The sequence below is a fragment of the Aotus nancymaae genome, unplaced genomic scaffold, assembly GCF_030222135.1.
Source record: "Aotus nancymaae isolate 86718 unplaced genomic scaffold, 86718_ANA_hifiasm-v0.15.2.pri h1tg000059l, whole genome shotgun sequence".
NCBI lineage: Eukaryota > Metazoa > Chordata > Mammalia > Primates > Aotidae > Aotus > Aotus nancymaae.
The window spans coordinates 53,623,854-53,694,916 of record NW_026988473.1 but is presented as its reverse complement, the minus strand read 5'-3'; the positions used below and the strand labels follow the sequence as shown (position 1 = coordinate 53,694,916).

General features: G+C 43.4%; 4 protein-coding genes across 8 annotated transcripts; 3 read left to right on the top strand and 1 right to left on the bottom strand.

The window, feature by feature from the left end:
- The first annotated feature begins 13,166 nt into the window (after positions 1-13,166).
- LOC105720110 (olfactory receptor 52W1) lies at positions 13,167-14,129 on the top strand. Its single transcript, XM_064365560.1, has one exon. It carries the CDS (start codon positions 13,167-13,169, stop codon positions 14,127-14,129), a length of 963 nt encoding a protein of 320 aa, XP_064221630.1.
- A 5,370-nt stretch (positions 14,130-19,499) lies between these two features.
- CUNH11orf42 (chromosome unknown C11orf42 homolog) lies at positions 19,500-24,958 on the top strand. The gene is made up of 3 exons (XM_012456793.3): positions 19,500-19,630; positions 23,773-24,571; positions 24,828-24,958. Exons 1-3 carry the CDS (start codon positions 19,559-19,561, stop codon positions 24,956-24,958), a joined length of 1,002 nt encoding a protein of 333 aa, XP_012312216.2. The 5' UTR covers positions 19,500-19,558.
- Positions 24,959-25,262: 304 nt separating this feature from the next.
- On the bottom strand, positions 25,263-48,466 carry FHIP1B (FHF complex subunit HOOK interacting protein 1B). Of its 4 annotated transcripts, none has more exons than XM_012456787.2 (12): positions 48,371-48,466; positions 38,527-38,855; positions 37,758-38,396; positions 37,230-37,388; positions 36,959-37,045; positions 36,590-36,757; positions 33,081-33,160; positions 32,668-32,873; positions 31,486-32,265; positions 28,852-29,030; positions 28,530-28,692; positions 25,263-25,785 (listed from the first exon to the last, which is right to left on the bottom strand). In XM_012456787.2, the coding sequence occupies exons 2-12, from the start codon at positions 38,662-38,664 to the stop codon at positions 25,424-25,426; spliced, it is 2,961 nt and encodes a 986-aa protein (XP_012312210.1). In that variant the 5' UTR covers positions 38,665-38,855; positions 48,371-48,466; the 3' UTR covers positions 25,263-25,423. The 4 variants fall into 4 exon arrangements, with proteins under 4 accessions (XP_012312210.1, XP_012312214.1, XP_012312215.1 ...); XM_012456791.2 differs by having other exon boundaries at positions 32,710-32,873; XM_012456792.3 differs by having other exon boundaries at positions 25,692-25,894.
- A 3,326-nt stretch (positions 48,467-51,792) lies between these two features.
- On the top strand, positions 51,793-58,634 carry CNGA4 (cyclic nucleotide gated channel subunit alpha 4). 2 transcript variants are annotated; one of them, XM_012456786.2, is made up of 6 exons: positions 51,793-53,112; positions 53,228-53,329; positions 53,534-53,640; positions 53,897-54,542; positions 55,267-55,463; positions 57,737-58,634. In XM_012456786.2, exons 1-6 carry the CDS (start codon positions 53,051-53,053, stop codon positions 58,180-58,182), a joined length of 1,560 nt encoding a protein of 519 aa, XP_012312209.2. In that variant the 5' UTR covers positions 51,793-53,050; the 3' UTR covers positions 58,183-58,634. The 2 variants fall into 2 exon arrangements, with proteins under 2 accessions (XP_012312209.2, XP_012312208.2); XM_012456785.2 differs by having other exon boundaries at positions 55,267-55,616.
- Positions 58,635-71,063: the final 12,429 nt, after the last annotated feature.

Genomic DNA, 71,063 nt, shown 5'->3' with positions numbered 1-71,063 from the left:
AGTACAGAGCCTGATACATTGTAGGTTCTTAGGAAATACTTGAAAAAAATAAGCCATGGAATTAGTGAGTTAATCTTTCTCCAGTAGATTTGCTTGTTTCCCCAAAACAAGGTGGTGATCAAAACCTAAGCCATTTTCATGAATACCCCCGACTGATATACCCTTCCCTGGTATAGTCTGATTCCGATGGCTCTATAAACTGCCCTCAAACCCTTAAACAAGAGGTTTTCTCTTTCTCACATGCTCCTGGTGCTTTGCCTGGCCCCTCTTTGCATTCCTATTCCTATCTCTCATCAGTGTCTACCACCTAAACCCACTCATGTATTTCCCAGTGCCCACACTCCCCATTCTGTGCTGTCATGCAGCAATCCTTCTCCCATCTTTTGTCTTACTGATCCCCTGTCTTTCTCCCACATACCCTTTTCTTTCCTCACAACTTGTCTTTGTCCTTACAGATACTCCTAAATTCTCTCTCCTTCTCTCTTTCTCTCTCTCTCTCTCTCACACACACACACACGTACAACACACACCCCTGCCAATCCCTCCCTCTGCCACTACCAATGCTCTTAAACTCATCTACTATATCACAATATCAGCTGAAGAATTGAGAAAATGGTAGGGAAGAGCAAAAAAAAAACAACAAAACTCACTTTGCTTATTCTGAGGAAAGAAGAATGAGAAGAAAAGAGAAAGCTGGAGACTGTTCATGATGGCATGAGGAGGTGTCACCACTCCTGCCCTGTACAGGACCCTTATATTTGCAGACAGAAGCTACATGCTTTTTTCTTCTGAAGGCAGATGTCAGAGTCACCCCTGGGATCATTGAGCATGGGGTCAATGAACAAAGGGAGACATAAAAACACTTTCCGTAGTGCCAAGAGGGAACACTAACTCTAGGGATAATTAGTAGCTCCAGACAAAAGCACATAAAGTATTAGAAGACATAGCATAGAGCAGTGACAGAAATCTCAACAATAAAATAATAACAGCTAACATTTGTTGATCTATTACTACATCCCTGTCACTATGTTAAGTTTTTAACACAAATTATCTCATTTAATTATCAGAACAACCCAATGAGAAAAGGCACTATTATTATATATCCATTTTGCAGCTGAGAAAATAAAGGCGTAGAAAGACTAAGTAGCTGATAAGGAGAAAAGACAAAAGCCCTCAAGTGAACATGTCAAAGTGTTCTGACTCAGTCTGAAAACGCTAATTAATTCCTCAGAAACTATAATTTTGGAGGAGTAATTTTGAAGCAACCCTACAGGATCAACCACTGAAAATAAGTTCAAGACAATGAGAACACATGGACACAGGGAGGGGAGCACTACACACTGGGGTCTGTTGGGGGGAAATAGGGGAGGGACAGCGGGGGGTGGGGAGTTGGGGAGAGATAGCATGGGGAGAAATGCCAGATATAGGTGAAGGGGAGAAGGCAGCAAATCACACTGCCACGTATGCACCTATGCAACAATCTTGCATGTTCTTCACATGTACCCCAAAACCTAAAATGCAATAAAAAAATAAGTTCAAGAAAAAAAAGACAGAAAAATGGAAGATTGATTAAAATTTTTGCACTATTCAAAGCAAAATTTATAAGCACATAAAAAGATGCTCAATGTCACTAATTATCAGGGAAATGAAATCAAAATCACAATGAGATACCATCTCACATACATTAGGATGACTACATAAAAAATCTAAAATTTAAATTTAAAAGCAGAAAATAAGTTTTTGCCAGGATGTGCAGACATTGGAGCCCAGTGCACTATTGGTGGGAATGTAAAATGATACAATCACTGTGGAAAAAAGAATAGTGGTTCCTCAAAAACTTAAAAATACAATTACCATATGATATAGCAATTCTACTTCTGGGTGCATATTCAAAAGAACTGAAAGCCAAGTCTTGAAAAGATCACTGTACAACCATGTTCACAGCAGCATTTTTCACAATAGCTAAAACACAGAGGCAGCTGTGTCCATCGACAGATGAATAGGTAAGCAAAATACGATATGCCTGCAATGGAATATTAGCTTTAAAAGGGACAGAAAATCTTACATATGTGACAATATGGATGTGCCTTGAAGACGTTGTACCGAGTGAAATTAACCAGTCACAAAGACAAGTTCTGTATGATTTCACTCATATGAGCTACTTACAGTAGTCAAAGTCATTGAGACAGAAAGTAGAATGGTGGTTGTTAGGAGCTTAGGGAAAGGGGATGGGGAGTTATTGCTTAGTAGGTATGGAGTTTAGTTTTACAAGATGAAAAGAGTTCCAGAAATGGATTGGGGGAGGCAGTAAGTTGCAGTAAATCGAGATCGTGCCATTGCACTCCAACATTACTCTTGGACAACAAGAGTAAAAACTCTGCCTCAAAAAAAAAAAAAAAAAAAAAAAAAAAAAAAAAAAAACGACGAAAGAAAAACCACTCAGTAGTAAAAATGAATAAACTATTTGTACACACAATGACTTGGATGAATCTCAATGGAATTATGCCAAGTCAAAAAAATAAAGAGTTCCAAGAGGTTACATACTGTATGATTTCATTTATATAACATTCTTGAAATGACAAAATTATAGAAATGGAAAAGAGAAAAATGTCGTGGTTTCTAGGGGTTATCACTGAGGGTGTGGGAGGGATGGAATGCAGTAGTTATGCCTATAAAAGGGCAAAAAGAGGGATCCTTGCAGTGCTGAAACTATTCTGCATCTTGATTGTATATCTTGATTGACATTGGTCACTATACTGGTTGTGAATACTGTACTATAATTTTGCAAGGTATTATTATTGGGGAAAATTAGACAAATATTCCCTGGGATCTCTCTGTATTGCTTCTTACAACTGCATACAAATATATGTAACTTATAATAAAAAATGTGTATGTGTATTTGGCTACAGTCATGCACTACATAATGGTATTTCAGTCAAAGACATTACTTATACAATCATGGTCCCATAAGATTATAGTATATTTTTACTTTACCTTTTCTATGTTTAGATACTTACCATTGTGTTACCACTGCCTGCTGTATTTAGTAGAGTAATGTGCTATACAGGTGTGTACCTTTGGAGCAATAGGCTATACCCTACAGCTTAGGTGTGTAGTAGGCTATACCATCTAGGTTTGTGTAAGTGCACTCTATAATGTTCACAAAACAATTAAATCACCTAATGATGCATTTCCTACAACATATCCTCATCACTAAACAACACATGACTGTATTTTAAAAGAACACATTTCAACTGTATCTATTGACCTAAAGAATGTACACACTATATTATGGTTAAATATTTAAGTATAGTACTCAGTATAAAGTAGGTGCTCCTTATTTATTGAATGACTAAAAGAAAATTATGGAAAATATGTGTTATTTAATTGTAAAATTATAAAACTAAAAACTAAAAATATGTGTGTTTACATAAGTACATATGAGCATGGAGAAAGATGTGAAAAGATGCATAAGATGTTAATAAAAATTACCTTAGTAGTAGAGGAGAGGTTGGAAAGAGGACAGGATGAAAAGAGATTATTAAAGTTTTCTTTACACATCTTTATATTTGGTTGATGTAAATACTTGTAAAATTTGTATTTTCATAGAAAATAAACAATATTTTTTTTTTTCCTTTTTTTTTTAATTGTACTTTAGGTTCTGGGGTACATGTGCAGATCATGCAGGGTTGTTGTATAGGTACTTAGATGGCAATGTGGTTTGCTGCCTCCATCTCCCCATCACCTTATCTGGCATTTCTCCCCATTTTATCCCTCCCCAACCTCCCCACCCCATACTGTCCCTCCCCTAGCTTCCCCTCAACAGACCCCAGTGTGGGATGCTCCCCTCCCTGTGTCTTCATGTTCTCATTGTTCAACACCCACCTATGAGTGTTTAATTTTCTGTTCTTGTGTCAGTTTGCTGAGAATGATGGTTTCCAGATTCATCCATGTCCCTACAAAGGACATGAACTCATCGTTTTAATGGCTGCTTAGCATTCCATGGTGGATATGTGCCACATTTTCCTTGTCCAGTCTATCATTAATGGGCATTTGGGTTGGTTCCAGGTATTTGCTATTGTAAACAGTGCCACAGTGAACATACGTGTGCATGTGTCTTTATAATATAATGATTTATAATCCTTTGGGTATATACCCAGTAATGAGATTGCTGGGTCAAATGGAATTTCTATTTCTAGATCCCTGAGGAATCGCCACACTGTCTTCCACAATGGTTGAGCTAATTTACACTCCCACCAACAGTGTAAAAGTGTTCCTTTTTCTCCACATCCTCTGCAGCATCTGTTGTCTCTTTTTCTGATGATCGCCATTCTAACTGGAGTGAGATGGTATCTCAATGTGGTTTTGATTTGCATTTCTCTAATGACCAGTGATGATGAGCATTTTTTCGTATGTTGGTTGGCCTCATATATGTCTTCTTTTGAAAAGTGTCTGTTCATATCCTTCACCCACTTTTGAATGGGTTTGTTTGTTTTTTTCTTGTAAATCTGTTTCAATTCTTTGTAGATTTTGGATATTAGCCCTTTGTCAGATGGGTAGATTGCAAAAATTTTTCCCATTCTGTTGGTTGCCAGTTCACTCTAATGATGGTTTCTTTTGCTGTACAGAAGCTCTGGAGTTTAATTAGATCCCATTTGTCTATTTTGGCTTTTGTTGACATTGTTTTTGGTGTTTTAGTCATGAAGTCCTGGCCTATGCCCATGTCCTGAATGGTTTTGCCTAGGTTTTCTTTTAGGGTTCTTATGGTGTTAGGTCTTATGTTTAAGTCTTTAATCCATCTGGAGTTAATTTTAGTGTAAGATGCCAGGTTTAATAAATGGTGTTGGGAAAACTGGCTAGCCATGTGCAGAAATATTTTGAAAATATATTTAAATGATTTGGAAAAAAGCAAAGAACCTAATAAGATGAAAAGCAAAAAATGTGAATGGTATGAATATGACTGTAGGATGATTTTAGCACAGTGATGGTCAAATGTAACAAAATTTGCAAGGTGAGGTAAGTGCAGTTCTTCAGGGATATTGTGGTGAGGGCCCAAGGAAAGAAGAAAGCTGAGAGGTTTCATGACAACAGATGATACACAAGAAACAAACATCCAAATGAGGAAGAAAACTCTGTGATGAAATGTTGGCCGGAATGAAAGTCTACGGAGTCCATATTCAGGCTCCATACACTACCAAAAAACTCTATATTACCTTCTACACACAAAAATGAAGAAGGATAGGCTAGGAACACATACACAAAGGTGGCTGACCAATGTGGGAAGTGGCAGTGCCACACTGTAGACTTGAGTAATGTGAAAATGAACAAAACTGACATTTGCAATAAATTCTCAGTCCTGGCCAGTGACACACTTGGAGTACAGCAACATCTATAGAGTGTCTTGCATCACTGTGAATACACAAGAGAAGTAAGAGGAGAAAAGGGATGCTGGCCAGGAAATTACAGGACATTTCACTGTGTCTTTAGGGAAGCTGGATATCACGGTTGTACACCTTTGGCAGGGAGGTTTGTATGACATAGAATTCACAATAGCAACTAGAGAGGGGAGGCAGAAAGTCCTAGCTACATCATGGACAAAAAAAGCTGTAACAGAAAAGATAAAGAAGATAAGTATTTGGGTGGATGCAAGAATATTCAAATAAATTCAGAGGTCAGGAGAAAAGCCATCTTATTTCCCTACAGATTTTAGGAAAAGCAATGTGGCTGTTCCTTCAACCTGGAGGGGTGCATTGTCAAGGGAAGGGAGGGGGAAATGCAGACTAAGGAGAAATGAAATTACTCACGAGAAAAAGGTGAAAAACAACCTGATTTACTTTTATAAAGCCCACATAACCCTGATACTATATAATCACTAAAAAAACCTGTTTTGAGCTTACATCTAAATTCAAATTAAGACACATTAAAAGTTTTATGATCTGAAGTAAGCCACCTATGCCTCGGCTATTTCGTCTGTAAAATGGACATAATAATAGCATCTACCTCATGGGGATATTATATTGAATGAGATGATATGCATAGAGCACCTGGCCCAGTGCCTGACTCACAGTAAGTGTTCAATATATCATAAGTTGGGAGGCAATACTCAGTGTTGCAAGGTCTATACACTATAAAAAGAAAATATATAATACTGTATTTATACTTCAGGGTAAGAAAAAATAAATAATGTACAAAAAGCATATGTCCTTGATGTACTTTCAATTAAAATTAAAATGTTCTGTAAGACAAATGAAACTATACATAAAATTAAAAGGCAACAAACTAGAAGGTGACATCTCCAACATAAAACAAAATGTCAGTATCTAGAATACATGATTTCTACAAATAAATACAGGGGAGAGAAATCTTAAGTGACTAACATACATGAAAAAATATGTTAAAACGAGATAACATTTCTAATTAATTAAATTTACCTGAGCACCTGAACCAAAAAAAAAGAAAGAAAAATAAAAGTAAATCAGATTCACAAAAGCATAAGAGTCTGATAATATAGTGTTTTCAAGGATGTTTAAAAATCAGGGTCTTCATAAAATTGCTAGTGGGAATACAAATTGGAAAAACTATTTTAAAGAGCAATTTGACAATATCTGCTAAAGATAAAAATGTATATGCCTTATGACCTAGTCGTTCCAATTCTAGATATATGCTCAAGAGAAACTTTCACATATGTGAAAATTGAGACATGTATAAACATATCAATAGAAATGTACATAGCAAGATAACCAGAAACAATCTGCAGTCTATCAAAGGTAAATATTTGGCCTGATCATATGCTATAAAACTATGTAGCAATTCAAAGGGATAATAAAGATCTGTTTATTCATATAAAAAGAACTCAAAATCTTAACTTGCTATATACAGTAGTAAATAATTTATGTAAACACTTAAAAGCACCAAGTATTATAGCAAAAGCATTAAAAACTAAATCAGAAGAGTATAAATTCATGATTATTATTGTTTCTAAGATGAGAGAATGAGACAGTACAGGGGATTAAAAAGATACGATTTTACCTGTAATTGTTATTGACTTTATTAAAAAGGAACTGGAAGCACATAGGAAAAAGCGTTAATAACTGTCAATTCTGGGTATGTTGATACATGTGCACGTTTTTATTCTTTATACTTTTATACCTACCCGTCACTTCTCAAAAGTATGACAAAAAATAAAGTACAAAGAAGCACATCATAGACCAGAGGATCAGTCATGAGGTTGCTGCCTCATTCCACAATAAGGTTGTGACGTGTAAAATAGGTCATCTTCCATTGGAGACAGAGAGAAGTCAGATACACAGCTCTTAAGAAGACAGGTCAGGCCGGGCACGGTGGCTCAAGCCTGTAATCCCAGCACTTTGGGAGGCCGAGGCGGGTGGATCACGAGGTCAAGAGATCGAGACCATCCTGGTCAACATGGTGAAACCCCGTCTCTACTAAAATACAAAAAATTAGCTGGGCATGGTGGCGCGTGCCTGTAATCCCAGCTACTCGGGAGGCTGAGGCAGGAGAATTCCTGAACCCAGGAGGCGGAGGTTGCGGTGAGCCGAGATCGCGCCATTGCACTCCAGCCTGGGTAACAAGAGCGAAACTCCGTCTCAAAAAAAAAAAAAAAAAAAAAAAAAAAAAAAAAGAAGACAGGTCTTAGTGGCTGTTTGGATGTTTAGTTGGCTCAGGCTTCCATAACAAAACACCATAGACTGAGTGGCTTAATAGAGATTTCTTTCTCACAGTTCTGAAGGCCAGCAAGTCCAGGATCAAGCTGCCAGCAGATTAGGTTCCTAATGAGGAGTCTCTTACTGCTTACAGTCAGCTGTCTTCTCACGGTGTCCTCACACATTACGGGAGGAGAGAGACAGAGTATCTCTCTCTTCCCCTTCCTATAAAAACAATAACCCCATTCATGAGGGCCCACCCTCATGACTTCATGTAACCCTAATTACCTCCCGAAGGCCTCATCTACCATAACCCTGAGGGTTGTGGCTGGAATATGTGAATTTAGTTGGGGGACACCAACATAATAAATATAATGATGAGACAGGCTGTTTACCCATCTTCAGTACTTTGCTTGATATGTAATGAGTTCTTAACAATGATTGTTGAATTCTGTGAATGACATTCGTTCTTTTCATGGTTGTAAGAGTCACCCATGCCACATGAATTTAGAGGGAGGGAGATAATGATGGGAAAAGATAAATTATCTGCTACCTCAGAGAACAACTTCAGGGAATTAACTTCTTGAGCAATAACCTCAACCCAATCTCAACAAAGTGAGTCATTTCAAAAGCCCTCTTCTAAATGCTAGAGAAAACTTACAGAAAACTACTTATCTTCTATTTTTAAGTCACTAGAAGACCATCCCAGCAGTGTTCTACTCAGCCATTACTGGTCAGAGAGGCTTAGTCAAGAAACATTTCTTGAAGGAATAGAATGTTTGTTAAGTTATGGGAGTTTCAGGGTCCTAACCCAACTTTGCAGGTATAGTGTTGCCTTGGAAACAAACATGGCAACTCTGACCTCAGCATGCGTAGAGTCACTTCTATATGTGGTCAAAGTCAGTCCCAGATATTCTGGGACTGGAAGGAATGACCCTATTGCAGAGGAAGGAGATATGGATACGGAGAGTAGACAAGATTAAAAGAGGTTTGATTAAAAACTAGATGTGATCTATTCCATACTGCTACCATAACCTGACTTCTGGAAGATTCTTATCATAATGGAGAAAGAGAACACTTCCCTTCTCAAATCTACAACCTCAATGCAAGCACATCTACTATCCTCCTTGGAACCAGGGATGCCTAGTGCTCCAGAGCTTTATGGAATACTAAGGACCTGGTCATGGAAGGACTGGAAAGCATGAGGTAGAGGAGGAAAACTAAAGCTAGAAGAATAGGCATAGTGGTTCCACCACTCCTTCCACATCTCCATAGGGTAGGGCAAACCTGATCTTACAGGGTCTCTCTATAATCTATCTCCCACAAGGTCACAGGTATCAAATCCCCTCCTCTAATGGTAAATGCCACAGGAAAAGAGCAGTCAGTTGGCTCCCAAGATGTGCTTAGATAGCTTCTATAAGTATGAACTGGAGGTTGGGAGACTAACCAAGGAACCTTCTAAAGACAAAGTTAATGACATCTCCCAGTGTATCTTGGATTACTGGAGAATGGGAAATGCATAATACAGTAGATTTCTAAGAACTTAATGACTTCAAATTTGGACTTGTTGGGCTTATGGGTTCTGGAAACTGAGGGAAGGAGGTCTAGGCTACTATGGTGCCAGTAGTCACAGAAGGATCTCATATTGACCTAGGAACTGGGATTTGACAATTGAGTTTGCTTTAGTAGGTTTCTAGAAGAGGATTTAGTGCTGTATGACACCACTAAAACCCAAGATTTCTGATCTGTAACCTATTGTGTAAAGTGATAAGCTACTCATATGTGTTATTGCTCATAGATCATTTTAAGTGTAAAACAATAGAACAGGCTCACATGGACACAGCTATTATCTAAGAATCCTGTTCTATAGATGTTGGTCGTAGCTGCATTAGCCAAAAATATGAGAAAATCAGAGTCAATCTCCAAACAGAACTGTCCTATCCTATTTTTCCATGCCAGTCTAACAGCAACTAAGTCGTCCAATGAGCCTCCCCTCTCCCCACCCCACCCTACTCCTCACAGAGAGTTGGCAGCCTGCTCTGGAGAGTAGGCTCTGCCAAATAGCCCCCACAAGGTCACAGGTGTCAAATCCCCTCTCTAACAGTAAAAAACACAAGAAAAGAGCAGCCAGTTGGCTCCCAAGATGTGCTTAGATAGCTTCTATAAGTATGAACTGGAGTTTGGGAGACTAACTAAGGAATCTTCTAAAGACAAAGTCAATGATATCTCCCAGTGTATCTTGGATTACTGGAGAATGGGAAATGCATAATACAGTAGATTTCCAAGAACTTAATGACTTCAAATTTGGACTTGTTGGGCATATGGATTCTGTAATTTATCTTAAAATCTTTACACAAAGAGCAAGCGTCCAAGACAGCCAAATGTTCCATTAGTGTTCTCTTGAGACAAGAGCACTTTTTCTTAACCCTCTCCTTCATGGTTCTTAACCCACTGCTCCCACCTGCTCAGTGCTCCTCTCCACCCTGAATGGATGAGAGCTCACCATTCACTGCTAAATAATTACAGCTCTTTGTATATCTCTCCATTCAGCAATCCTAGGATCACCTGACAATCGCAAAGTCTCCTGAACTCCTTCTCCCAGGAATAGGTGCATTTTGCTCCAACTATTCTAAAAATTCCTTCTCATGTTCTAAACTTCAGCTGCAATTTTTGAGGTAGTGGCTAACAGCAAGTATGCTAGAGCCAGACTGAGTTAGTATCCTAACTCTGCTATTTACCAGCTGTATGACCTTGGCCAAGTTAATGTCTATCTCTCAGTTTCTTTTGTAAAATGGAAGAAAGAATTGTATCCACCTCAAGCGACTGTTGTGGTTAGGGCTTAGAGCAGTGTGCATGTACACAGGAAACTCCTCAGGACTTTTAACCATTACTATGATTCAGAGATTTCCCTGACTCCCCCAGGAAGAGTGAAAGTCTTCTTTCTCTGTGCTGCCATCATATCTGGTATTGACTTGAGTTAAGGCAATTACCTTAATCACCCTTCAACAACCATTTATATCACTGTGTCCACTAGACTGTGAACTCCTTGAGAGCAACAGGGTATTGTTATTGCCAATGTATCCTCACCACATGACCCAAAGTCAAGCAGAAAAGAGGTTCAACTAGTTCTGCTGTAATGGTAGTTTTAAAATACAAATTTGTTCAAAGACATTGATACATGTATTAGGGAACTAATAATAATGTGAATTTCACGTTTGTTTGTACATAACTCCACTTTCAAGAAACTAGGTAAACAAAGAAAACTGAACCCAGCTGAATGAACCAAGCTGAATAAGAAAGCTCAACATGCACACATGCCCACACCTCAAACATGTATCAGTTACTTCAGTTCACCACTTGTGATACGAGCCACACCCATCCACACCTGGTATTACAATTTTCTGTCCAATTTCATTTTATTTTATTTGTTTTTTTAGAGACAGGGTCTCACTCTGTCACCCAGGCCGGAGCGCATGGCATGGTTATAGCTCACTGTAGCTTTGAACTCCTGGGATCAGGTGATCCTCCTGCCTCACCTCTCCCGTAGGTAGAAGTACCGGTGCATGTCACCATGCTTGGCTAATTTTTAAATTTCCTTGTAGAGGTGGGCTCTGACTGTGTTACACAGACTGGTCTCAAACTCCTGGGTTCAAGTGATCCTCCTGTCTTGGTCTCCCAATGTGCTGGGATTATAGGTGTAAGCTACTGCACCCAGCCCATCTTTTTTTGAAATATGTCACTGATGAAGTTTTTGAGTGTTGTGCCCCATCTTCATTTTTCTAATAAGCCCTGTGGTCTTTATTGCATGGCTTCACATAGTGTGGTTAGTTTAAGAATATGTTTCCTTATAATAGAAAGAACTGTATTCAGTACACTTGTGGTTGATGGTAAATAACTCTTTTTCTTCATGGATACCTAAGGCTCCTGAAACTGTAGGAGCCCCTGCTAGTCAGCAGAGGCTGTTTGGGCTAGCATTCTGTCCCATAATTAAAAGCAATATATATTTATTCATAGCCAACTACATGCCAGACATTGTGGTGAGCAGTGGAGACACTGTGGCTAATAAAAAGCAGTATCTGCAACTCTTTTGGTCTAGTGGGGAAGTGAGAGACAAGAAATTACAACAGAGTGGGATAGATGCCATTGAAGAATAAAGCAAGGAATTTTCTCCTGGACCTCAGTGAGCCAGCAAAGATCTCCCTGAGAAAGTGTTCCTTTCGCAGATCTTTCTACCCTATAGTCTCTTTCCTGGCTTGCCCCCATCCCTGCCTCCTTAATCTACTTCCTGAGTCACCAGCCCATCAGCACTGAGCAAAGAGGTTAAAAAAAGAGTTAATGTGGCACAGGCAAGAGGGAGAAGGGCCCTGAGGGAAGCAGGTAGTACAGCCACATAAAAAGCCCCACAGGCACCAGTTAAAGCAAAAAGAAGCTGCCGACACACAGTGCTTGAGATCTTTTCCAGTCAAGCTTTCTGCTGGTGATCTCTTCCTCATTCATTTATCCACTCAACATGTGTTAAGCTTCTTAGGCGGGCTAGATCCTGGGAGAAGTCAGTCTACTCATCCTGCCTCTTCCAACATTAGAGATGCTTCTTCCTCAGATGGCCGCTACTCTGAGTTGAGTGTCATTTTCTCCCTTTATGTCACCTCCACTCCCTCCCTCTGGCATGCCAGGAATGGGACTCTAGTGGGACCCACTTTTGTATCATGAAGGAAAGGAAATGGAGAAGAAAAGTCCCATTTCATACTGCCATCTCGCTCCGTTGCTCCTCAGCTCCAACTTCAACTCTGCAGCTGGTGTTCAGCATCAAGTTCAGAATGTAAGCACCCTGAACCCCAAAAACCCAGCAAGTTTTCTCTTGCCACACCAACCTCCCAATTCACTCCCTATTCCACCTGCCTCCTACTAACTTCTCCCTTTCTGTCTACTCTGCCTCCTCTCTTCTTGGATGGTTGGTACACAGAATGTTAGAGCTGGGCAAACCTTAATATCACTGTACCCACAAGCTCTACACTGCTGAAGAAGCTGAGGTTCAGAGGTCTTATCCAAGGATACACAGGCAGGGACAGGACAGCTGGAAGCCTGATCCCCACCTAGCACTGGCATATAGAGACTGAGACTGACTCCATTTGGACTCTGAGGAAGAAAAGCATTCATCTCAGCTCCACCCTTTGCTGACATCCAATTAGAAGGCTCTCTCTGGCTATCTGCACCAGCCACTGCAGCAGTCAGTCTCTTCCTCCCTACCGCTTCCTCCCCTACAACATGTATAGACTTTTAGGAGCAAAGGATTCTCCTATCTTAGCTAGAATTGTGACCTTAATTATCCATCCAAAACTCCCCTAACCAAGTTATAACCCTGTGATCCTCCCAGCCCTGCACTACTCCTACACATATGCCATGAATGGGTTTGTGCCACTGTGACACCCCCAAAATCTCTCCCCTTGTCTTTCCTATCAGGAGTCATGCCCCCATGAGCCCTCAAGTTGTGCCCACCACAGAATGGCAGAAACTCTACAACTCAATTCCACCTTCCTACGCCCAACCTTCTTCATACTGACTGGCTTTCCAGGGCTAGGAAGTGCCCAGACTTGGCTGACACTGGTCTTTGGACCCATTTATCTGCTGGCCCTGCTGGGCAGTGGAGCACTGTTGGCAGTGATGTGGATAGACTCCACACTGCACCAGCCCATGTTTCTACTCCTGGCTGTATTGGCAGCCACAGATCTGGGCTTAGCCACATCTATAGCTCCAGGGTTGTTGGCTGTACTGTGGCTTGGGCCCCGATCTGTGCCATATGCTATGTGCCTGGTCCAGATGTTCTTTGTACATGCATTGACTGCCATGGAATCCGGTGTGCTTTTGGCCATGGCCTGTGATCGTGCTGTGGCAATAGGGTGTCCACTGCACTACCCCGTCCTGGTCACCAAAGCCCGTGTGGGTTATGCAGCCCTGGCACTGGTACTGAAAGCTGTGGCTATCGTTGTGCCTTTCCCACTGCTGGTGGCAAAGTTTGAGCACTTCCAAGCCAAGACCATAGGCCATACCTATTGTGCACACATGGCAGTGGTAGAGCTGGTGGTGGGTAACACACGGGCCAACAACTTATATGGTCTGGCACTTTCACTGGCCATCTCAGGTATGGATATTCTGGGTATCACTGGCTCCTATGGACTCATTGCCCATGCTGTGCTGCAGCTGCCTACCCGGGAGGCCTGTGCCAAGGCCTTTGGTACATGTAGTTCTCACATCTGTGTCATTCTGGCCTTCTACATACCTGGTCTCTTCTCCTACCTCACACACCGCTTTGGTCATCACACTGTCCCAAAGCCTGTGCACATCCTTCTTTCCAACATCTACTTGCTGCTGCCACCGGCCCTCAACCCACTCATCTACGGGGCCCGCACCAAGCAGATCAGGGACCGAATCCTGGAAACCTTCAGATTCAGAAAAAGCCTGTTGTGATGACCAGTGCTAACAATGGAGCCTGAGAGTGAAGGTGGGGAGACACTCGGAGGGGATTCTGGGGTGTGGATTATGTTATCTTCATCCACTGTCGGCACATGACTGTTATCATCACTTAACAGGTACTTGCTGTGGAGTCCCTACTATGTGCAATACTGACATCTGTAGACTTTAAATTAAACATTACCATGCAGGAAAAATTAGTGTAGGATAATAATAAACAAAATCTACTTAACTCCCTTTCCTGCTCCCCACCTGCATTATTTCAATGTAATTCTGCCCATGTTCCCACACAAAAGCTCCTCTATAAATCCCAAATTTGAGGGAAGTGCTTGGCACTGCTGCAGAGGGTGGCACTGTCTCTGGAGTCAAGTGCTTGGGTACCTGTCCGGAATCACAGCCCTCTCTAATCCTGGAGCCAGATTCTTTCAGCCTGCTCTCAGGAAGTGAGTTATACAGGCTAATCTCCCACCTTCTGATAATCTAAATAATGTGCCCTGTGGTACCAGTCTAGCCACTTCAAATTCAAAGAATCCTCTTTTGGTCTCATGTGTAATTACTATTCCTCCTTCCCCCAACTCCCACTAAAGCCCCCAAAATTAACAGTGAGAACTTCTTCTCTGTGACTGCAGCTTCAGAGGTCAGGAGTCCAACTGAAATGTTGATATCCCAGAAAATCACTGCAATCACATCTGATTGCTTGAGGCTGTTACTATGGCTTATTGTCAATCTGCCCTTTTGTGCACCCTCAACAAGAAGGTACAATCCCCAGATAAAATCCCCATCGGCACCTCCATTTGTCCTGGCCAACATCACTAGAAGCATGTGTTGTTAGTACAGTATGATGAAATATAGTATTTCACACTTTTGTAACTGCCAGGGCAGCAAGGACAGGAAGTGTGGTGGTGTTGCCCAACAGGGGATTCATTTCCAGCTAAGACACCACACTGACAGGGACATTACATAACAAAAGGTCTTTCATACCATCATGGAGTTCAGAATAAGTATAATCTGACAGAAGGCAGGGAGTCGCTGTTACGAGATCAGAAAAAGCTGCAGACTGCAAAGGCAAACCCAAGCTCTCCAGGAAATCGATCACAACCACAGGTACTGGAGTTAGCCATGAAGACCTGAAGCCAGGAGCAACCCAGTCCACTCAGCACAGATAGCTGGACCAAGCACCATTGGACACCACACAGATGAGGAGGCTGCAGATCAGAAAAAGCAGATGATGCCATCTCTGGTGCCACATTGAGTCTTACCAGGTCATCAATAACAAGGACTAAAGAGCCCAGAAGTTCTGCATGATTTTTCAGAGGCATCGTAACACTGTATACATACAAGTAGACACAGAGAAAATCTACAATCAACCTAAGTGTGGCCTCATTCATTTTCAAGACTAATTTTTTCATGAGGTTGAGTTCAAATGGCCTCTGAGCAACAATTTTGCAGATAACTGACACAATTCTAATCCTAATGAGTCATAAGTTTTGAAGATGTTCATATCCTTCTCTTAAATTCCCCTTTATTGCAGTGAGCTATCGCACCACTCAGCCTGCAATAAAGTGAGCTATGATGGCACTACTGTCTCAAAAAATAAATTCCTCCTTAATAAATCTATCCTAAGAAAATAATTGAGATGTGAACACGGATATACGCAGTAAGATATTTATTGATTATAAATATATCTATGTGTGATAATCCTGTGTCTCACATACATACAGGTATACCATTTTTTTTGCCTTTCCCCTCTGATACATGAAAGGGAAATCATCTGCAGCCAACGTTCATAAACAATGAATTCTGTCACCCTCCCACCACAGGAAGACTCTTCTAAGGCACCTTCAACCTCTGGTTGTGCACAACTTCCACAGTAGCCGGTTCCTGAGCTGTACGTTGTCCATTGTAGCAACTTTCTTCCTTGAAGCTAAAAATCCATTCCCTTGGACATTTGTATCTTGTTCCAAATTGAGATTTCATACATACCTACCATGTGATGTGTTTCAAGAGCTTTACCACACTCTCATTCCTCATAACAACCTGAGAATTAATTATAAGTCCACAATCCCTCATCCATAATTCCCAAAAATTTTTTTAAAAACCTCTGAAGAAACAATATTCTTTTATAACTTTGGCCCAAAACCTGACACCTCAACCATCATGATCTTACCTATTATCTTTATTTATCTTATTTAGTGTGAATATTCATACATCTAACTGCAGAAATGTTGATGTGTTTGATTATGGAGCACTGTCCTGAATCCCAATGGAGTAGTCCTTAATATATGATATAGGTATTATATTCCTTTTCTATAATCTGAAAAAATCTGAATTCCAAAATATCTGTCCCTAAAAGTTTCAAATAAGGTATGAGTGGATCTGTGTGATTATCCTTGTAGTCTCGAGACATGAAGAGACTTGTTAGGGCTCTTTGTCACTCTAAAGTCTTTGTTGTCAATACTATTCTACACTGCCCTACAGTTCATACAGAGAACCTCATATTCTCTGGATAAAAAGACCCATCTGTTTTTCCCTCTCATGCATTCATCCTCTCCATTCTCATCCTCTCCATTCAGATCACCCTCAGATATCCTGCAAATGGTCTGTCCCTCATGCCACACCAGAGGCAAATATTATAAGCAGGATATGGCCCAAACAGCCCAGCCCTTAGGCTTACCAGCTCCATCCAGGACCCAGCTGTCATCCATTTTCCTTCAGTAACTTTTAGTCTCAATCTCTCTGAGTCAAAACAAAAGACAGACTTACTTAGTGTTGGGGTAGATCAGTATGGAATTTTGGGATCCTAGGGAATCATGAAAATCAGAGAGCAAGAGAAAGGTGGCAGAAGAAGAAGGTATGGGTTTCTAACTGAGGAGTTAATCAGTCAGAAGTTTTCAGTCACAATTTCCCCTCTGAGCCCCTCTCCCAAAAGTCCTATAGAGATCCTCCTTGTTCTTTTTAAAAAATTTGTATAAATTCAAAGGGTACAAGTGCAATTTTGTTATATGCATAGATTCCATAGTGGTAAAGTCACCACAGTCCACCATACCTGCACTGACTTCATCCCTCCCCTTCTCATTCTTGAATCCCCTAGGGATCTGGATGTATATCATTCTCCATCAGTCACTCTCATTGTCTCTGTACTGCCACATCTCTGTCTCCTTGCACCATTTGTTGGTTTTATCACATATCTATGTCTCTTGTCCTCGTGTATGTCTCTCTCTTTCTCCATCTCCACCTGCCTCACTCAGAATTCTTTCCTGAAAAGAACAGAGGTGCAGCTATACTACACCAGGTGACCTCTTTTTGTCAACCATAATAAAAATGTGCTAAAGGGGCATTAGAAGGAAAAAACTTGGTTTCACCTGTCTTAGTAAGAAACCTGGGGTTTCCGATTGGGTCCATCATGGCTCCTCTCTTATCCTGACCATTTCCTTTTCACTAAACCACTTGGTACTTTCCATCTGGCAGACACCCCTCCCACCACACACTAAAGTGAGCAAAAGGTTAAAGGTGCAGTCAAGCAGACTACTACCTGAATCCTAGATCCTCTAAAACATACCATATGCCTTAAACTCTCTGAGCCTGTTTCTTCACTTGTAAAATGAGATAATAGTAGTAACTACTTCAAGAGGATACCAAATGGATTAACTAATATAATGAATTTAAAGTATTTGGCACAGCCCCTAGCACAAAAGAGCTCAACATTAATATTTGGTATAATTTCTCTCCTAGAAATATTTGATATTAATTCCTCTCTTGGAAAACAGGACCACACCCACTGTAAAAATTTTGCTCAAAGACCCAGCACCTGGATCTATAGCTCTATCTAAGGAGACCTGCCCTCCAGAAGCCATTTACATCTCCTTTAGAAAAATGTTCCTAACACTCTTCCCCACCACTGCAGGACCTTTCCCTATGCTACCACTCATACCATCTCAGCCAGCTCAGATGACAGCCAATTTTGTGGGACTGCTCTACAGAGCTATGCTGGGCTGGGCTAGGGGAGGATAACTCCTACACACAAGAGGTCTTCCTGGGCACAAAGGACTCTGCAGAGGGACTCAGAGAAAGGATTCCTTGAACAGATAAGGTACAAAGTGGAAAAGTAACTATGGGAAAGGCTCTCTAGAATGATTCTTCTTTAGCAAAAGCAAAACACAGTTGAGATCTCTGAACAAAGACGTAAAAGGAGTTAACACATAGCTAATATTCCAGCTCTTATCTAGCTATTAGGCACAAATCAGACTAGGACAGGGAGTGGAGCATGAAGAAATTTTTCCTCAAATTTACCTGGGTAATTCTGGCTTCCTGAAAATTCTCTCGTTACCAAGGCAACATTATCCCAATTATATTCTTATCCTCCACGTTGTCACACTGCTCAGCACAGCAACCTCCTACACAAACCTGGTTTTCATTGCAATTGTAACCCACTCATTAATAATGGTTTTCAACCTAAGCTATGCATTAAAATTGCCTGAGGAGTTTTTAGAAATTGTGATGACCAGGCACACCCCTGACCAATTAAATCAGAATCTCTGGGGTTTTGATCCAGGCACCAGTAATTTCACAGTGCAGGCAATTTCACCAGCTCCCAGGCAATTTCACAGTGCAGCCAAGGTTGGGAACCACCACTTGGTTCTCAGTATAAGCCCTGATCTATACAGTCATGCATTGCTTAACAACAGGGTATGTGCCGAGAAATGCATCCTTAGGCAATTTTATCATTGTGCAAACATTGTAGAGTGTACTTATACAAACCTAGATGGTATAGCCTACAACATACCTAGACTCTAAGATATAGTCTATTGCTCTTGGGCTACAAATTTGTACAGCATGTTACTGTAGGGAGTACTATAAGAAACTGTAACACAATGGTATTTGTATATCAAAACATACCTAAACATAGAAAAAGTACAGTAAAAATATGGTATTATAATCTTACGGTGTCAGACCACTGTCAGTCATGTATCATTTTCCAAAACACTGTTATGTGGCTCATGATTGTACTTCTCCCATGTCCTTTAGGACCCCAATCCAACCTCACAGTGAAGCATCTGCAGCTAAGAAGATAGCAAATTGCTTCAGAGATGCTGCTGAAGGGAGGAGAGGCCTGATCCTGTTTCCTTAAAGAATTTAGACCAAGAACTATACACACATATACACATATACAAACACACCCTAACAGACACCTGCATTTTCTGCCCCTAATGCAGGAGGATGGATAGGTGACTCAAGAGTATGAATTATAGGCTGTAGTGAAGCTAGGAAAGTCACTGTCTTCTCCCTCTCCCAGGCACAATTATCTATCAGGACCTCTATGACGTCATGCAGTGGCTTAGGGCCCAAGGCCTGAGGTCTCACCTCCCTGGGCCGCTTGGGGTTCCCGCAGCAGCCACTGCCCTGCCCAGTCCCTCCCATACCCCACCATGTTGGTTGGTACCCCCCACCTGCTGACACTAAACGAAGCTGATGCCACCTGGACCCTCATCAAGGATAAGGTAGGTAAAGTAAGGATGCTAAAGAGGAAGTAACAAAGTGTGACCTGCATGGGTCTGAGCAGCTTGCGAGTAGGAAGGGGTGGGAAGCCTGAAGACAATAACAACATTTACTCAGTGCTTCCATATGTGCCAGGCACTGCAGTAAAGTTACTGGCACAAACTGCCCTATTTAATGACAATTGCAAAAACAGTAAACAAGGTTCACTGAAAAGCAATGTATAGGGAATTATGAGCAAAAAGGAAACATGCTAAGTGAGGGGTAAGACAGATCAGGAAGGCTTCCTGGAAAGAGTGACATTCTAGCTAGGCAAACGAGTTATTCACACAAAGAGGAAGAGGAGAACCTGACAAATACAAGATGCTTAATAAATATCTAAATTAGTTAATGAGCATAAGGGTGATGAGTGCATAATATATTAATTAAATGTAGAGCATTTTTAAAAATAAGGAGAGGAAAAAGAACAACTCATATTTGAGAACTCCTAATAATCTTCTAGAGCAGAGTTCAAAGTAGCAGTGGCAAAAATAAGGCCAAAGATATATAGGGGCTAATCTTAGAACCTGGACTTCCTATAGAACCAACTTCCTATAGAATCTGAACTTTATCTTCAACTCTTTCACAGATCTCCTCCATTTTAACTTTCACAAAATAAGAAATTTGGGTTTCAAGGCAAATTTGTATATTTTAAGGAGCAGGGAGATCTCAGCTGTATCTGGGTTGCGGGTATCCAACAAATCCCACCAAATAACTTCTCAGCTGCAGGCTGATGGCAGAAAATTTCAGATAGGAGAATTTAAGAAATCAGGTTCTGACTATGTGATTTGAAGGAAGGTGAATTTAAAACATTCATAGAAGTCAGCCTACCAAGCTTTAAAAAAAAATCTTAAAGCAGTGCTTATCACACTCAAAGAAGATTTAATGGCATGCTGCTCCCATTCCAAATAGGGTAGCTGCTTACCACAAAGGCCAGCTTCCCAGGGAATCAACAACAGGAGAGCTCAAGGTTTCCCAAGTATTAGATCAACTGGTTTCAGCAGCGTAGAAGGTTGATCCTGGACTAGATCAAGCAGAATTAGAGTGAAAATAAACAGTCTCCCATTATTAAAAAGCTATATCATCTCTGAGTATCAAAAGAACTTATTTCCTATCTTATTTAAATTAAAAAATTTTCAGGAAAACTGGCAGGACAAATCACTGGCGTTACAGGGAAAATTCAAGGATTAGGTCACCTTTGAGTGACCTGGTTTTCTGTGTCCAAAACCACTGACAGTTTAGTGAACATATGGTAAAACATTTGGCTAAACAGAATGTGGCTCAAGAGCTCCACATTCAGAATTCAAAGCAACCAAGAGACATCTAGGAAGACAATATTCCATCACTACTTTCCCGGGACACCCTTGGGAAACCTAAATTTGTGGGCCTAAGGTCCATATAATTTCTAACCAGAAGCAGAATTTCAACAGGAGCACACAGTAGTCTTAAATAGTGATTCTATCAAGAACAGAGTCTCCCTAACAAAAAACTGAGCTCTTTATTTATCCTATTTAGGATAACCACTGGGGCTGGCAAGGTTAAGCAGGGTTAGAATTAGGCAACTTAATGCCTGTCAGCATAGAGGAAGAGCATATGGGAAATAAAGAGCCTCCAGCTAAACCAGAGATTCACCCTTTTAGCAGAAACTTGGATAATAAGCACCACGTATTTTAAATGTCACACTCCTATCACAGGGACCTCTTCTGGATATACTCTCATTTGCCTTAGTTGTGCAGGATCCTTGACACCAAAGGAACAATTAGGGTGAGATTCTGACGTCATGCTTGGTGCCTCTGAGTTCCTGGTCATGGGGCAAAACATTGCATCCAAAAACGTTAACCCACCAGTGTCCTGCTCTCTCCCTTGGAAACTCAGGTGGTCCTTCTCAGAGTCCCACCCAAAAGGAAGTGTTTCAATGAAGCAAAGGAGAGGGAATAATGGTAAGTGTTCCATGCAGGCCACAAAAGAACATCAGTTATTCCTTTGGCCAGGTGACAAGACAGTAGTCTACAAGCTACCTCAGCTTATCCAAGGTGCCGATGCAACTCCATAGTTAGCTACCTTCCTCTTATGCTAGAAGGCAGTACTTCCAAAACAGCTTTGTAGCAAAAAGCAGATCAGCCTTAAGGGGCCACTGGTGAATTCTACCAGAAGGCCAGCAAAGAGGGCAATGCCATCAGTAGGGGCATAGACATGTGGAATTTGGGGCTGAAGGTAGGGAGTAGAGTACAACACTTTAAGCACTGGGCTCAAATGTAAGAGATGCCCAAAGAGGAAATTCTGTGTGCCCTTGCTCCCTAGTAGAGCAGAGAACCAGAAACGTCAGCCACAAAATCCTGAATGGGTTGAAACCATAATACTTACGTATAATTACTAGAGAGTCTCTTGTAGGATCTCCCAGTTAGTCAGGAGGTCAACTTTCCAAGGTTACCAACACCAAAAAGGCCATGACAAAACAAACAAAAACAAAAAAACCACACACACAGGAGGAAATAAAATTCCTGAAAGCATAGTGTAACTAGCATTATAAAGATGAGGCCTCAAATTCGCTACAAAAACTACCCCTTGCAGCTAGGGTAGAAGGTACATACTAAGAGGTAATAGATATGGTATAAGAATGGACATTTCAAATCTATTTCTGTGTAACCTATTCTTGATTAAAGACATCACCCATGTAACCAGTCACCTAAGAGGAATCCTTGAAGATTCTTTTTTTTTTTTTCTTGAGACTCTGTTGAATGCAGTGGCACCATCTCGGCTCACTGCAACCTCCACCTCTGAGGTTCAAGTGATTCTCCTGCCTCAGTGTCCCAAGTAGCTGGAATTACAGGCATGTGCCACCATGACTGGCTAATTTTTCTATTTTCAGTAGAGACAGAGTTTCACCATGTTGGCCAGGCTGGTCTCCAACTTCTGACCTCAGGTGATCCACCCTCCTCAGCCTCACAAAGTGCTGGGATTACAGGCATGAGCCACTGTGCACGGCTGAGGATTCTTTTTTCCATACGTCTTAAGTGACCAAGTTCTACTAATTCTACAACCTAAATATCTCTATTATCTTCTCCCACTATTTTAGTTCAGGATCTTATTATGCCTTGCCTGGAGTATTGCAATACTCTTCGCTGATTTATCTCCTCTTATTTTATGCCTTCCTGTTAAAAATTAGCCTTCTGTCCAGCAGCAGTGGCTCACACCTGTAATTCCAGCACTTTGGGAGGCTGAGGTGGGCAGACTTCCTGAGCTCAAGAGTTTGAAACCAGCCTGGGCAACATGATGAAACCCCATCTCTAATGAAAATACAAAAAAATTAGCCAGGTATGGTGGTGGGTGCCTGCAGTCCCAGATACTTGGGGGACTAAGGCAGGAGAATCACTCGAACGCAGGAGGCAGAGGTTTCAGTGAGCAGAGATCGCGCCACTACACTCCAGCCTGGATGACAGGAGACTCCGTCTCAAAAAAAAAAAAAAATTAGCTTTCTAAAACACCTATCTGATCCTGTTCCTAGTACCCAGAGCCCTTCAAGTGGCTTCCCACTGCCTTCAGGACAAAATCACTTGGCATACACACAAGCCTTTCATAATCTAGTTCCTGTGTGCCTTTACCTCTTCATACCCTACATACAAGCAATATAATATTATGTGTTCCTAAATGTGCCCCTCTTGGTTTGTAAATTCAAGTTTTTTCACTGGCGACTCTTATGCCTGAATTGACCATTCTCCTACCTAGATAATTCCTTCAAAACTCAAGTATCACCACCTAGAGACCTACTTTGATCCTCTGTGAAAGATAAAGACTGTTGAATCACTTCTTGTCTCCTTCATATCTTGCTCTCTATTAATATTTTACATAGCTGTTTACATTTTTGTAAACTATATTAGGACAAAGAGGAAGTCTCATTCTTTTGTTTTCCCAGTATCTAGCATAGTTTGGCACATAGACATTCAAGGTTTTGCTGCGAGAGAGAGCTGGGAGATAAGCAGAAAGCATAAATCTGAACACATTATAGAGATGTAACTGAACAGTGACCACTAGGGTAGAGTCAATCTAGAGTAGGCAACCAGTTAACTCCTGACCCTAAGTCCCTGACCTATAAACTGGCCACTTGCAGGTCATCGAGGAGCACATTGGGTCCAACGCAGTAGCAGTACCTTTCCTGTCAGATGCAGCCTACTATGACCTACTGGGTGTGCTGGTAAAACAGTACCGCCCAGCCCATACCCGCCTGGCTTTGCCAGGTCGGCAGGGCCGGAGGGCACTGAAACCAGTGGGGCCACTACCAAACCTCCTGAAGCAGGCAGGATCTGAGGGTGCCTTCGCCCACTGCACTCAGGAATACTCACCAAATGGCCAAGCAGAGATAGCCTATGAAGAGATACGAATGTTGGATGGGCAGCCCTGTAGGATCCGCCTACATATGGGTGGCCTGCGCAAGAAGGTTGCCTTCCTGTTGCTGCCACCAGGGCAGGTGAGCCTACAGCAGACTCTTCCCTGGCTCCGAAGCACCCATAGCATCTATGTCATCTACCAGGTCTTCTCTTGTTCCTGGCTGCAGCTGGGGCTGACGCCTACAGACCGTGAGTCCCAACTGCTCCGGTTACATCGGTCATTACCTGTTGCCTTCTCCTGCCTCAAGTTTTCACTGCAGCCCAAGGGTGTGCTGGGACCACAGAAGCCTCTGACTAAAGATTCATTGCCTCATGGGGCCAACTGGGTCAGACCCAACCTCAGCATCATGCCACCTCTGGCCTCCACATCAGCACCTGCTGATACACCTGAAGCTGCCAATGTGCCCCTACCTGTTCCAGCCCCACCTATACCACCTCCCCGGGAAGGCCCAGAGGGCAGACCCACCAGATTCTCCTACAAGGGCCAAAACCCCTTCCAGAGGGGGTCTCAGATACTGTCAGGTACTACTGGGGAAATGATGAGATAGATGGGAGGGACAAAGTGGAGGGAGAAGGCATGAGGGGTAAATATGTGGGGAATCCATGACTCAGCACAGGGCTCTGGTGAAAGAGATGGAATGAGGGAGCCTGCGGAGGGTGAGATGGAATGAGGAGGCCCTGGTAAGGGGATTGGGATGGCACAGAGGACCAGAGGGAAAATCTAGGGAGGAAAAAGACCAGGCATGAATCAAGCTGTGACTATCCCCAACCCTGGCAGAGAACTGGCTCTTCAGCCCCCGCAGTCCTCCACCAGGAGCCCAGGTTGGGGGCCCCGGGGACCCCGATGGACACTCCATGTCCCTGCCCCTGCTGCAGGGTCTGTCCTCGGAGTTCGACAGCAATAACTAAAGCTGAAGCAAACGATTCAGGGGGCAAAGCCCCCAAGATCTGCTATAGGAATACTGGTCTCTAATAAACATCAGCTGCTGCTCCCCCAAACCATCCTGGGCCCATGCTGCTTATTTTTTCTGGGATCCAGAGAAGAGGGAAGAGTCCCTTCACCCTCTAAGGATATAAGGGGTATCTTGAAACCCTGGCATCAATGTCCTCACCAAAGAGAAAATACTCCTGACCACCTTCCCCACTATGTACAAACTTTCCTGGGGCCCCAGCCCCATAGAGAAAAGAATGGGAAAGAAAAATGAGCACAGAATAGAGATTTCCCTTTTATACATATTGCAACAAGTTCTCCATAAAACATTCATCTGAAATAAATTAAAAAGTCCTCTTGCCACTGCCTCCAAACATAAAAAGGAACCTGTGCCCTAGCCCCAGCCCAGGCCACCCATGGCCCTGATTGTCCATGGAAGAAAGTTAAGGATTGAGGGGCCCATAGCCTGAGATGGGAGGGCCAGATCCTTCCTCTGAAGTCTCCAACAAGAAAGGTGAGGTGACAGCATGAGCCTGGGAGATGGCAGCCAACTCCTTGAGAAATTCAGGGAAAATGACTGCACAGTAGACGGCATTCTTGACTCGAAGAGCCTCACCTTGGCGCTCAGGGGCCCCGCCCCGAGGGGGTAGAACTGGAGTTGAAGCCCCAGGGGAGCCCCCACTTAGGCCAAGTCCTGCTCCGTCTCGCCCAGGCTGAAGGACCAATTGTGCCGCCTGCCGGGCCCTGGTTGGACTGTGTGCATGCCGCAGGAGTAAATCCCCGAAGGATGGCCTCCGGCTCTTCACTGGGAATAAACAGGGGTATCATGAAGGTGCTGGGATCAGGGAACCTCCCTTGGACTGAGAGGGGAGATTCCCCCACCCCCTAGGTTCTTGGACTTCTCCTTTAGAGTTCTGAGGAAATGGAAAAAAGGACAAAATGGACCAGAAATGAACCTCAGGTACCATTTCCTGTCCCATCCCTGAAGTTGATTCTGAGGACTAGAGTGAAGAAGAGTTCTTTCTCATTCTAACACCAAAAAATGCTGCCTGCCTAGCCTTTTTCCCTCTATCCAGCCTCCCAACCCAGCCAACCATCCTTCTCAGTCTTAACCAATCAACACTTCAGCCACTTCATTCCCAGTCAAGATTGCTTCCTTCTCCATGCCCTGTCATCCTGATGAATCCTCTTCTTTCCAATCACTATTCTACCACCACCAAGCTATTTCTCCTCTGTCCATAGCATGCCTTGATTTCATGCTTCCCATCACCCTCCCGAACTAGTCAACCACTTCCATCTTCCCCAGCCTATCTATAACACCCAACCCACATCCTCTGCTCCTACAGTATCCACAAGGGCTACATATGCAGTTATAGTTCAGTGACAATTTCACTTCTGTCATACTCTGCTGTCCCTCCAAGATCTGCTCTCCTGTACCACCACTTCACCATTAACCAGTCCCTGTCCTACATCAAAGCCTCTCTCCCACTGGTTGTGGCCAATTTCAAGTCAGCTTAGACTCAAGTGAGCCACTTAAAACACTGTCCTCTTGCCTTTAACATTCTGCCTAGATTTCTGGGTCTGGATCCATATCTACTATAAAGGCCTAGATCTTAATAACGATTCCCATTTCCTACCTCTAATACTGGCTACAGAAGTACTATACAGAGCTTGGCATTCAGAGCCCTTCACAACCAGGCTCACACTCCTTCTACAACTTCTTTTCAAAGGCCTAGATCTTAATAATGATTCCCATTTCCTACCTCTAATACTGGCTACAGAAGTACTATATAGAGGTTGGCATTCAGAGCCTTTCACAACCAAGCTCACACTCCTACAACTTCTTTTCAAAGGCCTAGATCTTAATAATGATTCCCATTTCCTACCTCTAATACTGGCTACAGAAGTACTATACAGAGGTTGGCATTCAGAGCCCTTCACAACCAGGCTCACACTCCTTCTACAACTTTTCAAACTCTCCACACCCCATCTTGCTTTTGTGTCCCCATCTATCTTCTTGGAACCCTCCAGGCACTTTTCATGCACCTGTACCTCCCTCTGCCTAAATTTTCCTCTCCCCACTTTTTTCATCATTCCAGGCTTAATTTTACTATCCCTACTTCTGTAGAAAACCTCCTCTGATTTGTCTTCCAGTGACTCCCAATTCTTCTCCCCTTATCTCAACATACTTAACTTATTTCTGTATCTTCTACCTAATACGCTAACCTGTGAGCTTAAGGGTTTAGACTATGTCTTGTCTATCTTGTCTACCTGGACCCTCTACAATGACCCCAGCACCAGAACTGTAGAAGGAAGAAATATTCACAATACTAGACCACGAAGAAATCATGCTAAAGAACTTTACCTTAGACTTCACAGCTGTGCAGTAACTTTTGTGGTATTCTCTTCCCAACCCATACACATTTCTCATTAAGCCTCCATCTCTGCTTTCAGCATATCATTTTGCCTTCTGCTTCAATTAGTAAATAAAGAATGACACAAAATCCCTTTCTCCTCTACACTTCACAACTCCATTGGCACATGTCATTTGCTCCTTGCTCTCTGCTCATTTGCCTCACAGGGAAAAAAACAAAAAGCCTTTTCCTGTCCAAAGTTAACCCTTTTCTATTGCTCTAGATCCCATTACTCCCAACACCTTTAGGACCTTGCTCCCTCTGATATTACATTCCTCTAGTCACTTTCCAGACTGTACATTCTTTCAAGGCAGAAATTATATCTTGTAACTCCCTGATTTTCCTGTACCAAAGACAATGCCTGGCATGTATGGCCAAAGTTTTAGATACTTACTAAGTGAAAAGTGTAGACTTAAAGCTTCATACCCATATTTAATTCTTCCTCCTTCCTTATACCACTCACCAAACTCCACCAACACGTCCCTTCTATGTCCACTTAATTCTAATTCAAGCCTCCCTGGTAACATCTACATTATGACAGAAGCCTCCTGATGCTTCCTGACTCTTTTCTCCTAGCTTGACTTCATCTGAGCTAACATACTAATCTCTCCACTTCAGATTTAGAACTTCCAGTGGTTTCTCACTACCTAAAACATTACAACTTCTACTCTGAGAAATTCAGCTCCAGTCAAATCTCTCCAGCCTACTACCAACTATTCTACCACCTTTTAAATCCCCTACTCCAACTGAACAGTCCAGAATCTATCCTGGGAAAAAATAAAAAAAAAAGATTCCCCACTCCTTTGCCTATCTAAGTCCTACCCATCTCTCAAGGCCCATGTCAAATGTCATGTCCTTTACTAAGCTGTAATAATATCACAACCTAGAGACTACTCTGTCCTCTTTTCTTTCTTGTCCCCAAATTCTAGAGTAGTTTTTGCTAGAACTGCTGATCTGGCTCTTAACAGATAGAGCTATGTTCCATCCTCTGACCTGTTATGACAAACATAAAGACTCAATTTTCTACAACTCTCCAGGTCCTGGCACAACATTTCACTCTTAATAATGCTCAATTAACCTGGGTTAATAGGCTATCTAGGGAGGGCAGGTATGGGTGTGGTGGGATAGGCCTCACCTAGGGGATCAGAACGGCGCGGGGCAGGTCCTCCTGCAGGGCCCTCAGCCCAGTCCAACTTGCCACGGGCAATGAGGTACTTCTTGGCTTTAGATAGCAGTGCTGGGAAGTCTTCCTGGGAAGCCGCAAAGTTCTCAATCTTATTCTTCACAGAGCCCAGCACCTATGAAGCACAACTTCATGACATTTCCAAGCAGCTCTAGACCGATACAGTCCTTTCTAGTCCCTCTGGGCCTGTTCCCAGCCCACCCAGGGTCACTCTAGCTGCGGGCCTGGCCCACCACGGAGCCTGGACGCACCCATGCATGCATGCATCGCACACCTGCAGCAGGGACTTGACACTGGGCTGGAAGACCATGTTGGTGTTGAGCAGGAAAGAGCGGAGCAGGGGCTGGGGGTGACAGGCCAGCTGGGCCACCAGCCCCGTCAGCAGGAAGTTGACATAGACGGAGTTCTGCAGCATGTTCTCGAGTTTGGCAAAGAGCACAGCCATGAAGGGGCCTGGGTTGGGGGGGAGGTGGGCACAAGGATACAAGGCCTGAACACAATGCACATCGCACGCATTCCTCCCCAAAACAAGAGACCCCCACCAGATGAAAAGTATTTGTATGTCAGCCTCTGGGTATGTTTAAATATCCCATGGCCACCTATTCTGGAGGAAATAAGATGGCAGACACCATATGGACCCACCAGAGTACAGATGCCAGCTTTATACACATTCAAGCTGAAGAGCCATGTCTTAGGCTCTGGAGTCTGAGAAATCTGGTTTCGTCGGCTTTGTCCTTTACTAGTTACATTATTGGACAAGTCAAAACTCTCCAAGTCTTAGTTTGTTAGTTGGTAAAATAGGAAAATATACCTACCTCATAAGGTGATGAAGAGGATCAAAGTGTTATCAATATAAAGCATTTAGCCTAAGATCTGGCAAATTTTAAGTGTTCAATTATAACCATAAGCTACAATTACACATTGTGTTTATAAAAGATACACCCAAGAGGCACAACAGAAGAACAACAGATAGAGAAAGTAGTTCTAACCAAAAAGAATTAGGTTCCACAAAAACCGGAAAACACTAAACCTGGTCAGAAAGAAAGCAAGAAGACAGTGTTGCAAAGACAAAGTAACTATGTGAGCCAATTTAAAGTTAGGGAAAAAATCTGTGGAGGGCCAGAGAAGACATTGGTTTTGTCTTTCAGAAGCTGGGAACCAAGAAGGTGGAACAGAATACGTAGTAAAAGGATAGCGTAGTGCAGGGGCAGAGAAACTGACTGAGGACAGACTCTTTGGTGGGAGAGAAGGGAAGGAAAAGGATCAGCATTATCTACTGGGAAAACTGACCTCAGCTAAGCCGTATCACCAGCAGTAGGCCTCTATAACCATCACAGTCCTTCTGTTCAGGGATTTTTTTTGGGAAAGGGAGTGTATCTAAGAACTGTACTATGAATTGAAACAGGAGAATGATGCAGGGCAGGAGGGAGTGAATCCTGAAAAAGATCCTGAAACATCTTCCACTCCAGGTGCACATGACTAGCATTAGCTTCAAAACAACTCTAGCTTAACAGGGTCCTACGATACCCCATAACTTTGTCCTCTTCCTTTCATTTCCTGGAAGTTTCTTGCAAAAAAAAAAAAAAAAATTCAAAAAGCTCAGATTAGTTTACAAAGAAGAAAAAGGACAAAAGCTTCAATTAATACTTCAAGACTGTGGTAAAACCTGCACATCATCTCCTAGTGGTATTGAGCAGAAAGGAACAGAGCAGAGGGCAAATAAATGGAAAGATGTATTTTCTGTAGGAGGCAAGAAGAGGGAATTGGCACAACTCCAGAGCAGAAGCCCTGGTGCTGTACAAGCAGGATGGCCAGCATCTCCCAGGCCCAGTCAGGACATGAATTTATCAAGGCATGACAATCCGACTATGAACAACTACTGGAAGATGAGTGTTTGCCTTAGTCAACTTAAATCTGCCATGCACCCAGAGATAGTGAAAAGCTACCACTTGCTAAATTCTCACAATGTGCCATAATTGTAGTTAAGTGATTTATATGCATCTATGGCAGAGATGGGAGGCTGTCAGGTATGCCTAATCCAAAGCCTGTGATCTTAGCCTCAGCCACTACATTACTTCTCAGAGGTGGGTTTGTTTTTTGTTTGGTTGATTGGTTGGTTTTCCTGGCCTGGGGTTTGGAATGGCAGTGCAAACTAGTTCTCGTAGAAAAAGAAGAGTTAGTCCAACCACTCAGATTGAGTCTAGCTCCAGGCCATCCTTGAGAGTCCAAAAGAACTCAACCAGGGAGCTCAGGGTCACGCTCCATCATTTGCCTTCAAAGAGGTTGCACCCTATCTGCTTAAGACAGTCTTAGTGTTACTGGGCAGTCATGGCAACCAAGAAGGTACAAGGACAGTGAACAGGAAAAACCTGAAATCAAGTCCTTCTTTGAAGAGGTAGAGATGAAGGAGCTGAGTAGGGAGAAAAACAGAAGGTTAACCCTAGGCCCCAGGAGGGCTGACAGAAAATCCAATACCCAGACAGATAAACTGGAGGGAATGGCATAGAGTGTTTACAGGTGCCTCTCATTCAGGATAGTATATATATCTTCCATATGGTTCAGAAATATTGCTGTGATTCACCAGGGAACACCAAACATAGCATATCCTAATTACGAATTGAAGGAAATGGCCAGACTAGGGAAAGAGGAGGAACATGCACATAGGACAGACATACAAGGCTCAAATATAAGTCAATATTCAAACGAGCACAAGCATGGAAGACAGACAGACAGACACAGGGACACAAGTATGACATGACATGTATCTGGAAGTGATGCAAGCAGGATGGATGAGGGGCTAGGCATGTACACAGAAATGACATTGCCAAGAGGTCTAAGAAACCAGCACAAACATGTCAAGAACATGCAAAGAGTACACAAAAGAGAAGACCTAGGCTAAGAAGCTTACCAGTAAAGGGCTGGCTTGGTAGCTGGTTGAAAGTCCGCAAAGGGCTGCTGAGGAAGGGGCCAGGGGGCTCAGGGGGACAGGTGAAGCTCTCGTAGGCCTCCTCCTCCTCAAGGGGCAGTGGAGGTTCTAAGGGGAACTCTGAGCCAGCTCCCCCATTGCTCAATGCCACTTCTAGCTCCCGGAGCTCCTGCCCAAAGCCCTCTAGTCCTGCCATGCCTTCAGAGGTACCCTCTAGTAGTTCCCCAGCTCCCTCCTTTGGCACCAGACGAACCTTCTTGGCCCCCTCAGGCCATGATCCTGGCACTCCATTGAGCTGGGGAGGGGGCAGGTGGCCAGGACCCTCCCCTGGAGCCCCAGCCAGCCCCCTACTCCCCAGCTCTTCCTCCTCTCCTTCCCCTACATTGTTCCTGTCCTCCTCAGGAAGTAGGCTGCGTTTCTTAGTCCGAGAGCCAAAAGGACTGGGCTCAGGAGAGGGCCGCTCGCCATCATAGGGGGCAGACCAGGTACGACAGGCTCGGACACAGCGGTCCACACCACGACGTGCCTCACGCAGATACTCCAGGTAATTGTCTTCCAGCTCTCCAGGCTCCTCTGCAGGGCTAGACCGTCGGCCAGGGCTGGAGGCTGGGGATGCAGAAAGCCCTGGTGAGCAAGGGGCTGGGCCTGGAGACTCAGAGCCACCCAGGCTCTGCTGCCTCAGGAAGAGAGCCAGACGAGACGGTGTGGAGGGTCGGGGTACTGTCACCACAGAAGAGGAGTCCACACTTGGGCTTCCAGGACCTGCAGAGGGAAAAAATATAAGAGAAACCGAGGAGAGGTTCAGGAGGAGAGATAAGACACCTAGGGAGACTAAGACAAAAGGCGATTGGGAGGCAGAAACATGGAACCTATTCAGACAACTAACTCTCCAACCTCCTAATTAACCTTATCCTAATCCACCACCCCCACTCACCACCATCACCACCGAAGAAACAATGGAAACAGGAAGAGTATACAACTAAAGAGAAGAACAAGAATAGTTTGGCCAAAAGTCCCACTCTAATTTTCTTTGGTGAGTGTAAGGATCCTCCCTGCAAGAGACACCCTCATCAACCTCCCCAAAGACAGAATGTCACTCATGGCCACCTTCCTCCCCTCACCCCATTAACCCCTTGCTACGCTCCCCCAGAACCCAGGCCATACCCGTGATGTCCTCCCTTCTCCCTGTCTCTCTGCTAGGCCCACCTCGTGCCCACGAGGCATGCTCTGGACGAGGTGGGCTGGGGGCATGGTGGCGACAACAGCGTGGAATTAGGGAGAGAAACTTGTCAGCTGCTCGTCCATATAGGTCCACATCACGCACAGCTGGCTTCTGGCTCAGCATAACGTGGTTACATGGAACAAGATACCTGAGAAAGACAACAGAAAGGGGACACAGGGTAAATCAGGAAGGAAGGACAGGGCCTAGGAGAACATCATGTCAATGAAACTATATGGTTAAGCCAGGCTCCAAGTAAAAACTCATGAGCAACCCCAATACAGCCCATTGCCCCAGTAATGCACAAAACCCTGAGGCTTCAGGGTCAGCCATCCCTCAGCCCTGCCCCCATAGATACCTGAGAACCAGCTGCAGCAGGACATCCTCACAGCTGAGGTTCAGTAGGGTCCTGAAGAGACTCAGAGAGACCATGCAGAGCTGGTGGGGGGAGGGAAGGAGGGAGGAAGGGAGTCACTTTAACAGCTCTCTGCCCTCCAAGCCATTCTCCAAACAGGAACCCCCTAACTCCAAGCCCAACCAACCATTCTTAGAGGAACTCCTAGAGGCCCATGCACCAGGCCTGGCACATTAGTCATGCAAATATTAGCTAGATGATCACTAGATCTTTGTGAGCAAGACTTTACTATTCATACAAATGAAGCATCACAGACCTAGTGGACTTCTATAGACTCTCTAGCTACATATACCTGGTCAGCAGAGACTCCAGCAATACTTGAATGAAAATCCATGAGAAGATACTAAGAAATACTGTGATTGAGTGAATGACTAACAGGAGACAACAGAAACATGGTAATTAAGTGAATGCCTGCCAGAAGGGACTGTAGCAACACAGTAACTGAATGCCTACCAATAAGAAACTTGAGGGAACTGGGAAGATTCCCAACTGGGAAGTAGGTGGGGCTGCCAACATGAAGTCTGAGTCACCTCTCTAACACTAGTGTATCTCTCAGAAGGCAGGATAAAGAACAGCTCAAGGGCAGCTGACAGGAAAAAAGTAGGTGGGTCAAGTTTAGGGGAAACCTTTTATTTTAGAAAGGAAGAAGGTTGGTTCATCTCTGACTAAGCAAAGAAAACAAACATGTAACCTCTCCCTCACTCCTCTCAATCTTCCTTGCACTTTCTCTATACTTCCCTTATAGCAAGTATGTCAGACACCTTGAGCTCCCTGAAGACAACTTAATAGTTCTTGGTCTAGGGCACTGTCTGAACATTTAGGCATTCATTATTTGCTAAATGACCATGGGAGAATTAAAAGTCAACCACACAGCAAGAAAAACATGAAACAACAGTTCACATTTTGAATAGCATGGATGTTCAGGAGGCTATCCTAAATGACCACTTTAGCTAGCAATGAAAAAATTCAGACTTACTGAAAAGTAGTATGGTGGGCAGAAAAGTGGTCCCTCAAAGGTGACCACATACTAATCTCCAGACCCTAAAAATACTTCACCTTACGTGGCAGAAACGACTTCACAGATGTGATTAAGATTATGGAATTTGAGAGGAAATTATCCTAGATATGCACAGATAATAGAGATCCATAGATATATATCTATTACCTATGGATGAAGAGGGGCCATGAGCCAAGGAATCTGGTTGCTCTACAGGCGGAGAATGTTCCTCAGTTGACAGCCAGCAAGAAGACAGAGATCTCAATCCCACAACTGCTAGAAAATTAATTCAGCCAACAATAGAAATAAGCAAGGAAATAAATCTTTCCCTATGGCCTCCTGAAAGGAACACACCCCCCCACCCCCCAAAATCTTGATTTTAGCCTGGTGAGATCCATGTCATATGTATGATCTACAAAACTGTAAGATAATAAACCTGTTTTAAGCATTAGGTTTGATAATTTGTTATGACAGCAATAGGAAATTAACACAGGCTGGTTAGCCAAAATTAGTCATTCAAGGCACACAAGACAGGCTACCTAAGTTACAAAGTCAAGCTAAAGAATCAAGCTTGAAAGGACCAGACAGTGCAAAGGAAAGCATCTACATGTTTAACATGGGCATCCTGAAATTAGAAGAGATCTGGTTCTTCCAAGAACCAGGAACCAAGAAGAAACATCCCAACAACACATAAGTCTCCTAAGACCAGGAGACCAAATGGAAAACTAATAGAAACAACTACTAACAATGAAAGATAGTGAGGAAGAATCCAAGTTAGGATAAGTTAAGACAAAGGGAAGATGGACAGAAACAACAGATAAAACCTCACAAAGAAAATCAACTGTCTCTAAACATGAACAGGACAACCTGAGGCCAATCGTGGCCTAATTTCAGCATAATGAGGAAAAAAATACTTTTAGTATCTTTGTAAAATTATAGCTTTAGTATCTATTCCCTAATGGTTCCAATAAATCTTAACCCAAGGCATCTATCATGATTACTTTATGGAAAATTTTAATGCCCTAAGCCTACTCCCAAAGATTCAAGAAATCTGAGGTAGAGTTCAGAATCTGTTATAGTTGTTATTTGTCATCTTTAAAGATTCACAGATGTTTCCGAAGAATACACTTGGTTTAGAAACACTGGTTTAATCAGTTAGTCTGGAATATTTCTTAATACACCCTAACTTAGCTTCAGAAACTGTACTTATACAAAACATAGCTATCCAGGAAACTGATCTGGAACCCTTCTACCAAGTACCTTATTATCTAGAAGTGTTCAAGAGCCCTTAGTGATGAAAGAATTTCTATTTTAAACACATGGATCTATTTTAACCACATAGATCCAGGGAAGTTCAACTTGTAATAAAAGAAGGAACCAAAAATGGTCCCAGAGCAAAAATAAATGCCATGAAGTCCATGGCTAAATAATTGCTTTATTCTCCTAGAAAGCCTTAAGTCTTTATAACTTGGAAGCTAGTCACTCCCATGTTATATATATTTCTATTTGTTAATATCCAAACTTCCTGCCATGGTCTTCCAGGTCATGCATGATCTGGATTTTACCCCCTCTATTTTTACCTCATTTCCTTCTTCCCCTTGCTCACTACACCTCTAGTCTTTCATTTCTTCAAACACATTAAGCTCTTCCCCCATTTGATATCCTTTGCATGCTGTTTCCTCTGCTTTCCTGTTCTTCTACTTGATTAATAGGTTAACTCCTTTATGATCTTTATGGTCTCAGTTTGTTGTCATCTCTTCAGAGAGGTCTTCCTTGACCACCCCATTACTTCTAAGCACTCTAGTTTTTTCATAACCCTGACCACAACTTATTAATATGTTTGCTTGTCTATCTTCTCTACAAAGTAAGTTCCATGAAGTCAGCAACAATGTCTACCTGACATTGTATCCGCAGCACCAGCAAACAGTATGGCACACAGTGAACATTCAATAAAAATGTTTAGGAGGAAGGACCAAAAGTAGATAGGTGGGTGGATGAGTGTTCCAAGTCATAGTTAAAATGCAGCAAATCCAAAGGAGAAAGAAGGTAAGCATATCAGTAGCACTTGGATCATCTACCAAAGCAGACACACAACCTAAAGTGTTCTCAAGTTGCCCACAGCAGGCCACAGAGTGATAAACAGTTTTTAGAGAACTCAGGCCAATACTACATTACAAACACTGCATAGTACCAAAACCTATAGTCATGATGAACAGCCAAAGTCATCCAGAAAAGGTGACTGTGTTCTAGATTCACGTATTACAAAAGCAGGGGAGTAGATTAAAATCTGTACCGAAAATGGTTAAAAGTTTAATGCGGGAAAGTTAATGCCACTTAATTTTGAAGTGAGTCCTAGAGATAAAGGTCAAAGAAGGCAGGAACACCCTCCCAGAACAAAGGTCAGAGAGAGAAGATGGCTCACCCACGTAAGCCAGGACAGAGGTAAGGGCCATACCCGGGAGTTGCTGCCAATACGGGCAACAAGGGTGTCGAGGATGGTGTGGGTGTCATGCCGGTGCAACAACAGGAATCGCAGGAAGGTACGGAGCAAAGCAGGCTCTGAGATACTCCGTAGGAAAAGTTCCAGATAGGCGGTACTGGCGATCATCTCCTCCACAGAGGTCTGGACAAAAAGAAGGGAAAGTCTGGAAGTGTATAGCTTTCCTGTACATACAGAGCCATTTTCTCTGGATACTAAGAGAAATCAGGAGCACACAGGGGAAAAGGGAGGAGTACTCTACCCACTGCCTCCTACATTAGTCCTGGCACTGAGGTTACCACTGTAGTCTAGCCCCTTATCTGCCTTGCCACCCATGAGTCTCACCTTGTGCAAGGCAGGACCCATAACAGGCACCAGGAATCCATTATGGATATAATCAACCAACTGCTTCTGCACCAGGGGGTGAGCCACCTGTAGGAGTGCAAGAGAGAAGGGGGAGGGTTATGAGGAGACCACTGCCTGGAAGGGAGTAGAATGGTACACTGTAGATAGGCATCCTACTTCCAAGATGGAAAAATCACAGAACTCAGGGAATGTACCCCCTCCTACCTCAAGAATGACCAAGGGCCAGGCCTCCAGGAAACTCTAGTCCTACCTGAATTACTGCGTTGCAGAACTCTAGGGAACTCATGAAGAGTGCAAGGGCTGGCACTCCCAGCCAGTCTTCCCGTCGCAGGCAGTGCCAATCATCCCCTGGAACCTCAATCTTTCGAGGCAGTGATGAGTACAGAGCACTGAGCCCTGTGGCCAGCACCTATGAGAAGTTACCAAAGGCTTGTACATAAAATATGTTTATAAAATATAAAAAGTGGAACAGGGGAGCTACTAATCCAGAGTTTTGATGGGAATAGGGGTATAAGCGATTACCAAAGCAAGCATTTGGCTACCCAATGTGTCAGAAACTCACCTAGAATTATGGACCTACAAGGAGCCTTACTATCTGCTCTATCCACCTAAGCCCATGATTCATCCCCACTGCAACTCCAGGGGGCTGCTTTCAAACCCAGGAACTACTTCTTAGGGGAAAGGGGCCTGGTACATAGCCTCTCCCATCTCCTGGATAGGAAGGTACCGTCCAGTATCTACATGCCATACCCCACCCTCCATGCCAGGGAGTGCTAACCGGGCAGAAGTACGAGTGATCCGCGATGTAGCGGCCCACAGTAGGGCTCCCAGCTGACAAAGCCATGAGAAGAAGTAGGGCATCACGAGCCTGCTGGCCCAGGGTGCCCTCTCGATGCACAAAAGGGACAAGGCGAGAAAAGAGAAGAAGACGGGGAGCAGCTCCAGGCTCAGGAGGTGGCTGCAGAAAGAACTCGAGCAATGAAGGCTCCCGGGCCACACAAACACACAGCTGGCTGAGAAGTAGCACCAGGCCTTCATCCAATGGTGGGCTACTAGGCACAGGGCGGCCACAGGCATCCAGCAAGGTGAGCAGAGCCTCACGAACTGGACCATGCCGCAACAGTGGCTGGCGAGCTTCACTCACTAGCATCTCAAATAGTTTCAGTTGCTCAGCCCGCCGTTCCTCAACCCCATCCCCAAGCTCATCCCATTGCAGCTGCCACGTCAACACACGGGTCAGCAGATCCTCCCGCAGAGCAAACTCCAGCAGGGGTCCAGGGCCTGTGGGGGCTGAGGGAACTGCACGATCCTCTGCCAGCAGTGTCAACATCTGATAAGTGTGGTTGCGAACAGCACTGAGATCATCTGCACCCCCAGGAGCTGCCCGAGGACCTTGCCGCTCCAGGATTCGCACCACCTAGGGAAATAGGACAGAAGATGGAAGGAATCTAAGATGATAAAGTGACTAAATGGGATGGTGAGAACACAGAAGGTTGGGAGAACTCAGGTGGTCAGCAGACAAGGCCCTTTGGCATACAGTCTCCTACCTGGGACCAATGATTCTTGAAGACCATGAGGCAGGTCTCAGGGTCAGCCATGACTGGGGTCTGCAGATTGGCCCCTTGAGGTATACGGTGCCCAGGGCCCCGGGAGGCCAATCTGCTCAGCCAATTCATCCTCTCCATGAGGCAGGCTGGGCAGGGCCAGCAGCCAGAGGCCTACACTCTGAGGATTTGCCAGCTGGAGGTTTTCTCCACTTGTGTCTCCAATCTGCTTCATCCGGTCTGTAGGAGCCAGCAGCTGCCCATGGAGCCAGAGGTTATACCAGGCTGGAATGGCAAGCCCAGAGGTCACTGCCCAGTCCAGATTTATGTATCTAATTCAGAGAAGAGATAATGGAAGGGATAAACAGAAGCTCACTTTTCAGAACTCAGAACCACCACTCCACTGAAAACTCCACACACCTATATATACATATACATACACACACACAGTCAGCAACTGACATGTCTAAAACAGAACTCAGATTTCTACCACCAAACCTGTTACCCTTCAACCTTCTCCATTTCAAAAAAAAAAAAAAAAACCAAAGTTAACCTAAATGCTCAAGCTGAAAATGTGCACATTATCCTTGTTTGTTCTTTTCCTTACTTCCAATATCCAATTCGTCAGCAAACCCTATTATCTTTACCTTCAAAATATGTCTATTACAGTAGCTTCCAATCTGGTCTCCATGATTCCATTATTATTCCCCTGAGAGTTTTCACAGCAACCAGAGTGATATTTTTAAAACCTAAATTATATGACCCATCCTCTGTTGAATACTCTCCAATAATTTCCTATCACATGATAATAGTTCAAATTCCTTATCTTGGCCTATAGGAGCCTAAATAATCTAATCCGTATAACTTCCTACCATTCTCCTTCTCACTCATACTTTATGACACAGGCCTTCTTGAATACTTTGTTCCCTCTGCCTAGAATGTCCTTCTCCTGCTCTTCACATTGTTATCATTGCTGAGTTTGTTTTTTTTCAAATGCCATCTCCCCAGAGAGGTCCTGCTTAACAACTCTATCTAAATAGCACATCTCACCTTCACTCTCTAGCTTCCTAATCCTTCCTTCTTAGCAGTTTTCACTATCTGAAACTATTTATTTATTTGTCTATCTTCCCCATATTAGGTAGCTTCTTTGAGGGCAGGGTTTGTCTTACTGTATCTGTTTTGTCCCCAGGACCTAGGGACTCAATAACTATTTGTTAAATGTATGAATTCTGAAGTAAATAAATGGATGGGTAGATGGATGGATGAACAAACGAACGATCAATCAAGAAATCCAGCCTTGATCTGACTCTAACCCTCTGGGACTACTGAAGAAGAAATTTCTTTCTATCACAGGTGCTTCCCTAAAAACCTACCCAGTGACCTATGGGAGATGAGCAAATAGACCCCTAACTGACTGAATACTCTTAAGAGGAAGAATTCAGAGCCAACCAATAAAGCAGAGCTGGTTTCTTTCCAGTAAGAAAGACAGACACATTCCCATCTCCACTCCTGCCAGACATATCCAAAACTTGCTTCCAGGAAAATGGTAAGACATCCTCACAAGAAAAAGGAAAAAAGTACCAAGTAGCTATTGGCCTAGGCCATAGCCCATAGTTCCTTCTCTCTACAGCCACCCGACCCTCATCAGTATAGTCTCTCATAAGCAAAAAACCTCGAGAGGAAAGGTGTGGTTCAGTTGTCCTTCCTGTTTATACTCAACAAAGGCTGAAGGAATCCTGGCCCAGCCCCACGTTTTGCCCTAAGGTTATATTAACAACATCTCCCTTTACCCAGATACTCTCTCGCACAATTTCCAGTTCACAGCTAAAGGAAGGTAGCAACTATGTTTAAGGAAAACTTCTATAGAATAGGTGAATCTTATAAAGGGAGGGGTCAGTCCTAAAGAGCAGGAAAGGCTTACTCATTAACTCAATGTATGTCCATATGGATAAAGTACTGGGCACCGTTCTAAATAAGCACTGGAAATAACAAAGATGGACAAAAACAGTTGAGATAGCATAAACGTAAATCCAACAAATATTGAAAATAGAGGTATTTATAAAAAGTGTCATGGGGGCATGAAGGAAAGCAACTAACTTTGCCTGGGGTGCTATTAGAGGGTTGGGTTCCACAGAGGTAATACTGAACACAGATCTTTAATAATGAGATACTGAGTAAGTACAGAGCAGAGGGAAAAGCTTTCTTCATATTAAAAACAGTATGTACAAAACTATGGTGCTGTAAAGGAACACGACAAATTCAAAGAACAGTTGCAAATTTAGTGTGCCTTAATCACAGACTATTCAGAGAAGAGAAGCACAACATTAGTGGAAGGGTAAATATGGGTGAAGGTTATAAATATCACTAAATATTATGCTAAGGAGTTTAGGTTTTATCTATTGACACCCTAGAAACAAAGGAGGTTTCTAAACAAGAAAATAGTAAGATTGAATTGGCCTTTAAAAATACGTCAGATAACAGTATAAGGTGGAGCAGAGAGAGATGGATTGCAGTGAACAATTTATAAGAAGCTGTTTCCATAGTCCATTCAAAAACAAAAAAAAGTAACAACATGAACTATGGTAGTAAGAGAAATATTAGGAATGATAAATCTGAGATTCACCTCTATCTTAACACGTTCCATGCAATACTGGAAGTATTTATACCTGTAACACCTCTGCCAATCAATACAAAGTTCCTTGACAAAATAAAAAATATCATTCATTTTTCTTTGAAACCCTGGTGCAAACACAGAGCCTGAACTCAAATATCCTTGTGAAATTGAATGCTGAATTAATAATTTTAAGAGCAAACATATATTTACTACATGCCAGGCTCCATTCCAGCACTACGTGAAGTAGCTACTTTAAACCTCATAAAAACCCATTAAGTATTATTATCCACATTTTACATATGAGGAAATCAAAGCCCAGAGCGGTTAAATACGTTGCCCAACGTTACCCAGTTGGTAAGTGACAGGACTAAGATGCAAATGCAGAATATCTGCCTCCAGATTTAAATTAACCACAAAGTGGAAGCAACAAGACCTGGCAAATAAATGAGGGATAAGAGAAGACTCTCATAAGAAGTATAGGAGATTCAGTAAAAGATAAAGTCATTAACAGACTAGAAACACATAACATGGGGACTGTGTTTTAGAAAAGAGGATGAGTACAGTTTTGAACATGTTAAGTCTTGAGACATCTACAGGATATTCATGACGTCCAGAAAGCAAGTAGAAATACCACACTTGAGATAAGGAATAAAATCAAGACTAGAGATACAAATTCAAGAGTTATCAGCTTATAGGTAACTATGAAGCTGTGGAAGTAGATGGAATTATCCAAGGAGAACAGCAGATCATGAAAGAATGGGAAAATTTTGGGAAAAACCAGGATGTAGGAAAGTTAAAGAGAAGGAGTAGTTAAAGAAGAGTTTGAAGGTAGCCAGAAATAAAAGGAGAAATCCAAGAAATAACGATAATCCAGACATCAAAGAAAGGAAGTTTCAAGAAACTGAAGGTTCCCCATAGTGTATAGTTCTATAGAAAGATCAAGTAGAATGAAGACCAAAAGTGGTGCAATCAAGTTTTTTATAAACTTAGGAAAAGAAGTTGGTTAAAGAATAAGAATTGAAATGTAAGATGCACTTTCAGGAAATTCAGTGAAATGAGAAAGGATAAAAATAAGGCAATAGCTTAAAGAAGTTGTGGTAAGGGGAGTCAAGAAAAAGCATTTTGTTTTGCTTTAGGATAGAGAGCCTCAAGGGTGTTTGTCAAGTGAGAGAAGTAGTCTGAAGAAAATGACAAGTTATAAATAAATAAGATAGAGATAAATGACAGAAGAATCAGGTATACTCAGAAAAATAAACATGCCACCTTTTCTGAGAGAGGAAGAAAAGAGTAAAAAATAAAGGATGGGTGCTACTTCAGGCAAATCCGAAAGTGAAGAAAGAGAGAAGTTAAGATCCACGACCAACCCCCACCCCACCTTCCCTCCCTCACTCACCTAGAAGAATAGGGATGAGGGAGAAGAAAATGGGTAAGAAAGTGGCAAAGCCAAAGAAGCAATGCTCAGTCTTGCATACATGGATTCTTAATAAATCATCAACACAGCCACAAAGACTAGTAGCCATCAGCAGCAGGGATGCACTGTAAACAAGTACTTATCCACCCACCCAGCTATTTATTGGTCTCAACTAGGCATGGACTGGAAAAGGTAAAGTCAACAGCTGAGAAAAGTGGTAAGCACTCTCCCCTATGACTAGCCCCTCTTACAGTTATTAACCCTGGGATACTGCACCATCCCTTCCTGGTTTCCTTAAACCCTACCCATATTTTTGTAAATATAGTCCCTTTATTAAACTCTTCCCAAACCCAGCTTGAGCTACCTGCCACCTGTAAAGAGCCTCACTGAAAAAAGAGTATTACTGTTTATGGAACACTTTTCTCAATCATATCTCATTTGAAGACTGAAAACAAAGAGAGATCCTACAGTCAAACAAGAATAATACAAAGTAGTAGCTAAAGTCTGAACTCTGGGGTCCCTCAACGGTTTAAATCTCAGTCCACCACTTTCCAGCTGTGTGACTTTAAATAAATCATTTTACATATCTGAGCCTCATCTATAAATTCCTGATGGAATAACTACTGCTAGTTTTAAAAATTAAATCCTATCCTATGTAGCATTCAACCATAAAGCAGGTACTCTGTAAATTATACGTCCCTTTCCTCCTTTCTTCTCCTGATCCTATTTGACCCAGGTGCCCATATCTCTGAGAGAAGAGATACAACCTGCTCAGATGAGTCCATCCTTATGGCCTCCCAGACATACCTCAGTCAGCTAAAGAAAGGCCAAGCATTCAGTCTCATTAAGGTCTTAACATGTCCAAAACTAAACTGCCTTCAGCTTCTGGAATTTAATTCCAAACATTAACTGCTCCTACCTTGCAATATACCTGGGGTACCCATTACTGCTCCACCACTTGACCAACAGAGGGCATTGCTCATGGAACCAAGGAAGATTAGCCTCCAGAACCTTTCCTCATCCACCTGCCCACCCCAGTTCCACAATCCCATTTCAAAGACTTCAAGAGAAGATACTGGAATCAGCATCTCAGATTCCAAAAGCCAACACTTAAACTGGGCCCTGTTCACATACAACAAAAGCATAAACGAAAGTCAGTTTGCTATTCCCATCACCAACTCAGACTCTGCAACGTTGAGAAGAAGACAAAGAAGAGATTAAAATCACCAACCTCTTATGGTGTCCTTTCCTCCCACAGCAAAGTCCTAAAAAAAAAAAAAAAAAAAAAAAAAAAAAGCACAACCCCCTACCCTCCAGATTTACCTTCAGGCTCAACCAGAGTAAAAAGAAGGAGCTGATCTCTCAGACCCAAAATGGCCAAGAACAGGCACTCGCCTTACAGCCCAAAATACAGCCTTACAGCCATATACAGCGAGAGTGACAACGAACCTCAGAACAGCAGTCATAGGACAGGAAGTGGCTTAGCCTCACTTATGAACCTTTGCCCGGTGAGAGGCAAAGAGGAGGGAGCTGGGGGCAGGGATATACCTGCAATACCTACATTGGACAGGGAGAGACCAAAATGATCTTCCAAGAACAGGTCAGTAAAATTCTGTGGTTTCTCTCTCCTTACTATGGCTCTTCCTAGGCAAGAAGACTAATTACTGACATAAGAAGGATGAATGGGCTGTCACCCTAAATACTGAAAGTAGAATGACCTAATTAAAATCTCATAAGACTACAAAGGGAAAAACAAACAAAAAACACCACCTACTAGGAATTTACTAATCTAGAGCTCAGCTTACACATATCTTTCCTGCTTTTCCATCCCTCAGACAAATGGGATCTCAGCGTATGGTCCCAACTCATTCCCTCCCCTCCTCCCACACTTCCTCTTGTGGGGATCTCCTCATCTGACTCCAGCAGGGCCCTTGTAATTCACAAAAGCGAACTTCTATCATACAATGACTCCTCTTTACAACAAGGAATCCTCATGTCATACACAGTTATCTCTACCCTGACAAAGATGTCAAAAAGGAGGTGAAACTGAACTAGATCCTAAAGGATAAGGAAAGTTCGCTGGGCAGAGAAGAAAAGGCATTCCCAGTAGAGGAAGCAGCTATTACAAAGTTCTCAAGGTTCAAAAAAGTAACATGTTTTTAGGGAACTGTGAACAATTTATTCAAACTAGAACACAGATTAGGGAGTGGCAGATGAGACTGGAGAGGTGAGCTGAAGCCCAATGATGCCATATTAAGAAATTTGGATGTTGTCCTACAGGATAAAAAGTCAAAAGTTTTTAAGCAGAAGAGTTCTGTGATCAGATATATATTTTTAGAAAAATCATTCTAGGGCTGGACTAGAAAAGATCAAGTTTTAAGACAAAAAATTGTTTTAAAAAAATCACATGAGGTAAGGGGGAGCTAAACTAAAGCTTTAACAGTGAAGATGTAGCAATAGAGACATAGAGAAGAGAGATAACATAGAGGGAAATGTATTAAGATTTTAGCAAATAGATTGAATGCAGGGAGTGAAAGAACAGAAAGTATGAAAGATGACAATGAAGTCCTTGCCTGGAATGAGATAGGGGAGATAAGTCCAAAGGCGGGCTTTTGGGGCAAAGACTGTGAGTTCTGTTTTGGACATGTTAATTTTGAGATAACTGTGGAGATACACAGTAGATCAATAAACATGTATATTTGGAATACAGGGAAAGACTGACACTAGATACAGAGGAATAATCAATTCATGATATATTTTTTCTTTTTTTTTTTTTTGAGATGGGGTCTCACTCTGTCACCCAGGCTGGAGTACAGTGGCTTGACCTCGTCTCACTGCAACCTCTACCTCCCAGGGTCAAGCAATCCTCCCATTTCAGCCTATGGAGTAGCTGGGACCACAAGCATACACAACCTGGCTAATTTTTGATGTTTTATTTGGTGGTAACTTTTTTTTTTTTTTTGGTAGAAATGGGGTTTCAAAATGTTGCCCAGGTTGGTCTCAAACTCCTGAGCTCAAGCGATCTGCCAGCCTCGGCCTCCTAAAGTGCTAGGATTACAGGTGTGAGCCACCACATCCGGTCTATTATGATATATTTTCACATTTCACATTATCTCTCTAAATTGAAATTATCTTTTCATGTGTCTGTCTCTCTCAATGAGACCAAAAACCCCTTGAGAGCTCAGATGATCATGTCTTATTCATCTTGTTATCCCATAAAATGTGAGCATCACAAGTACAAACTATATCTTCAAGTATTTGTTGAATGAATAAATGAATTCATTCTCCCAGCACTTAGTAGAGTGCCTGTCACAGAGCAAATATGGAATAAATGATTAACACAGTACCCTAAACATGCTACAATCTCTATATCATAATCCTTGTGTATGTTTCATCTTCTCAGACCTACCACTCAGTTATATGACACAAATCAAAATCCATTATACTTAATGCACTACTATTTCAACAGTTTGGTATAGCAAACAATAAGCTTACCAAATCACATGCTTTCTCCATTATAATCAAGAATTTAGACAGTTCCTAAAAACCCTCTAATATTTGACTTGATTCATCCTATGACTATCATATGATCCACTATCAAGATGTGATCATGCATTATATATACCTGTTCCAATGTCATTGCCACAACATTAAACATAATCCTCATCCCTATGTCACCCTCACAGTCCCTTTACCGTCTTTTGGAAATAGAACAATTACAAATCATTAAAAAATCCTCTCACATTACCTTCCGTGTCTATTATAAATCTTCTTTCCCCAAGTCTCTCTTACTCTGAGACAAAATTCTGGGTTCAACTTTGCCACTGTATGATATGTGACCTCTGGCTTTTGAATTTAATTTCTCATCTATAAAATGAAAATTCCTGTCTTTGTCTACTTCACAAGTATCTACATAAATCGGTATAATAAAATTTGAAATCGCTATGTAAAGCATGAATGCTGTTCAGATGTCAAATTATACAGAATCATTGTATAAATGTATGCTTCTTCAACCTAATACAACAGCCACACCATCATCATTCTAAATTTCCGGAGTTCATAAAGCTATAATTTTTAAAATTAAAAATTGGGTTGTCACTTTTCATTTGGGTATATTAGATCTTTTTTTTAAAAAAACCACTATCTACTGTCACCATTACTTCATCAATGAAAGAGCACTTCAAGACCAAAAGAATAGGAATGATAATCTCTGAGAAAAAAATTATCTTCATGAATAACTATGGTGTCTTTGTTTCTCTCCTTCCACTTGGATGGATGACAATTTTATCATGTACAGGGTCCTTGACCCAGTGTTTAGGAACCACTGCTCCAAACTCTGAACTATACATGTAGGTCCTATACAGTTCTGTCTGGGCAAGTTGCCAAGGCTTCCACCAGTATGGAGGCCTGTTTGGTCTCCAGAAAGAAGCAATGAGAATATACCACAGGATAGAAGAGTTGGCTCTGAAGCTATGACTCTGGAAAAGAATGGGGACTGAGGTTAATTCTCAGGGAATAGTCTGGAGAGGAAAGACTTAGCTCTTCCTGAGTCTGGAAAGAATCAGGATGTCCCAACCCCATGGCAGACTATCAGTAGAAAGGAAAATTTACTAGTGTGAACGTGGCCATTATCACTGAATGCCAACCCAACTTTCCAGAATTCCATGTGCATTTGGGTTGGTGGGGAGAAGGGGATCTAAAAAATCCCTAGCAAGATGAACCCAATTACAGGGTGTGAAGGGAAAGAGATGAAATTTTGGGTGGTTGAAATGTTCAATATCTTGAGAGTGATGGTTTCACAGATGTGTACACATGTCAAAACTCATCAAACGTACATTTTAAATATAATATAAACTAGCTTTTTTAAAAATTCAACTGTAAGAAAGGAGAGCAAAGCCATCCTGTTTGGGAGCCTAAATATAGTGTTGTATAGGGCAAACCATATGACCTCCATAAAAGTAGAATTAGCAACTGAAAATGGTCAATCCAATCAAAGACCCACAGTTAAGCAAAGGTAAGGAGCGACAGTTGAATAAGGTTGTACAGAAGCAAGTAGAGAGAAAACACAAGCTGTCATAGTGCAAAACCCTTCATGAGAGGGCCCATCTTCAACTATGCAGTCCAAAGGAGAAACTCGAAGGAACTGAAGTTTCAGTGCTTACTCTGTTGAAGACTGAGCCTCAGATATGATTTTCATTATCATAGTACTATTGCCCATGACACCTTTATTTTCTCGTCCTCCAGAATATGGAAAGTCCATGGGAGCAGAGGAGTCAAGTGCACAACACTTCTACCCAAGCTGCCCTACCCTGTCTAAAACTATTACTCTCACTGGGCAGGACAGTCCATCATCGAAGGAGGCCCAGAACAAACCTCTCACCTTTATCCAAGTCTCACAGCCCTAATTTCCTCCTTCCATGGCCCGCCTTCCACTCCCTCACCAATCTGCCGCCAGCCCACAGGCTCCCCACCTTTGCCTTTGACTCTCCCTCTCCTCGCGCAGGCCTTACCCCATCACTCTAGTCCCCGGGTATCCCTCACCCCACCAGCCCTCAGTAGCCCCAGCCCTAATAAACCGCGTTCAGGAGTCCCTTCAACTTGGCACCCCAGTTGGCACCTCCGAAAGCACCCCAGCCCCTCACAGACCCTCATTTGTTCATTCACCTGTAAGCTCTCACCCTCCTCCCCATCTTAGACACTTACTCCCGGACCCTCACCACCTGCCAATCCCTCACAACCAGTACAGTAACCAAACCCGGTACCATTTTTTCCGTCTCTCAGCCCCTCCAAGCGCCTCTCCAGGCCCTTTGGCCCGTGCGTACCGTTCACTCACGGAACGCCGACCCTGGCCAGGCCCGGTCGTCGCGGCTGTGTTAGGTGAGTTCAGGCCGCCGCCATCGCTTCTCAGGCGCACCATCCGCGCCCCGCCCCGCGCCACACGCAGCCCGCACCCCCGCGCACTACACGTAGCCGCCCGGCGACGCACGACTGAGCAATGGCGTGCCAGCTCATTGGCTGAGCCAGACCAAACCGGAGCAGGGACGCTTGTTTCCTGGCAACGGCCGAACGCAGGGGCGGGGTCGCCCACAGCATTCCGGGTGAGGAGCACACCGCCTCTCCTCCCGGTTCCGCCCCATTCGTGCGTAAACCCTGCCCCGCAGAAGGACTCCGGCTTGTCAACGGGGAAGACCTCTGGGAAGGTGGAGGCCCGCAGGGCGGAGGCGGAGCCCGGGAAGGAAAGGTCGAACCAGAGGGCAGAAGGCGGGACCCTAAGGAGAGATGCGACTTTTAGAGGCAGGGAAAAGTCAGAAAGGCGGGTCTTGGGAGAGATGGAGCCGGAAGAAAGACGTAGAAGAAAGGGGTGGGGCCACGGGTTCCGAGCGAAGCTTGGAGTGGAAGAGTGGGTGTGGAGGGCGTGGCTATCACGAAAGATTAGATCTGAGAGGAGGAATCAGTAGGTGGGTCCGACCTGCGGAAAAGCGGAGCCCTAGAGAGGGCTGACTGTGGGCAATCTAGTTCATTTTTGCTCTATCGCGGCGCGTAGCTTGGTCTCTACTTTAGTACCCCAGCGGTGACTGCCCCTGGCTCCCCCAGCATCTTTGTGCTGTGCTGCTCCGTGACCCCTTGAGCACTTAATCAAGAAACACGGAATAAGTGCCTGCATGTCCAGCTGGATTCCAGATCAATTAGAACCGGTCCCTGCTCTCCAGGACCTCAGAGAATTACAATGTAGTGTAATAAGTGCAATACTACGGGGGCCATCTAGGAGCTGCACTTAGCATGATTTGCATGTATAGAGGATGAGAGGAAGGTAGGGTGAAGGAGCTTAGGGAAGACTTCCAGGAGGAGATGCTGTCTAAGCCGAGTCTTGGGAAACAAGGAAGAATAAGATAAACTAAAATAGGAAAACAGAAGTTTCAGATAAGGTCTGTAGTTTTAAAAGTATTTTACCAATATTAAATACCTAGTTTTTTATCATTGTGCTATGGTTTATGTAAGATCATAACATTAGGGAAACATGGATAAGGAATTGATAAGAACTCTGTATTATTTTTGCAACTTTTCGGTAAACCTAAAATTAGTTCAAATAAAAAGTATTTGAAAAGAAATAGAAGTTTCAGACCACAGGATCAGCATATACCAGGGAAAGGAAAAATGGACAACATGTGGGGAGTCCTATAAGAACTGCAATCAGTACAGTGTCTGGAGCCTAGGGAACATGTGAGGAAACATTGTGAAATGAGGCTGAAGACATGGACTAAAGAACTTTATAAACTATGTTAAGGAATTTCAATTTTACTTTTGGGATGATGGCTACAAAGAATTTTATACATAGATTGATAGTGAGGGGACCTTTGCAAAGACCAAACAAGCTTATAAAGCCCAAACTAGAATAGTAAAAATGCAGAGAAGTGGACATGTAGACTTTTAGAAGGTAGATCACCATAGTTTGATGATTGGGTGGATATAAGAGGAAAATAAGAGGAAGAATTAAAAACTAATGCTTAGCTTATATAAATTCAAAAACAGGTAAAACTAAACTATGATATTAGAATTCAGGATAGTGATTACTCTTGGAAAAACATTGACTGAAAGGGGCAGAATGGGGCTCCTGAGGCACTGGTGATGTTCTGTTTCTTAATCTGAGTGCTGGTTATATGGGTGTGTTCACTTTGTGAAAATGTATCAAACTATATACTTAAGGATTGTACACCTTTGTCTATGTTTGTTTGTTCTGGTTACTATGCTGTGTGACAAACCAACCCAAACTTAGTGTCATAAAAACAATAGCCATTTTATTATGTGCACAAATTCTGGGAATTTGGATGAGATACCACAGGAATGATTTGTCTCTATTCCACGATGTCTGGGGTCTTATCTGTAAAACTTGAACATCTAGGGGTGATTTGAGGATGGTGATTGGAAGCATCTGGAGGCTTCTTCAGTCACACATCTAATTCCTGGGATGGTACAACAGAAAAACTGAACTCAGTGGGGGGATCGTCAAACAGAACTTTTCACAGTGTGATGGGTAGTTTTCAAGAGGGAACATCCTGAGAGGGAGCTACCAGACAACAAGCATTCTAAGAGAACCAGAGCGAAGCTGCATGGCCTTCTGTGATCTAGCCTCACAAGTCATACAGCATCACTCCTGCTATACTCTATTGGTTGAAACTATCACAAGGGAGTAGTGTCAAAGAATTTGTGGCCTCGTTGTTGTTGTTGTTGTTGTTGTTGTTGTTGTTGTTGTTGAGATGGAGTCTCATTCTGTCACCCAGGCTGGAGTGCAGTGGTGCAATCTCGGCTCGCTGCAACCTCCGCTTCCCTGGTTCAAGTAATTCTCCTGCCTCAGCCTCCTGAGTGGCTGGAACTACAGGTGTACGCAGCCATGCCAGGCTAATTTTTTGTATTTTAGTAGAGACAGGGTTTCACCATGTTGCTCAGGCTGGTCTCAAACTCCTGAGCTCAGGCAGTCTGCCTGCCTCAGCCTGACAAAGTGCTAGAATTACAGGTATGAGCCACCGTGCCCAGACTGTAACCATTTTTTTTTAACTGCTACAATGTTATACAATAATGATAAATGCTTGTCCTAGGTTTCTTGCTGAAAAGGCAGAGATAGGAATTCTAGGAGAAAAAGTAGGTAGAGGAAGATAATGAGCTCAGTTATAGACCCAATGGGTGGAAGGTGACTGTGGGATATCCAAGTAGGAACATCCAGTGAGCAGTTAGTCATATAGATAACTACAGCTCAAGGAGAGTTTTTGGGAGCCACTATATGGCAAAGGAAGTCCTGTGGGTGACTGACGTCAACCAGAAAGAGTTAGGAGGATGGCAAAAGAGGAAAGCCTAAAACAGAATCCAAGGGGGGAAAAAAAAACCATCATAGAAGGAATAGACAGAGGAGCTTATGAAAGAGACTAAAAAAATAAACAGAAAATGAAGACATTATGGCATCACAAAGGATTTTATTCATTTTTTTGCATTATTTTGAATATTGTCTTTTCATTTTAACATGTGGGGCTTCTAAATAAATTAAGCCATGGAAAAAGAGTGTTTCACAAAAATTAGTTAGGGACCACAGGTTTTTCTTCTAAAACACTCCAAAAACACAAACCTGACTCTATCACTTAACTGTGCAAAACTCTTCACAGGTTCTCTATTGCCGTTGGGTAAAATCCAAGCTTTATAACATGGCTGACAGAACTCTTCCTGAGCTGACCTCGTCTATCATTCACCTCATCTCTCATCTCTCACCACTACCCACTACGTCCTCTAAAATAAACCAATTGATGTTTGCCCAGTCACCCATGCTTTTTGATGTCTCCATGCCTTTGCCCACTCTGTGCACTCTGTCTCTAGTGCTCTTCACCCTCCCATCTCTGTACCCAACTTCTATTCATCCTACAGAACCCAGGTTCTGTAGGGACACTGCCTGTGTATTATAATAGCCTTCTGTGTATCCACCTAACAGAGTACTCATCAGTATCCTGGCAATACTGCTACTGTTTAATTACCTAATGTGTAATTACCTGTCTGCCTGACTATTTCACCTAGCAGACTGTGAACTTCTGGAGAGGAAGGATTATGTCTTACTCATCTCCAATTCCTAGTACTTAGCACAATATTGGCCTGGCACACAGAATACCTGCCTATGGGTGTTCTGATTTTGATTTGTTGACTGAGAAGGATGATAGTAGTGAAAGGAACATCAGGTTGAGGGAGAAATTGTAGGGTTTTTGTTTGTTTATATATAGGAGATATTTAAGCAGGGTCACAAAAAGAGAAAAGTTGAAAGATCAGGGACCATAAAACGCATGAGATAGCTGCTAGGATCAGGCACTAGAAGTAACAAGAAGGAAATGAAGACAAAAGCATCATAGAATGGCCCCTATCACACTATCTATGATAGTGGTGTGATGGGGGACGGTGTATATGGAGGATATATGGGTAGGATGTAGATTATGAAAATAGAGCTCACGTCTCATATGAGAGGCATGTCTTTGTCCCTGGAGAATAGTTTAGCATCTGACTTAGATGAACCATTCAGTCATAGTTGTTAAATAAACAGTGAGGCCCACACAGAGAATTTGCAAAGAACAGAGTGAGTATTTTATCCTACACTAAAACTCAGGTCTTCTAACCTAGAGGACACCTATGTAGCTCAGTTGCTGTGAAGGGAGGGGAAGAGGAAAACAGACAAGACCCAGGCTTCCCTCTGAGTCATGCACTCCCCACCTTCTCCAGGGATCTCATTAGGGGTGTTTAGCTGGGCAGATGTAAGCCCAGGCCCTGGGAGACAGGGCAGAGTACTGGAGCTAGACTGTCTCCACCCCTTCAGTAGCTCTGGTTGTGTTGCTAAGAGCCTCAAAGACAAATAAGTCACAGCTGGAGCCCCAGGGCAGCCTCCTTCAGGCAGTCAGGCACTAGCCCCCAACTCAGGAAGTCCCCTACAGGCAAAGAAGGTGTGGACATCTCACACCCCAGCACAAGAGCACAGAACCATGAGCCAGGACACCAAAGTGAAGACAACAGAGTCCAATCCCCCAGCCCCATCCAAAGCCAGGTGAGAAGTCCTGGTCCCCTGTGTGGGATCTCTCCTCATTCCTCTTGGTGCCTGAGTCACAACTACAGTTTTGAATGCCTGGTGAATAAATGAAGCAAGACTTTCCTTCTTACAGGAAGTCACTGCCTGTCCTGGACCCATCTGGGGATTACTACTACTGGTGGCTGAACACAATGGTCTTCCCAGTCATGTATAACCTCATCATCCTCGTGTGCAGGTTTGGCAGGGGCTCTAAGGGAGGGGAGGAAAGCCTAGAAGAGGACTGAAGAGTGAGGCCAAGAAGAAGGGCAGATCCTTGCAGGGGCAGGGAGGAGGGGCAACACCCCTGGGAGGGCCTGAGGCAGAGTGCTGAGGGCCCTGGGCAGATGGCTCACACACAGAGGGTGCCCTTAATCCAATCATGCCTGACCCTGCCCTGCAGAGCCTGCTTCCCCGACTTGCAGCACGGTTATCTGGTGGCCTGGTTGGTGCTGGACTACACGAGTGACCTGCTGTACCTGCTGGACATCGTGGTGCGCTTCCACACAGGTCAGTGAGCTTCTAGGAATGACCCTTTGTTTCGTGTTCCCTTCCTAAAGACAGCCACTTAAGAAGTAACAAGAAAGGCATCCCCACCTTCCTGTACCTCTCTGTGTGACAGCATCCCAGTGCTCACCCTAGAAACCCCAGAGCATAGTTATACCCTGCTCCACCCTGTCCTTCAGACTGGCTCCCTGGCCTGCCCTGGCCTGCTCACACTCAGCCACACTTGACTACAGCAGATCCCCTTCTTACCTCCCCCCAGGATTCTTAGAACAGGGCATCCTGGTGGTGGACAAGGGTAGGATCTCAAGTCGCTACGTTCGCACCTGGAGTTTCTTGTTGGACCTGGCTTCCCTGATGCCCACAGACGTGGTCTACCTGCGGCTGGGCCCACACACACCCACCCTGAGGCTGAACCGCTTTCTCCGTGTGCCCCGCCTCTTCGAGGCCTTCGACCGCACAGAGACCCGCACAGCTTACCCTAATGCCTTTCGCATTGCCAAGCTGATGCTTTACATTTTTGTCGTCATCCATTGGAACAGCTGCCTATACTTTGCCCTATCCCGGTACCTGGGCTTCGGGCGTGACGTATGGGTGTACCCGGACCCCGCACAGCCGGGCTTTGAGCGCCTGCGGCGCCAGTACCTCTACAGCTTTTACTTCTCCACGCTCATCCTGACCACAGTAGGCGATACACCACCGCCAGCCCGGGAGGAGGAGTACCTCTTCATGGTGGGTGACTTCCTGCTGGCTGTCATGGGTTTCGCTACCATCATGGGTAGCATGAGCTCTGTCATCTACAACATGAACACTGCAGATGCGGCTTTCTACCCAGATCATGCACAGGTGAAGAAGTATATGAAGCTGCAGCACGTCAACCGCAAGCTGGAGCGGACAGTTATTGACTGGTGAGAATTTGGGGTTCCAGACCAGGACAGGAACCAGTGTACATGATGGAACCTGAGGGAGGTAACTGGGTACTTACTGCCTGGTAAGCCAGGCAAGGCAGTCAAAATGTAGCATTCAGCTGTGGGTTTGCTGGGTGGGACTTGGAAAGAGATGTCTTCAACGAGGAATCAGGACTTGGGGGGAGGAGGTGGGTAAGAGACCAACAGGGAGAGGAGCTCATACCCAAAAAAGGATAATATGGAGACCAGAGAATGGGAACTGCCACTGCCTAATAGGGCTCAGAAGGCTCTGGAAGGAGTGGGTGGAGAAGGGCAATCCTCCCCGAGAATGGCCAGCAAACAGATGGTTGACTACCTTACGGTTATCCGTAGTGTGGACTGAACAAAAGGAAGTGTCACAAAATTGGGAGCGAGAGCAGAGGGTCTCCAGAGAGGAGGGGGCTTGGTCACTGAGGTAGCTAAGGGTAGGGGTGGAACAAGACAGCACTGATTGGTGGGTAGGGTAGAGCCTGACAGGAGGTGAAGAGTTATCTTATTTATTGTCAAGTGGTAGAGGTGTCTATGCCCTCGAAAACAGATTATCCAACTGTCAGGTACTCCCATGACCCCGGTTAGATCTCAGTATGGTGGGGTTCTTTGCTGGAGCTGAGCTGAGCCCTGGTGGAAGGAGTGGAGGCAGGCATATAAAAGGCTGGCAAGGAAATGGCACTGTCCTTACTCTCAGGTATCAGCATCTGCAGATCAACAAGAAGATGACCAATGAGGTAGCCATCTTACAGCACTTGCCTGAGCGGCTGCGGGCAGAAGTGGCTGTGTCCGTGCACCTGTCTACTCTGAGCCGGGTGCAGATCTTTCAGAACTGTGAGGCCAGCCTGCTGGAGGAGCTGGTGCTGAAACTGCAGCCCCAGACCTACTCACCAGGTGAATATGTATGCCATAAAGGGGACATTGGCCGAGAGATGTACATCATCCGAGAGGGTCAGCTGGCCGTGGTGGCAGATGATGGTATCACACAGTATGCTGTGCTCGGTGCAGGGCTCTACTTTGGGGAGATCAGCATCATCAACATCAAAGGTGGGTATCCCAGTATTTGTTCCAGGGGCAAGGACAGGGAGAGGGATGAGGACAGCAGAGCCCAGTGCTGGGATCAGATAGTACTTCAGGCCTAAACTTCTGATTGAGGAAACCTGGCCCTTCTGTGAGTCACTAGATGGCTCAGGAGAAAAACAACAAATAGAGGACCCATTCCCTGAGAAGAAGCTGAGCCAAGGCCAGTGAAGAGGGTGGGTTCTTAGAAGAGAAAATAGACTTGCTCTGTGGGTATTGACCTGAAGCACCAATAGACTAGTGAAAAGTGACAGAGATAATAATAATAGCTAATATTTATTACATGCTTACTATATGTTCACATGATATCAAAACATTAAATTCCCACAACAGTTCTGTAAGATAATTACTATTCTTATCCCAATTTTAAAGATAATGAAATCAAACTCAAAGTAGTCAGGTAATTTGCCCAAGGTTGCACAGGTATAACACGTGGGATGCGTAGAAAGAACAACTTTTTTACAGCCAAGTGGAAAGAAAGGTAGAAAAGAAGAAGTTCCCATTTACTGACCATCACCTCTAGGCCAGGCCAGGTACTACCTGCTGGCTCCCTTTTTCCTCTTATCAGCCCTGTGCAGTAGGAATTGTTATGCTTAATCACAGGTATTAGGCATGAGGCCGTGTGTGAGTGGGAAATCCTGCAAAGTGGGTGAGCGCACTCTCGTGGGCTGAGAGGCTAGATGTACTCTGGCTCTCTCAGCGTGAGGGTTCTACCCTCACGGATTCTGAAAGCCTCACATCTGTCCTCCAATGATTCCCTCAAGCTCCACACCCTGTATGTGGTAGGAGGCTGTCTGTTTGACTTTGGACAAGTCATTTCCCTACTTAAGCCTCAGCTTAATCACCTATCCAATGAGGATAATAATAAAAACCCTAAGAGTTATTTGTGAGAATAAATGAGCTACGTGAGTGAGACATCCAGCTCAATGCTTGGCGCACAGCAAGTGTTCAACAAATGGTAGCTCCCTTTCCCTTTTCCAAGGTCCTTCTAGCTCTAAGACTTTGCAGTATTCAGCCTTGCCTATCTCCCTACCCACTCTCCACCAACCTCTTTCTAAACTGCAGAGATATCATACAGCTCCCTGCTTGAAATATTTCAATAGCTTCCTACTGCCCCCAGCATGAGGTCTGAACTTCATGTCATGGCTTATGAGACCCAGCGTGACCTAGATCTCCCTCTCTCCACCCTCTCCACACCCTGCACTTTTGACACTCCGAACTGCTTACTAGTTTCTACATCCACCTCTTTTCTACCCCCTTCCCTCTGTTAATGCTCCTCCCTCTGGCTAGATTGCCCTACCCCCTCTCGTCCCCCTCTTCCTGTAGTTACCTCCTACTCAGTTCAGGTGTATTAGGCTGTTCTCGCATTTCTATAAAGAAATATATGAGACTGGATAATTTACAAAGAAAAGAGATTTAACTGGCTCACAGTTCTGCAGGATTTACAGGAAGCATGGTGCTAGCATCTGCTCAGCTTCTAGAGAGGCTTCAAGAAGCTTATAATTGTGGCAGAAGGCAAAAGGGGAGCAGACATGTCACCTGGTAAAAGCAGGAGCCAGGGGAGGGGGAGGTGCCATACACTTTCAAACAACCAAAACAACCAGATCTCGTGGCATCAAGCCATGAATGATTCACCCCCATGATTCAATCACCTCCCACTGGGTCCCACCCCCAACTTTGGGGATTACATTTTACATGAGATTTGGGTGGGGACAAATATTCAGATTATGTCTTAGGACATCCCTTCCTCCAGACTTCCCTAAATTCCCTGCCTTACAGTTTGGTAGGGTCTCTGCCCACCTTTCCACAGTACCTGATGAATATGTCTACACTGCACCAGCCATACTGTTATGTAACTATTCCAATATATGTCTATCTCCGCTAGACTGTGAATTATTTGAGGCAGGTCCCTGATACTCACATAGCACAGAGCCTGTTCCCCAGTATGTTACTAAGTGAAAGAATTAATGAGGCAGAAGGAGAGGCTCAGAAGCACAAATATGGAGGGTGGAGGTCCTGGTTCAGGAGTGAAATGCTACCTCCTCGCCCTCCTGCTAACTATCCTCCCATCCGCCCATGGGCCACAGGGAACATGTCTGGGAACCGCCGCACAGCCAACATCAAGAGCCTAGGTTATTCAGACCTATTCTGCCTGAGCAAGGAGGATCTGAAGGAGGTACTGAGTGAGTATCCACAAGCACAGACCGTCATGGAGGAGAAGGGACGTGAGATCCTGCTGAAAATGAACAAGTTGGATGTGAATGCTGAGGCAGCTGAGATCGCCCTACAGGAGGCCACAGAGTCCCGGCTACGAGGCCTAGACCAGCAGCTGGATGATCTACAGACTAAGTTTGCTCGCCTCCTGGCTGAGCTGGAGTCCAGCGCACTTAAGATTGCTTACCGCGTTGAACGGCTAGAGTGGCAGACTCGAGAGTGGCCAATGCCCGAGGACATGGCTGAGGCTGATGACGAGGGCGAGCCTGGGGAGGGAACTTCCAAGGATGAAGAGGGCAGGGCAGAAGGGACCCCCTGATCTAGAGTGACCCCCATCCACATCCCCAGGATTCCCACCTCCTAGTGAACCCGGAAATGTAGTAAAGCCTAACTGCTGCAACTCCATCATCCTGCCTGCGGGATCACAGACACAGGAGCAAATTGGTCTATAGATGCCCAGCTAGAGATGTAGGAGTATAGTGCACATTCATCCCCCACTCACCAGTACACACACACACACACACACACACACAGTTACTCATAGACCTGTTGGCCCCAAGACTGCATTCCACCTAAAATGCTCTGGAATTTCCATTCTCAGAGCACACAGCACACTTGCTTTCCCACAAGCACCAATATGTCTTATACCCACACAATATATACACATTCAGTCATACACCTCCTAAACACACAAATGCTTACAGTCATACACCAGTAGACACAGATGCACTTCACAGGTGTGTACACACTTGTGAAAACACAAAAGCACACCCTGAGCCTTCTAGGTCTAAGATGTCTTTTGAATGTTTCCCATATGGGCTATTCACAAGTATACCCTGAAAGTTGAACTTCAATAAAGTATTTGCCTCCTCCCTAAGCATTTATGGGGCTGGAAAGAAAAGGCAAAGTCAGTGGTGGGCCAGGATGGATTCTGTCTGAATTCTGAGTCACAGAGGTGATTAGCATGAACTGTGTAGTACCTAGTGGGTTAGATTCTGAAGTGAGGTACCTGAAGAATAGAGAATCAACACTCAGCCTAGGCAAAGCAGGCTCTCACATCACACTGCTGTAAGAATGCCCCAACTGGCCTTTGCATCCCACACTAGAGCATATGTTCTCAATGTATAAGCTCTGAAGGGTTTCATCTAGTTAAGTGGGCCAGAACAGATACCTCTGCTTCTTTTTCTTCCCTCTGACCAGCCCTGGAGCCTGGAGTCAGGGCTTCCATGTGTTCAGGGCTGATTCCAAGAAGAAAATAGTTTAATTCTCCCAACAGAAAGAGGGTGAATAGTTCAAACAGGACCATTCACCTTGCCCTGTCCTACCATGATAGTTGTTGGAACTGGTGTTGTTGCTGGTAGAAATCCAGCCCTCCCTCTTTGCACAGTATTCCAAAACACAGGTGAGAGTACAGACTAGGTGCAGTGGAATATTATGGTCAGAAGCAATTAGAGATGAGTGTATTGGGAATTTTGGAGTTAACTCTGGTGTACTTGGAAGGAGGTCTGCACTTGGGGCAGGAAAGGTATCGCAGGGTCTATGGGGAGGAGTCTGATGTCATGTCTGAACCAGCTTCACCCTGAGCCACCACTGCAGCTCCTCCAGTGCCTGGCCAGTCTTAAGCCTGAGCTGTGGCAAGTGGTAGTTTAAAATATATCCAGGATTTAACTTATAGGTATAACAGTTACATGTCTCTACTCTCAGGAGAGATTATGAGGGTAATCACATTTTAAATCATCTTAAAATATATAGTTATTTGGCGATAAGTCTTTGTCACAAAATATAAGATCCACAAGACCAACACTGGGTTTTTCTTGTTCATCTCTGTGTCCCCGGGGATGTACCTGGCACATAGTAAGTACCCAAATATATATTTGGTAACCAAAGAAGAGAGAGTTGAAGCAGACTGAGGCCAAATGTTAGAGGAGATGTGTGTCAATTTCTTGAGAGGTTTTTTGTTTTTTTAATCATCTTTGCCCTCATATCATCTTGAACTAGAATGGGTGGGTACATTGTAAAGGCCATTTAGGTGGCATCTGATGGATTTAGGGAGTTGAGAACAAGTTTTTCACTGACACATTGCAATGTGCACACCTGTTCCCAGTGAAGGCTGTCTTAGAACAGGTGGCCTCTGCCATGCCATTTAATCCTGGTCTACAGCACTAGCAGGGTGTTAACTGGTTATCTGGCATTTTATGGTTGCAGAAACAAAACTCTTGAAAGGCCAGCTCTGCATTTTCCTCTGCCTCTGCTGTTCCAAGATGAGGAGATCAGATTCTTCATGGTGGAGCCACCATATCATAAGACATCTGGAGTTGCTTATCAGTTTCAGGAGATTTTAGGCTGAGACGATGGGGTCTTCTAGATATACAATCATGTCGTCTGCAAATAGAGACTTCCTCCTTTCCTATTTGCAATTTGACTTCCTCCTTTCCTATTTGAATACCCTTTATTTCTTTTTCTTGCCTGATTGCTCTGGCTAGAACTTCCAGTACTATATTGAATAGGAGTGGTGAGAGAGGGCATCCTTGTCTAGTGCCAGATTTCAAAGGGAATGCTTCCAGTTTTTGCCCATTCAGTATGATATTGGCTATTGGTTTGTCATAAATAGCTTTTATTATTTTGAGATAGATTCCGTCAATACCTAGTTTATTGAGGGTTTTTAGCATAAAGCGCTGTTGAATTTTGTCGAAGGCCTTCTCTGCATCAATTGAGATAATCGTGGTTTTTGTCTTTGGTTCTGTTTATGTGGTGAATTACGTTTATAGACTTGCATATGTTGAACTAGCCTTGCATCCCCGGGATGAATCCTACTTGATCATGGTGGATAAGCTTTTTGATGTACTGTTGCAATCGGCTTGCCAGTATTTTATTGAAGATTTTTACATCTATGTTCATCATGGATATTGGCCTGTAGTTTTCTTGTTGAGTCTCTGCTGGGTTTTGGTATCAGGATGATGTTGGTCTCATAAAATGATTTGGGAAGGATTCTCTCTTTTTGGATTATTTGGAATAGTTTCAGAAGGAATGGTACGAGCTCCTCTTTGTATGTCTGGTAGAATTCGGCTTTGAACCCATCTGGACCTGGGCTTTTTTTGGGTGGTAGGCTCTTAATTGCTGCCTTGACTTCAGACCTTGTTATTGGTCATTCAGGGTTTCGACTTCTTCCTGGTTTAGGCTTGGGAGGAGGCAAGTGTCCAGGAATTTATCCATTTCTTCCAGGTTTCCTAGTTTATGTGCATAGAGTTGTTTGTAATAATCTCTGATGATGGTTTGAATTTCTGTGGAATCTGTGGTGATATCCCCTTTATCATTTTTTATTGCATCTATTTGGTTATTCTCTCTTTTCTTTTTTATTAATCTGGCTAGTGGTCTGTCTATTTTGTTGATCTTTTCAAAAAACCAGCTCCTGGATTTATTGATTTTTTGAAGGGTTTTTCGTGTCTCTATCTCCTTCAGTTCTGCTCTGATCTTATTTACTTCTTGTCTTCTGCTAGGTTTTGAGTTTTTTTGATCTTGCTCCTCTAGCTCTTTCAATTTGGACGATAAGCTGTCAATTTTAGATCTCTCCTTGCTTCTTATGTGGGCACTTATTGCTATATATTTTCCTCTAGAGACTGCTTTAAATGTGTCCCAGAGATTCTGGTATGTAGTGTCTTCATTCTCGTTGGTTTCAAAGAACATCTTTATAACTGCCTTCATTTCATTGTTTATCCAGTCAACATTCAAGAGCCAGTTGTTCAGTTTCCATGAAGCTATGCAGTTCTGGGTTGGTTTCTGAATTCTGAGTTCTAACTTGATTGCACTGTGGTCTGAGAGACTGTTTGTTATGATTTCCGTTCTTTTGCATTTGCTGAGGAGTGATTTACTTCCAATTATGTGGTCAATTTTAGAGTAGGTGTGATGTGGTGCTGAGAAGAATGTATATTCTGTGGATTTGGGGTGGAGAGTTCTGTAAATGTCTATTAGGTTTGCTTGGTCTAGGTCTGAGTTCAAGTCCTGGATATCCTTGTTAATTTTCTGTCTCGTTGATCTGTCTAATCTTGACAATGGGGTGTTAAAGTCTCCCACTATTATTGTGTGGGAGTCTAAGTCTCTTTGTAAGTCTTTAAGAACTTGCCTTATGTATCTGGGTGCTCCTGTGTTAGGTGCATATATATTTAGGATCATTAGCTCTTCTTGTTGCATTGATCCTTTTACCATTATGTAATGTCCTTCTTTGTCTCTTTTGATCTTTGTTGCTTTAAAGTCTATTTTATCAGAGATGAGAATTGCAACTCCTGCTTTTTTTTTGCTCTCCATTTGCTTGGTAAATCTTTTTGCTTGGTAAATTTTTGCATTTTTTGTAGAGATGGGGTTTTGCCATGTTGCCTAGACCGGTCTCAAACTCTTGGACTCAAGAGATCTGCCTGACTCTACTTCTCAAAGTGCTGGGATTACAGATGTGGGCTGCCACGCTCAACCAAGATTTTATTTTTGAAAACTAGGGCTCCTAGGTTTTCACAAACAATGGACTTAGGGGCAAATTGTGCACTGTTGTCTGTGAGAGCTTAAGAAGAGCTTAAGAAGCAGAAGTTTCTTCTGAGGAGGGGAGATTCCCCAAGACAAGGAAAAGAAATTGCGTTCTTGAGAGTTATGTTAGTTATTTTTTTTTTCATTTGTGTGTGTGTGTGGTTTTTTTTGTTTGTTTGTTTGTTTTGTTTTTTGGAGTTTTGTTGTTGTTGTTTTTGCTGCTGTAACACATTGCCACATATTCAACAGTCTAAAACAGCACCCATTTATTCTCACAGTTCTGTGAGTGAGAAATGTAAGCACAGTATCAGTCAACTAGACTTCTGTTTGGGGCCTCCCAAGTCTGAAATCAAGGTGTCAGCTGGACTAGGCTGTTATCTGGAGACTATAGGGAAAAATCTGCCTCCAAGTTCATTCAAGTTGTTAGCAGAATTCAACTCCTTTGACTGTAGGACAACGATCTCTGATTCCTTGACACATGGCCCCTTCATCTTCAAATCAACAAAGGCATCTTAATGTTCCTTATTTTTCAAATCTCTCATTTCTTTCTTCTTCTATGAGGCTGAGAAAGATCTCTACTTTTTAGGGTTCATCTGATTAGAGCAGGTTCACCTAAATAATGCAGAGTAAGCTCCCTATTTTAAGGTCAACTGATTATTAACTAATTTAATTACATCCTCGATGTCCCTTTTGTCATAACCCTGAGAATAACATCAGAGGGCAAAAGTAATAGAAGTCAAAATTCTACCACAGGATTTCTAGGGAAAAAAGCAGCCTAGGCACCACTTTCAATGAGGGCCCAAAATAGGGAACTCTAAGAGTTGAGTCCTTGGAAAGAGCTGGAGAATGATCACTGTGCCTGAGCAGGTGCTGGAGCCTCAGAACAGCACCCCCTACAAGTGTGCAGGCTTGAACAAGGCACATACCAGCATTATCAGCATGCTCCAAAGACCAGAGGCCCTGCCCTAGATGTTGTGTTCAACATAAAAGCCCCAGAGACTGTTGCAAGGCCCTAAATTGGGAAAGAGAGTGGGAAGAAAGCCCAAAACATAACCAAGATTAAATCTCCCATAAAGGGAAAACAGCATGGAGATTCCTTAAAGAACTAAGCATAGAACTAATTTGATCCAGCAATCCCACTACTGGGTGTCTACCCAAAGGAAAAGAGGTCTTTATATGAAAAAGACACATATAGCAGCACAATTCACAATTGCAAAGATATAGAACTGACCTAAGTGCCCATCAACCAACAAGGGGATAAAGAGAATGTGGTATATAAGGCCAGACACAGTGGCTCATGCCTGTAATCCCAGCGCTTTGGGAGGTGGAGGTGGGTGGTTCACTTGAGGCCAGGAGTTCAAGACCAGCCTGGCCAACATGGTGAAACCTCATCTCTACTAAAAGTTAAAAAAAAAAAATAGCCAGGCGTGGTGGTGCACAACTGTAATTCCAGCTACTGGGGAGGCTGAGACAAGAGGATTGCTTGAACCTGGGAGGTGGAGGTTGCAGCGAGCCAAGATCATGCCACTGTAGTCTGGCCTGGGCAACCGAGCGAGACTCTGTCTCAAAAAAGAAAAAGAAAGAGAGAGAGAGGGAGGAAGGGAGGGAGGGAAGGAAAGGAAAGAAATGAAGGAAGGAAGGAAAGAAGGAAGGAAGGAAGAAGGAAGGAGGGAGGGAGGGAGGGAAGGAAGGAAAAGAAGGAGAGAAAGAAAGAAAAGAAAAGAAAATGTGGTATGTTTAGACCAGGGGATAGTACTCAGTCATAAAAAGGAATGAAATAATGTCTTTGGCAGCTTGGATGGAGCTGGAGGCCATTATTCTAAATGAAGTAACTCAGGAATGGAAAACCAAATATTGTATGTTCTTACTTACAAGTAGAAGCTAAGCTATGAGTACACAAAGGCATAAGAGTGAGATGATGGACTCCGGGGACTCAAGGGGAAGGTTGAGAGGGAGTGAGAGATAAAATACTACAGATTGGGTATAGTGTACACTGCTTCGGCACTAAAATCTCAGAAATCACCACTAAGGAACTTAACCATGTAACAAAAACCCACCTGTACCCCCAAAACCATTGAAATTAAATAGATAGATATTTTATAAAGTAAGTGTTTAAAAGTTTAGATGAGAATTATCTGATTTAGAGAATCAAATGTCTAATTTTTTATGTACTGTTGTGGAATAATTCACAAAGTGCAAACTGCTGTACGTATATTATCTGATTTGGTTCTTAAACAATGTGAGGAAATTTAAATTATTATTAATACTATGATGATGATGATGATGATGATGATGATGCTCATCTTTCTAGATAAGGAAATTGAAGCCCACAGAGCCACTAAAGATATTAGATCTGATTTATTGAGAAGTTACTTTATGCCAGATCCTGGGTTAAGTCCATTGTCTCAATCCTTACAATTATATGAGAAAGATGTTATTATTACCCCATTTTGAAATGAGAAAACCAAGATTCTAGGATTAGATAACTTGCCCAATATTACAGAGTCCCTAAGTCACATGGGATGAAACCCAGGTCTATCATATTGTTTCTTTTAGAGACATAAGGAAAGGAATCACCTGGTTTGAGGCCAAGGCTAGAAGAGCTCTTCCTTTCTTGAGAATGATTGTCAGGGGCAGTTACTGCAGTAACCAGGGGGAAGATTATTGGATGTGCCAATCAGAGCCAGCTGTGCCAAGCAAAGCTTGTGAGTCACTGGCAAGGCTGCCTGCAGGCAAATATAAAGGACCACCAGGTACTCTGGATAAGAGCTGCCAATTCCATCCCCAGGGTCTGCACACAATACAGCTGTGAGAGGAGGGCAGGAGTTTGGGAGTCACTGCTACATTTCTACAGAGGTGTCAAGACTATTCTAGGGCCTTCCTTCTGAGAGCCCCATTGCTTCAGGCTTAGCTCTGTTTCCTCCTACAGGACCTAGGGCCTCACCTACTTCTTTCCTTGGGTCACGACCCTTAGAAAACCTCAGTCTGGCTAAGATTTGGGATGTAGACTCCTCCTCCGTGTTCCCAGTTAGCTACTCCTCCACAGAATCTTCCTGGACCCACCACACCCTACCCCTTCTTTCTTGGGATTTGGCTGCTGGCCCCAGAAGACAGATGGAAATAAAGTATCAAGCTTGGAGGAAATCAGATTCCTGGGGAGACAGGCCATTCGATCCAATGGAGTGTTTGTTCCTAGTGCAAACACTAGGAGCCAGAAGCAGGAGGCAGGGTGGGTGGATTCTAATTTGGACTAAGCTGGAGTTTGTCTTGACGCTAGGATCAGAGGTAGTGGTCGAGCTGGTAAGAGCTGGGATCAGAGCTACGACCCAAGTCAGAGCAAGTGTTAGGCTGGCCTTAAAGTACAACATATGGAAAACGGCGTGCATTAGGCAGCAACCAGAGTTGTATTTTAGTTCTGAAACATCACTTCCTAGCTGGGGGACTCTCAGCCTTTTCCTCAAAATCTTTCAGGGTTGTTTAGAGAAATGCTGAAGATTTAAAATCTAAACAAGATGATGAAAGTAAACTGCCTACTAGTGCCTAGAAGATGATAATCTCTTAATAATTAACAGTAGCTGGTGGCGCGTGCCTGTAATCCCAGCTACTCAGGAGGCTGAGACAGGAGAATTGCCTGAACTCAGGAGGCGGAGGTTGCGGTGAGCCGAGATCGCGCCATTGCACTCCAGCCTGGGTAACAAGAGCGAAACTCTGTCTCAAATAATTAATTAATTAATTAATTAACAGTAGCTATGACTATTACTCTCTCTAGCAGCTATTGTGCCTCTGAGGGCCTTGGGCACAGGTTGTCCTGCTCTGCTTGCCCTCTGGCGGGGCCTCCAGGTTGTGCAGACAAATACCAGGTCTGGCCAGCAGAGGGCGTAAGGCACTTCTTCCTTTCTTCCTTCCACCTCCCTCCCAGGCTTAGGATTGCATTGCCTTGAAAAGCTTGAAGAATTTCTCAGGGAGAAATGGAATCTCAGGAACAGGGAACAATGTTGGGGAATTGTGATCTCAACTGGTCTTGTTTAGGCTTTTTCACAATGACTGAAATATATCAGTGGTGATATTGAGAGACGTTACGGAAAAGCATGTGCCAATCAGCAGCCCTGTTACAGGCAGCACCACTGAATGGCTGGGAACATTCAGACTGCCCTCCCCACAGATTGAAAGTTCTTTGTGCTTCTCAGCACTAGCTCACATGGAGCCTCTCTGTGTCTGTCTTCACCTTTTCAGTTCCCATACCTTGGCCCGTTGTCCTCAACCTCTTCTTCACCAGTATGTCCAACAGACAGGGCCCCAGAGGTTACTGACTTGTATCCGTTCGTGGGAGTCCTTGTCCTGGTTTCTTTTGTCTGCCCAACAGCCCTGCCTGCTCTGGCTCTAGCCCACCTGCCTTCTCAGCTGGCTCCCTCTGTTTAATCATCCCAAGAGAAGGGCCTCCTGCATGGGCAGAGAATGTGTGGGCAGGATCTCAGCACAGAAGCAAGTCTGCACATCACAGAAATGCAAAGAGAAGGCCTTGAAAGATAGGAGAAGAAGGTGGCCTAATCAGACACAAAGGGAGGGGCTGAGCAAATGAGGAAAAGGGCAAGCTGGGCATCCCAAGGACTGAACTGTAGCTGATTTCTCTCCTAGCACCAGACCCCAGATGCACATGTGTGCATCAGAACCAGGAGTGCTGAATGCAGAGCCTATTACATGACCCTCACACTACTGGGAATGTAAACACTGGGTTTCCTGGTTAAAGCACTGATATTTTGTGGACTTTGCAAGCTGCCTGGAATAAGCAGTATCTTATAAAAGCAGCTTATCTGGCACTGTGCATGAAGCACTATGTTCTGTTCTCTTTGGTTGTTTCCCATGAATATTTTCTGAAGTTTTATTTAAATGTTCCCCTCTTATCTCATTTGTGATATAGAGTATTGAAAGAAGGATCATGTGCCCACATTTGGGCCAATGGGGCAGTACCATGGGTGATTGAGACTTTCCAAAGGGGAAAGTAAATTGTTCTACCTACAAAAGTCAAGCTAGGTGGTCCAAAATCCCCCTCCAAAAAATGAAAACCAAAACTAAAGCCGAAGAACGAACAACCTTGGCAGGTCAAGGCTTGAGTTAGAAAGGCAGGGTCCCTTAGGACTGAGCCCAGCCTACTTCAGGACCTCTTACACATGCTTCTTTGACCTCTTGGTTTTCTGACTTGTTCCTGGACAAGGGTCCAGGTCTCTTTCATATGGCTTTGCCCATATTGACTTTGCAATTCCCTCCTTACTTTGATCTAAAGCCTCCATACTTCCTGGCCCTGAGATACTCCATTCTCTCCAAATGCTGGCTTATCTCTGGCATAGGAACTATAGATGGAATTTCCTGATTTCGAGACATGAGTTCTACCCTTTTAGCACTGCATTTTCATTCCTTTCCCTTCCATCCTCTGCTCTCCCTCCCTTCTTCACTATAGCTATTGCTTTTATTTTCCTTTTTACAAAACATCGTGAAATCAATCTAAACATACCATCTCCTAGTCCTCACCTCCCATCACCCATCTGCATTTAGTTAGAGGGGAGAATATACAAAGATGATGAAAAACATGGCATGCACAAGGAAAATATAAGATATTTAAGGCTCCTAAAGCCAAGTATGACCATCCAGCTGGAGCCAGTGTCTGGGTGTGAGAGTAAAGAAAAGATAAAAAATACTACTTTTTTTTTAGCAGTGTGGCGAGAAGTCTGAGAAACTATTGGAGAAAGGGGCATGTACCAGTCAGCTCAGGTTGCCACAGCAAGACGCCACAGACTGGATGACTTAAACAGCAGAAATTTATTTTCTCACAGTTCTAGAGCCTAGAAGACCCAGCTCAAGGTACAGACACATTAAATTTCTGATGAGGGCTCGCCTCTTGGCCTGCAGACAGCTGCCTTCTCACCACACCCTCACATGGTCTTACCTCTGCGCGTGGCTTGCAGGACACAGGGGTGGGAGGGGATGAGGGAAGTGGTGGATCAGAAGATATCTAGTGTCTCTTCCCCATCTTATAAGGACAAGAGTTCTAGCCCCACCCTTACAACCTTATTTAACTTTAATTACCTCCTTAAAGGCCCTATCTCCAAATACAGTAACAAGGGCAGGAGCTAGACCCTTGGAATATAATTCTCTCTTCTCCATGTCCAGCTGAGATTTTATGGCCCATTATTTCACACTTGTTCCTTTATTTTTCCATTCCATTCATCTGGTAAAATTACAACTTTGGATGAACTGAACCAACAACATTCTCCTTGCTTGCATCCAACCAGCTGAGCTCTGCTGAGAAACAGATCCCACTAGAAATTCATGCTCATCAACTCTTAAGTGGGCCCTCAATACTTTCCTATTATCTCACTACATTCCTCAGGTCTCCTTTTTCCTTCTCCCATTATGTATTGTTTTCTTAAACCATCTTGATTACTAAAATTTTTATCACACATACGCGCATGCGTGCGCGCACGCACACACAGACACACACACACAGCACTCTCTAATAACCAAATCTCCAACTTCATAGCAAAAATAAAAACTATCAGACAGCAGCTCCCTGCCAAATCTACAAACCACTGTCTTAGTTAAAATGCAGATTAGGTTTCCATGACAATAGAGAAAAAAATTGTAAGGACTTAAGACTTTAGTTTCTTTTTCATACAGAAGAACCAGGGATAATAAAATGGTTTGAGAGTATAGGAGACCCAGACTCCTTCCATTTTGTCACTATGCCACCCCTAATACGTTACCCTCACTGCATGATTGAAGGTGGCTTGCTTTCCCATTTACATTCCTATTGCCCTCCCAAAGGGGCAATTAGGAAGAGAAGGTCCATTTCTCTCCTTTAAGACCTTGATGTGGAAGCTGCACATATCACTTCTACCTGTAGACACTACTTAGTCATAATGTGCATTTTTTGCACTTAGCTGCCAAAAAAAAAGTCTAGGAAATGTAGCGGTTATTTTGTTAGCCGTAACTTGTCTTCATCTATAATCAATCATCTTCTTCTACTGATTTCCTCTTACAATTGAGTCTCTACTGCTATCAAAAGCTAGGACCCTCCATTTCTGCTCTGGATTTCATACATCCCTGACTTTTCAGGAACCTCGAATTATTCATTAACCGTTCTATCTCTCCTATATCTTCTTATATATTGGAGTAATTCCATCTTCCAAAAGAAGAAAGATAAAGAAAGAAAAAAGAAAAGAAAAAAGAAAGAGAAAGAAAGAAAGAGACTGAGAAAAAGTTCAAGTCCTCCCATCTTAAAAAAACAAAATCTTTCATTTGACATCCTCCTCCAGCTCTACCCCCTTTCCTTAATAACTACCTTTCTTAAAGAGTTGCCTAAAGTCATTTACTCCACTTCCTCCCAGCACATGCAGTTTTTAGTGCACCTACTCTGTCTTCTGCCTCAGCAATCTCACTAAAATGCGCTTTCTAAGGTTGCCAAAGATCTCCAGGTCACTGATTTTGGACCACATTTCTCAGTCCTCATTTTGCTTATCCAGGAGCAGCATTTGAATGAGTTCACCAGTTTCTTCTTGCACCTCTTCTCTTTTAGCTTTTATGATGCTTCACTCCCTTAGATTCCTTCTGTCCCTCTGTCTACACTTTCTTGATGTCTTTTGCAGGCTCATCTTTCTCTATCCAGTCTTTAAATAATGGCCTTCTCTAAATGTCTGACTTGATCCTTCATTTGTTCTTATTCTACACACTCTAATTCTGTGGTTTGCATTCCTTCCTATACAATTTGTATATTTAGCTTCCTACTGGAATTCTACTTAGATATCTAATAGACATCGGAAACTTAGTATGTCCAAAACAGAACAGATTTGATGTGGGAGTTGCTCTCTGCTAGTTATTATTTTCTCGATGAAATTGAAGTCCAGGTTATGTATTGAGAGTGAAGAATGCTGTGTGTGTGTGTGTGTGTGTGTGTGTGTGTGTGTGTGTGTGTCAGTGTGGGAGAAGAAATTAGAGATTTTATGAGACAAGAAAATTTGAAAACAATATTGTATAAAATGAGAGAAAAAAAGTAATCAGAGAGAGAGAGATCCAAAATGGCTGATCACTAGCAGCTCGGGCTCGTAGCTCCCAGTGAAAGCGCAGAGAATGAGAGGACGTCACACTTTCAGATGAATATTTGTTGCTCACGGACCAAGAGATTCCCAGCGAAGGAGCCCCACGGGTTGCCAGGGAGACTCTTGTGGCTGGCGCAGCGGTTTTGCTGACGCCTTAGCATGGCAGTTCTTGGTGCAGAGTCCTGAGATCCCCAGACAGAAAAGCACCATCAATCTTAACACCGCTGTTTTGGCCAGCACAGTGGATTGCTCAGATTTCGGCACTGGGAATCAACAAGTTGGACGTCTGCTCAGAGACCTAGTTAGAAAGTCGGTAATTACAAGGACGACAGAGGGATAAATACATAATGAAGGGAAGAAACCAGCCTAAAAAGGCAGAGAATACTCAAAATCAGAATGCCTCTCCCTCTACAGGGGATCGCAGTTCCTCATCCGTAATGGAACAAGGCTTAATGGAGAATGAGTGTGTTCCAATAACAGAAGCAGGTTTCAAAAAGTGGGTGATAAGAAACTTCTGTGAATTAAAAGAACTTGTTCTAACCCAATGCAAAGAAACTAAGAACCTTGAAAAAAGGTTTGACGAAATGTTAACGAGAAA

Coding starts and splice junctions, on each gene's coding strand:
- LOC105720110 (XM_064365560.1), top strand. CDS start 13,167: ATGGCAGAAACTCTACAACTCAATTCCACCTTCCTACGCCCAACCTTC.
- CUNH11orf42 (XM_012456793.3), top strand. CDS start 19,559: ATGTTGGTTGGTACCCCCCACCTGCTGACACTAAACGAAGCTGATGCC. Junction 19,631..23,772: donor GGACCCTCATCAAGGATAAG/GTAGGTAAAGTA, acceptor GGCCACTTGCAG/GTCATCGAGGAGCACATTGG. Junction 24,572..24,827: donor GGGGTCTCAGATACTGTCAG/GTACTACTGGGG, acceptor CAACCCTGGCAG/AGAACTGGCTCTTCAGCCCC.
- FHIP1B (XM_012456787.2), bottom strand. CDS start 38,664: ATGGAGAGGATGAATTGGCTGAGCAGATTGGCCTCCCGGGGCCCTGGG. Junction 37,046..37,229: donor TCTGCAACGCAGTAATTCAG/GTAGGACTAGAG, acceptor GCACTCCTACAG/GTGGCTCACCCCCTGGTGCA. Junction 36,758..36,958: donor TGGGTCCTGCCTTGCACAAG/GTGAGACTCATG, acceptor CTTTTTGTCCAG/ACCTCTGTGGAGGAGATGAT.
- CNGA4 (XM_012456785.2), top strand. CDS start 53,051: ATGAGCCAGGACACCAAAGTGAAGACAACAGAGTCCAATCCCCCAGCC. Junction 53,330..53,533: donor CTCATCATCCTCGTGTGCAG/GTTTGGCAGGGG, acceptor CCTGCCCTGCAG/AGCCTGCTTCCCCGACTTGC. Junction 55,617..57,736: donor CAGCATCATCAACATCAAAG/GTGGGTATCCCA, acceptor CATGGGCCACAG/GGAACATGTCTGGGAACCGC.